At 33.9% G+C, this 72,089-nt stretch overlaps 2 protein-coding genes and 4 long non-coding RNA genes across 9 annotated transcripts; 3 read left to right on the top strand and 3 right to left on the bottom strand.

Moving 5' to 3' along the window:
- Window positions 1-18,493: 18,493 nt before the first annotated feature.
- On the bottom strand, window positions 18,494-27,490 carry LOC141394754 (alpha-methylacyl-CoA racemase-like). 3 transcript variants are annotated; one of them, XM_073969579.1, is made up of 4 exons: window positions 27,296-27,490; window positions 26,245-27,222; window positions 25,202-25,351; window positions 18,494-25,141 (listed from the first exon to the last, which is right to left on the bottom strand). In XM_073969579.1, exons 3-4 carry the CDS (start codon window positions 25,307-25,309, stop codon window positions 24,104-24,106), a joined length of 1,146 nt encoding a protein of 381 aa, XP_073825680.1. In that variant the 5' UTR covers window positions 25,310-25,351; window positions 26,245-27,222; window positions 27,296-27,490; the 3' UTR covers window positions 18,494-24,103. The 3 variants fall into 3 exon arrangements, with proteins under 3 accessions (XP_073825680.1, XP_073825679.1, XP_073825682.1); XM_073969578.1 differs by lacking the exon at window positions 27,296-27,490 and having other exon boundaries at window positions 26,396-26,644; XM_073969581.1 differs by lacking the exon at window positions 27,296-27,490 and having other exon boundaries at window positions 25,202-25,420; window positions 26,245-26,264.
- Window positions 27,491-27,692: 202 nt separating this feature from the next.
- Window positions 27,693-41,553, top strand: LOC141394755 (uncharacterized). Of its 2 annotated transcripts, none has more exons than XR_012410486.1 (7): window positions 27,693-27,986; window positions 28,045-28,403; window positions 28,469-28,734; window positions 28,834-29,004; window positions 29,753-29,967; window positions 38,276-39,340; window positions 41,209-41,553. It is a non-coding gene; the product is annotated as an uncharacterized lncRNA (long non-coding RNA). The 2 variants fall into 2 exon arrangements; XR_012410485.1 differs by having other exon boundaries at window positions 38,276-39,286; window positions 41,209-41,552.
- Window positions 37,779-38,906, bottom strand: LOC141394756 (uncharacterized). The gene is made up of 2 exons (XR_012410487.1): window positions 38,779-38,906; window positions 37,779-38,705 (listed from the first exon to the last, which is right to left on the bottom strand). It is a non-coding gene; the product is annotated as an uncharacterized lncRNA (long non-coding RNA).
- Window positions 41,554-42,027: 474 nt separating the features above from the next.
- Window positions 42,028-45,436, top strand: LOC141394753 (uncharacterized). Its single transcript, XR_012410484.1, has 4 exons — window positions 42,028-42,407; window positions 43,538-44,105; window positions 44,164-44,427; window positions 44,769-45,436. It is a non-coding gene; the product is annotated as an uncharacterized lncRNA (long non-coding RNA).
- Window positions 45,437-46,349: 913 nt separating this feature from the next.
- On the top strand, window positions 46,350-48,693 carry LOC141394752 (uncharacterized). Its single transcript, XR_012410483.1, has 4 exons — window positions 46,350-47,062; window positions 47,115-47,249; window positions 47,322-47,619; window positions 47,802-48,693. It is a non-coding gene; the product is annotated as an uncharacterized lncRNA (long non-coding RNA).
- On the bottom strand, window positions 48,403-55,720 carry Dim1 (thioredoxin-like protein Dim1). The gene is made up of 2 exons (XM_073969577.1): window positions 55,484-55,720; window positions 48,403-55,405 (listed from the first exon to the last, which is right to left on the bottom strand). The coding sequence occupies exons 1-2, from the start codon at window positions 55,559-55,561 to the stop codon at window positions 55,055-55,057; spliced, it is 429 nt and encodes a 142-aa protein (XP_073825678.1). The 5' UTR covers window positions 55,562-55,720; the 3' UTR covers window positions 48,403-55,054.
- Between the last annotated feature and the right edge of the window lie 16,369 nt (window positions 55,721-72,089).

Below are 72,089 nucleotides of genomic sequence, written 5' to 3'. Positions count from 1 at the left end.
ATATTGTTAATGTTGGTATAGTCCTTATGTTACGGTGCCTCCCAATCATAGGTATTTAGAGAATTTTAACCACTTTTTGACCGAACTACCTGTTATTTGACATTTGAGGTTCCCAGTGCTACCAAATCTTCTCTACCAAAAATTTTCGTTATTTTGAGGATTTTAATAATAATTTTTAACCAAACTTGCCATAATTTGCCATTTGAGGTTCCTAGCGTTCAAAACACCTCTCCACTGAAATATGTCAATATAGGTTCATGTTTTGGTATAGCCCAATATAACGGTGCCTCCCGATTTTGGGTATTTGAGAATTTTAACTATTTTTTGACCGATCTAACTCTTATTACACATTTGACGTTCACAGTGGTCACAAAACTTCTCCACCAAGATTGTCAATTGCCCGGAGTTTAGCTACATGTGTCCCCTGTGGTCACAAAACTTCTAAACCACAAAATTGTCAACATAGGTCGACACTTTTATATAGCCCTCATATAAAGGTGGCGCCCGATTGAAAAATGTTTTGATACATTTGGGGGTTTCGGTGGTCACAAAATATCTCCACTTAAAATTGTGGACAGGAAGGAAAACTAACTAATTTCATGGTTGAGGGTATACAAAGTTCGGCACGGCCGAACTTAACACTTTTTTACTTGTCATAAACTACAATGAGATGTTGAAATTTTGAGAAATACCTAGCTTATTTATTTATCTTCTTAAAGAAAAACCAATCTTAACCTCAAATTTTATACATTTACAGATTCTTTGTTATCTTTTTATTTTGTAAATCCCATCCAAGAGTACATTTATACTGGGGCTTATTATTAATAATTACGTTATCTTGATTAGTTAAAGATTGCTGCAAAATCATGATAACAAATGCTAGTATAAATGTGCTCCAAGAAAATGGTACGATTACTTTTACTAAATCCCGTGGATTTTAATTGTCAATTCAATTGGGTATAATAGTACGTTTAGACTTATAAATCCACTCGATTTAAATGCCAATTCCATGGCGTATATAGAGTGGATTTCGTAAATCTAAAACTTGGTTTAGACTATACAGTTATAAGATGATTAAGTGCATTATCTCGATTTATTTGGCATATATATTTTATGAAAATGACAACTTAACTCCACTGTATTTGCTAAATCAAGCATAGTCTTAACGGGGTATAAAGCTACTAAAAGCCAAAACAAAAAATGAACGCAAAAAGTGGAATTAATTTGCACATACGCAATTGAATATACACTCGATTTCGTAAATGTAACCGTACTCTAAATGATTTCTTACTATTACGAAAAGTAAAACAAAAATCAAATCATTGTTGAATTAATAAAATATAAATACAAAAAAAAATAACTACTTACATAAGAAATTGTTTTAATTTTAAGATAAATGCTGAATGAAGATCGTATTAATATAACTATTATTATTAGCTACATAATGAATATATTTAAAATATATAAAAATAAATACAAATGAAATGTTGTAGTCCCAAAACAAACAAAAATACATAAATATTACTAAGAATTGTTCAATGAATTAGAATTTAAACAAAAAAATGTATAACAACTAAATTAACAAGGAAAATGTATAACCGTTAAAAAAGAAACATCAAAATAAAATACTTAAAGTAGTGGAACCAATTGTTTGATAACATCGTAAAATGTAGCATTTAAGTCAACTATAAGTAAATTAACTTCAATCCAAAAAAACACAAAGAATTTATATAGAAAAGAAAAAAGAAGGAAAATAACTTCATTAAATACTGGAGGGTATAAAAATAATGCAAGAATTTTCAACAATAATTGATGATTTTTTAAAAGAAAAAAATTAAAAGAGATCTTCTTGTTTCCCAGTTTAAACGGCGGTTGCATTAGAGGTTTTGCCGGATTAATAGCACGGTTACACTACAGCTTTTTGCCGGGTTAACCCACTTCTTGAGGATTTATTTGCTAAATCTGCTCAAACCGGATTTGCCATACAAAAATTAAATCCTCTCATGGCTGGGTTTATTTTAAATCCGGCACAAATCCACCAAAAATACAGTGTTGTATTCGGTGTTTGTGCAAAAAAATCCAACTCTACTCAAAAAGTACCAAAAGTTGCAACTGTTTTTGCAACAGAGTTTGTCGTGTTTTACACGTTTACGATTGGTCGCATGAGATTTTATTGAGTTAATAAATCTAAAGTTATTTGGAAATCATAAAATTATTTTTTTTCATTAGACACTTTTTTAACGAAAAGTACGATTGATACCATGATACAAAAATGTATCCCTGTGTGTAAAATATACCAATATGAGCAAAGAGGGGACGATATCTCATACAGAAATTGTAAAAGTGTAAAACACGACTTTATTAGTTATTTTGTATTTATACATAAACAAACATCAGCTGACAGTTTATATCCTAAGTGTAACCAGCAAAGATTAACCCACTGGATCTATTAAACCCAGTGGGTTAACCTTCAATAGTGTAACCGGGGTATAACCTGGGTTTATTAAACCAGGTTAAGTGCAAACGGGGTATTATAGTATGTTTATATTTACGAAATCCACTCGATTTCTACTGTCAATTTAATTGCTTAAACGTCAAATGAAAACCAATGGATTTTAGATGAATATCCACAAACAAGAAACAAGGGAACTGATGAGATCCAATGGCGTGGATCGAAACTAGTCTTCCCTGCTTTACCCCTTGGCGAACAATGCCAAACCTTTTCCACTAATAAATTAGTTGTTTTAAAATAATAAAACGACAACAATGGGATTAAGCCAGACTATTTCGAAAAAAAAATTGTATTAGCTATCTCAATAAAAAACGACGCCACCAATGTTCGATTTGAATGAATATTTTCAAAAATCATTTTCAAAAAAGATTTTTAAAGATAAACCCCAAATTTATGGCTTCATTTACACCCCAAATTTAAGTGAATACTTTTTTTGGGGGGTAAATTGGGGCCGAATTGTATTTTCGGTGTTTGGGGTGATATTGCATTTGCCAAATGCACCTCAATTTCAAAAATGCATTTTGCCTCAATGACATTTCGGGGCATAAATGTAATATCTTTTGGGGCAAAATTTCCTAGCTTGGGGCCATTTTTCAAATGGAAAAAAAACACCCCAAAAATTGGGGTCCATTTTCATTTCGATTTCGGTTAATCGATTATTATCCGCAAATTTTATAAAAGTCGTAGTCGACTATTGACTGTGCGAAAACCTGATAATCGATTATTCTTAATCGACTTTCGAAAGACCGAGTCAGCTATTATTCGTTGACCATTAGTTGTAGTATATTATTATTCGCAGTCGACTATTAATCGTAGTATACTATTCGGTGTGCTAAAAACGCTTAATGCTTGGTTTACATTCTTCGTCGTTTCGTGATTTCGCAGGCGTTTCGTGAATTCGCGCGGAACCAAGCAAAATTGATCATGATTTCGCATACAAAAATGAAATCATCTCATTTCGTGATTTCAGCGAAATCAACATCGAAATCACAGTACACATGAAATACAAGCCTGTTTTTACCTAAAAAAGTACCAAAAGTTGCAACACTTTTCACGTATCACAATAAACAAGGTAGATGGTCAATTGCTGCAACAAAAAATTTTAATATCAATATTTGTAAACAATGTGAAAAAATATTAAATTACTTTGTTACAATGCGATTTTTTATTGCGTTCCCGTACTTTTTTAATGGTAATGTTAGAAAAAAGAGCAAATTGTCAAAAATTGCTTCTCAATACAAATTTGTTAAAAAATACGGGAACGGAAAAATTACGGAAATTGCAAAAACTCCAGCATAAATGTCAAAACCAACGTAACAGCTATCATATTAGATGCCAATGAACATGCTTGCTGCGAGTTTCTACTAGGACAAAATTGTATGGCAGAAAACAGGAGAAGAGGGTGTTATTCGGCGCTATTTTTTGTTTAAAGAGAAGTGCAAGTCTTGCTAAATTTCGGAGTACGGGAACGCATTTTTACCACTAAACGGGAAAACTAATGCAAGAACTACTTTTATCTATCAACTTTTATCTATCAAAATTTATTATTGTGGTGTCTCAACGATAAAATCATTTTTTTTTTTTATTTTTCATTTATTAGTACTATACACAATTAATACGATATATAGATAATTTTACGATAATTTTCCAAATAAAGTTGTAAAGTTCTATATTGTCATATATTTTTGATGATTAATTCAATTTACAACAACTTGTTTTGAAAATTCATGTTCGATCAGCTGCGCCTATGCATCTACCTTGATCATTGCGATATGTTTGAAATCAACAAAAAAGAACTATAAACACCGGGGTGTATTTCAGGATTTCGTGAAATCCAGTGGATTTTGGAGCGCTAGTGTAAACTTGGCATAATTGACGGTACTTTTTTATACATATTTACATCACGGACCGCATCAACGAAAATGGTCGATTATATATTCGATTTTAATCGGTTTTCGGCGGTTAAGGAATAATCGAAAGTCGACTTTTAGTACATTCTCAAATAATCGACTGACCGAAAACCGAGTTTCAATTTTTTCACGAAAACCGTATAATCGAAAAACCGATTATTGCATTTCACTGCGTATCCCTATTCCGTCTGGGGCGTTATTTCATGGGGCCTTATTTCTGTACGCCCTTCATAGAAATATAAAGGAGACAAAACTTTTGCCTTTATTTAGCAAAAGGACACAAAAAAAAAAACAATTTAGTTTTCCGAAAAATTTGAACGTGTGACAACGGACATTCTTTTTCCCATCCACAAAACAGAACAGCTGCTTAGTTTCTATTTATTTCACTAGATTTTAGGAAAGGCTTTTTAATCTGATATATGCATGGTATAAGTAAAGAGGTAGATTTAAATGAAAAAAATCTATAGAACCCTTGTTTTTCTTGAATTCCTAAAACTTCAAAATAAAAGCAACAAGTGGGTTTGTTTACAATGCATTTTTTGAGCATTTTATAAAAAACGCGAAAAATGAATGAAGAGTTAAGTTTTCTCCACATAATCGAGTTGTGAATATGATAAACTGATTGTTTCAATGCAAATCTCACCAATTTCTTCCATACAAATGGTCTAAAAACAATTTTAAAATCATTGAATTCGATTGTTTTTAAAATTGTTTGGCATATTATTCAAACACCACACACACATACACAGTTTGTTTATATTGTTTTGAAGTTTTAGGCATACTCGAATGAAAAAATTTAAATTGCCATAAAGCTTTGGCTAACCTTTCTTATTAAACCATGGATATATGCTCTGTTCCAGAACCTGCAAGAAACTACTATTTTTTGCTACGATAACAGTTTTTCCTTTATGTTATCGGAAAAAATAGTAAAAATTAGTAGATTCTTGCAGTTCTGGAACAGACCCAATATCGATTGAAAACCCATCTATCGATATTGAATTTTTAATAAAGAATCGATAATATCGATAGTACCATCGATTTTTTTTCTCAGCTATACTAGGCGCTAAAGCTGGCAAAAAATCGATGGCAATATCGATAATATCGATTATTTTTTAAAAATTCAATATCGATTGATAGTTTTTCCTATCGATATTATCGGAATAAAAACGCCTAACCTGAAATCTATTGAAATAAATAGAAATTTCGCTGCTTTTCGGTTATGTGTGTGTAAGAAAGTAAGTCCGTAGTCACACGTACACATTTTTCGGTAAAATAAAATGTATTTTTTTAAATTTTTTATAAAATGAAAGCAGTTGTTTATTCTCCTTTACATTTCTGTGAACTACTTTTGCATAATTTCAAGAAAATCATTGACATTTCCGCCATTTTCATCTCCAAATTAATGGCGATGACAACATAACGATAATATCGATAGCAATCGATATTTTAAAACATTATATCGAAAATATCTAATGTTGGGAATATCGATGGTTGCCAGCTCTACTAGGCGCCCCAGTAGTGAAGCCGACCCATGTTACCATATGTATTCTGATGTAAAATTTTTCTGGCAACGTCTCAACTGTATAGTGGTTCCATCTGTAATTTGCACCGAATTATTGTACATACACCTAGACAGACGGCAGCGTTAATTTGCATTAACTGTCTTATAGCTCATTTAGACTAGTCATAAAACCTCGACTGAATTTAATAAATCCAGTACAAATCTCACTGCATTTAGATATACATTTTGGAGGATTTAAATGGCAGTCAGCTGATTTTTGTTCATAGCACAATTACCAAGGTAGATGCATCAGCCCATCTGATCAATTTGCAAAAAATTCTTTTGACGTTTCAAATTCGAATTCGTCTCAAAAACATACGTCAAATTACAAATTTATTGTTTAATGCTGAAAATGTTTGCACATTATGCTACTAATGATAACTAATGAGCAAATAAAGAATTATTTTATCGCTGTTTGCCCATCTAAAATAAATAAACGAATTATTTTATCGTTTTGACATCGTAAATATTAGTCTTGGTTTATTAAAATCAACTTTGTACATCAAAACAAATTTAATTTTTCCGCCTTGTTTACAAATTTTTACATTTGAAATTATTTTTAGTGTAGCAATTCACCGATGCATCTACCTTGTTTCTTGTGCCAGCTTGCAACTTTTTGTATTTTCTAGCAACATGTTGCAAAAAACAGAGTTGTATACGAGGATGAAGTCATATCTAAATGGGCTATTAATTCAAATAAATTCGTGCATTATCCATATTCTTAATGCACAAAATCAAACGAAATTTAAAGTGCATTTAGGTATTTCAATATGGCAATACGGTAAAAGAGAACCCATATTCATGTAGGAGAGGGAGCATATTCATATATATTCATGCTCTGAGACACAAGGAAAACAACAAATTGCAGGCAAAAAACAACAAAACAGTTGTTTACCAGCAATCAGCTGTTTCGTAAATGCAGAAGCTGTCGTCTGTCAGGTTGAATTTAAATACAGTTCTTAATGCAAATTAACGCTGCCGTCTGTCTAGGGTATAAGATTCAATTGCATTTAATAGGCAATTTAGATATGTCTTCATTAGCTGGATTTAGCGCATTATCAGGTTTTATTTGCTAAATCGGGCCAAAATCTACCAGATTTCCCATACAAAAATAAATCCTCGTATGAGTGGACTTGTTTTAAATCCGGCATAAATCCTCGTATACAACTCTGTTTTCTGCAACATGTTACTAGAAAATACAAAAAGTTGCAAGCTGGCACAAGAAACAAGGTAGATACATCTGTGAATTGCTACAATAAAAATAATTTAAAATGTCAAAATTTGTAAACAAGGCGGAAAAATTAAATTTGCTTTGATTTACAAGGTTGATTTTAATCAACCAAGACTAATATATACGATGTCTGAACGATAAAATAATTCTTTATTTGCTCATTAGATAGCATAACCCTGTGTTTACACATGACAGGACAGTTGAGTACATGTATTGATTGACAAAAACCCAAAACTTGCCTGTGTGACGTAGGCGTCCAGACAACTGCAAAAACAGTTGTAAAATTATAAATGAAAATCATCGACATATTTTGTTTCAAATTCGATTAGATGGGCTGATGCATCTACCTTGGTAATTGTGCTATGAACAAAAATCAGCTGACTGCCATTTAAATCCTCCAATGGTATAACTAATGATTGGTTTACATTTACGAAATTCACTCGATTTCAACTGTAAATTCCTTTGCGTGTACGTCAAATGAAAACTCATCTGAAATCCATTGGATTTCGTTAGACGTTTAATGAAGGGAATTGACAGTTGAAATCGAGTGGATTTCGTAAATGTAAACTTAAATGCAGTGAGATTTGTACTGGATTTATTAAATCCAGTTGAGGATTTATGTCTAGTCTAAATGAACTATAAGTATTTAAAACGGTCAATTTTATGACAGAGGTTTATACTATGCCTTTCAGTTTTATGAAAATGGTTTATATTACGCCTTTCCATAGATTTTTCAGTGGAAGTTTTATTAGTTAATGCTTTCCACGATAACACTTCCAATTGATTACTACGAACATCCAAAGAATCATCAATTATTGCGATAATTACAAAGGTTCCGAACAAAGATAACGAACGATACATATTACATTATTAAGGAAAATCAGTTAAGCATTTATTATAATTTAATAAAAAAAAGAAATAAAAATTGAAACAACAACAACCTTTTTCGTTATTATATGTATTAAGAAAAAGAAAATGATTTAATATTATATCTATCTTTGAGAAAAAAACTGACTCCAAAATTAAAACACCACATAAAAATATTTAGTTTATAACACATTGTATATGAATTTACTGTTTATCTTAAGTTTTATTTATTTTAATGCAAATGTTTTTCAAATTGATTTCCCCAATAAAAGAACAAATGTTAAAAATGTAATAAAAATAAATAATATGAAATAATTTAATATCTCTAAGTTTAAATATAAATAAAAAGCTGAAAATAAAAACAAAATATATTTCAATTATAATTTGTAATAAAACAAAAGGCAGAAAAATAATACCATTTATTTTGGGGTTTGTTAACAGAAAAGCCCTACATTAAATTAAATTTGTATAAGTTAAGTGATTTAGGGTCAAATTAAGAGTAGTGCGTTGCTGTTGTTTTAATTTGGGTATTGATCAATAATAGCCATGCAATGCACTACTCATTCAATTTCACCGTGCATCCTTAAACACATAAATTACGCATCAAAAAAAAAAGAGTAAAAATATGTATGAGTAAAATTTTAGTTAAATGTTATCAAAACAAAAAAAAAACAAATGTAAAAAACTAAAGATCTTTTGAAACCACACAAAAGATTCAATTAATGTAAATGTTAGCAACAATTTAATAAAGATGAAGAAAAACAACAATCAACATAATATATAAAATGAAAATAATATTTAAAATGGCCTTTATTTTGGTAGTTCTAAGTCCATTAAACGGTACGTCCTAACAATACATATGAAGGCATATTTTGTAGTAAAATGGCAAATACCTACATATCGTCACCATAAATGGCAAAAGTCGTAACTAACAAAATAATAATTTTACAGTTATAAAATGAAAAACTGTTTTATGGAATATTAATCTTATGAAGGCGAGTATATGGGATATTATCAATCATATACGAATGGGAGTAAGTAATGAAACCAAAACCGCAGAAACGCTTGGTTTTGGGATCCGTCATTACAACAAAATCTGCAATGTTATCCCATTTTCTGAAATGTCTTTTCTTGAATAGGATCGCTATTTTTTAACGTAGAAGCTTGAAATTTTGCAGTCAAAAAATTAATTTTGACTTTTTTGGAAATACGACTTCGGGCATTTATGGTGACGATATATTAAATGTGGTGTCTCACAGAGTAGTGTTTTAGGTCCGTTTTATACATTCAAAGAATATACAAACAAAGTATAAATAAATTAGACAATTTTTCTTGCGGCAATTGTCAGTTTGAAGGAGAGAGGCGTGAGGCATATGGTAACCCTTTGCCTCTCAACATCCTCTCTCACCTACAAACTGACAATTGCCGCAAGGAAAATTGCCTAATGTAAATATGGACAAACACTTTTATGAAAATCCAAGTATGTATATTAGGGTTATAACTTGTCTGCATTTTTTGCAAATATCAAAAATACCACCACATAGCCGAATACCACCACTGCCTTATCACATTTCCCATATCGTTCAAAAAGTTTCCACACCGATTGCAGTTTTTTCTTATAGCGCCTGCCTCGCACGAAAAGGTCGTAAGTCCATTTTTAGAAATTTTGCAGGAGGAAGAAAGAACACTCCACCGCTTCCTGTATTAACGATTTTATTATGGTTGTAAAGGCAGTATTCTTTGTTTATTTATTCCACTTCACTGCGTGTACTTTGTTTGATCAAATTCAAATTGGGAGGTCATTGGAAGTATGAACTTACGACCTTTTCTTGTATAGTTTTGTATTTTTGCTGGGACTTACGTACGACCTTTTCCTTAATTTTATGGATTTTTTAAATAAAATATTTTACTTTACTCAACAATGTGGAAATAGGTTTCTTTTGTCCAATATTCATGTAACATCGCGAAATATTCGTCGCAGACCCCCTTGTCAGTTTTCATATCTCGACGAGATAAAGCGACCTGACTATGTCCGTCCATTAAAAATTTTAATAAAAACTCCAGTCCTCAATTATAGACCGATCGTCACGATATTGTGTTGGGAGGCCAAGTTCCGACCAGAAGAGATCCCATTATTTGTTGGTGATGATCGTAAGGGGTGAAATGGACAAAAGACAAAATTTTTATCTTATTTTGCAGCGGCTCTGGAGGTCGCAATTATGGTCTGATCAGCACGACATTTAAAGTAAGGTTTGGGTTTACGACTAAGAAGAAGCTTGCAATTTAACACGATGATCAGATAACAATTAGCGGGTTTAATGGGCAAAACTTTTGGGTGAAAATTGGTAATTTTTTAATATGATGACTATATCTCTATTCCTGAAGACACGTTCCACCCACGTTAGTTACATTTGGAAGATGAATTCTTGGCCTTTTTTGTTTGTAGTGTAACCATAATCTTGCTAGATTACGCATTTATAGTTCAATATCGTCAGCATTTCCCACGAAGGAAGATGCTAATAATTGTGAAAGACGATCGGATAGTACTTGACAGGTGAAAATGATGCATCATTTAATTTTGATGCATAATTTAATTTATGCAGAACATGTTTCGGTAAAGTAGCTTAAAAAATATATGGAAAACAAATGTTGACCTTTCCATTAATGCAAATTAATGTAACCGGTACAAAACTGAATTGTCAAATATATATTTGGGTTAGAACTCCAATGAAAGCTCTGTTCCTTTACGTGCCTGAGGTTACCATTTCTTACCATTTTTAACCTGCAAAGTGTTCCTTTACTTTAAAAAGCATACAATTTATATGAGACCAGTTCACCACTTTTACTATTTTTTGCCACTGTTACCATTTTTAAAAGTAAAGGAACAGACCAGCAGTTATTCCATTATTAATTTTTTTTGAAGTAAACACTTCCACTACACTAACTATCAACATACATAGTTATGATGATACTCTGCATTGTGGAGACACATAACAGTGGGAGTAGTCAAATTGGTTTGCATATGCGGCTACGAGAGTTTTTGAATGTTTCTGTTGAATTCGCATTTAAACGAATTCGACGGTCACATTTGTTCTTGAGATCGAGTCGTCATAAAATTGGGGAAGAGTTCTTTGCTTCAATGCAAAGAACTATGAGAACTAGAGTTGTGTAGTTCCGGAACGAACTAGTTCCAATGAACTATTCCGGTCCAGGAACTATTGGAACTATATCCGGCTCTTGCATTCATATAGTTCCTTTAGTTCATATAATTATACCTTTCATTTGTATAATTTTATTCCACACTTGCTTCGATCTTTCACGTTCGGTTTCTTCACCATTCAGATGCGGTCACATTCTTAAATAAACGTAAATCTTATCCTCGTTATCCTCGTTCCTTTTGGGAAAAGGAACTAGAAAGATCGATCCGCTCCAGGAAGTAGATTGCCCAACTCTAAAGAGAACTGATGAGTCCAAGTGGCGTTGGACGAAACAGGTATTCTCCGCCCTTCCCTAAAGTAAATCAATTTTAACTACATACACTTTAAAAACTTGTTTTTAAAATTTGAAAACAACAATTCTGTGATTTAGCTGGGCTTACTTTAAAAATAAAAAGTAAACACACATCACAACAAAACTGCCAAAGTGAATCTAAAATAGACACACAGCACGGTGGACCATTTGTTTGTTGTAATTTTCGACAAACTATCAACATTCTGCATTGTGGAGACGCATAACAATGGGTGTAGTTAATTTGGTTTGCTCATGCGGCTACGAGATTTTTTTGAATGTTTCTGTTGAATTCGCATTTAAACAAATTCGTCGGTCACATTTATTCTTGAGCTCGAGTCGTCATAAAATTGAGGAAGAGTTCTTTGCTTCAATGCAAAGAACTAAGAGAACCTATGAATCGAAGTGGCGTCGGCTAGTATTCTCTGCCCTTCCCTAAAGTAAATCAATTTTAACTACTCCCACTTTAAAAACTAGAGTAGGACAATCTAGTTCCCGGAGCGGATCGATCTTTCTACTTCCTTTTCCTAGTTCCTTAATATAGTTCCAAATAGTTCCGAGACCGAAATACATAGTTCAACGAATCTTTCTCTTTCCTCGCTGTTTTCGTATCCAAATAGCTCCTAGGCCGAAATGTTTTCATGGTTTGATGGATGAATTGACATAAAAATAAATAAATTGCAGCGAACACAAAGCAACGACGAAAGATCGACGTAGGCGTTAAATTGAAGGAACGAGATGAACTAAAGGAACTATATAAACGCAAGAGCTGGATATAGTTCCAATAGTTCCTTGGAACTAGTTCGTTCCGGAACTACAAAACTCAATTAAAAACTTGTTGTTTTTAAAATTTGAAAACAACAAATCTGTGATTAAGCTGGGCTTAGTTTAAAAATAAAAAGTAAACACACATCACAAAAAAACTGTGAATCTATTTATGTTATATTTAACCCTTTGTGGCCCGATGTTGCCTGTGGGCAATTTTGCATGTTTGTGCATACGTATTTCCGACACCGTTTGAGATATTTATAAAGACAAAGTGAGTGTCGGTAGATTGATTTCAGAAGAATAAAAAATGGAAATTACTTTTAAATAAATAGCTAGATTGGCGAAGGTATGCTTGTTTAAGTATAAGTAGTCGAGTACAAATTTGGACATGAGATATTTTAGGTATTTTATAAAATGCCGTTAAATGACAAACGAATTGAATAATTGCAGCCAAAATTTTTTTGAAAAATTTTACTGAAATGTTGATCTAACAAAATAAAAAAACACATACAATTTACAGTTCCAATTAGTAGTTACAAATTTTTGAAATTTGGAAGTTGCCTGTGGGCAACGTTGGGCCATTGTGGTAACAAATTGGTTGCATTAGTGGAAGTCGAAAATGCTGGTTAGTGGTATTCAATAAAATACAAAGGGTAATTGGGACATTCGGGGTTGTGAAAAATGTTGTATTTATATTGTTATTCGAAGATTGGACTTGAATCAAGATGAGATTGACACAGTTTTTGGTGCATGTACAAATTACATGTTAGGAATTTGTAAGATATCAAGCGAATATTTGTTCAAATATCGATGATGATAATTTTATGTATTGTTTGAAGGTCAATATTATCAGGTTTAGAGTCTGCATACAAAATAGAAAATATTTTTCAAACGCTTCTACTCTGAAAAATCTCAATATGAGCATTTCAGGTTATCACGGTGCGCCTTAACTAATTTTAAATGGAAGGTGCTTACACCTGGGAAGTTTTTGCAGATTCTGAAACTACAATGCTCATATACCCCGTTTATATATAACCGGATTTAACAAACCGACTGGGTTTTAAATGTCAATTCCATTGCTTATATTTCAAACAAACCCTCATAAAGAAGGTTAACCCTGCAAAAAACTCTAATATAAACAGCATATTAGATGAGAAATATCAAGAAACAAAAAAATCGCCGGAGGGATTTTCAAATAAATCGCGATTTAAGTTCACATTTTTAGGGGTTCTTTAGGTTTTCACGATATTGCTTGGAAACCGCGAGACCTATGTAAATGGGCATAAAGAAAATGTTGTAGCTGTAAAAATTTTCCACAAGACTGAACTTTAGGATATTTTCGTAGGTTTTACCGTTTTGACTGTATCGCCTCCTTATAAAACAATGTCATTACTGCAATTTCCCAAATTAAACTTATATATCTTGAAAATGGTACAACCTAGGAAAAAATAAATCATCCAATCTTGTAGAGAATTTTTACAGCTTCAACATTTTCTTTAGTATCATTGTGATATGACTTGCGGTTTCCAAGCGAAATCTTGAAGACTAAAAAATGGTAAAATTTGCGAAAAAACCTAAAGGTCAGTCTTGTAGAGAATTTTCACAGCTACAACATTTTCTTTAGACTCATTTCGATACGACTTGCGGTTTCCAAACAAAATCGTGGTTAAAATCATGGTTTAATAAGAAAGGTTAGCTAAAGCTTTCTGTCAATTTAATTTTTTTCTTTCGACTGTTCCTAAAACTTCAAAACAATATACACAATCTGTGTATGTGTGTGTGCTGTTTGAATAATATGCCAAATAATTTTAAAAACTATCGAATTCAATGATTATTAAATTTGTTTTTAGAACACGTGTAAGGAAGAAATTCGTCAGCTTTGCATTGAAACAAATATTTTATCATATCCACAACTCGATTATGTGGAGAAATCTTGACACTTCATTCATTTTTTGCGTTTTTTTATAAAATGCTCAAAAATGGTATTGTAAACAAACCCACTTGTTGCTTTTGTGTTTACTAATTTTGACGTTTTATGAATTCAGGAAAAACAAGGGTTCTATAGATTGTTTTCATTTAAATCTACCTCTTTACTTATACCATGCCTAAAATTGTTAATTTTGATCGCTATTTATTTATCCGGCGATTTTTTCTGTTTGTTTATTTTTCTTATCTATGAACATTGCTGTTTTAGAATCCGCGAAAACGGTTTTCATCAAAAGTTAGTTAAGGCGCACTGAGCATGATATTGTTTTATAAGGAGGCGATACAGTCAGTGCATTGCCTCAATTTGAACTTCTATATCTCAAAAACGGTAAAACCTACGAAACTATCATAAAAGTCAATCTTGTGAAGAATTTTCACAGCTACAACATTTTCTTTATCCCCATTTACATAGGACTCGCGGTTTCCACGCAAAATCGTGAATGCCTAAAGATCCCCTAAAAATGTGAACTTAAATCGCGATTTATTTGAAAATCCTCCGGCGATTTTTTTTTTGTTTCTTGATATTTCTCATGAGCATTGTAGTTTCAGAATCTGCAAAAACTTCCCAGACACACCGTGTATATTCTTTTGACTATTCTCTACCATCACAATAAAAATTTTATTGAAAATTTGTTCATTTCAATATAATTACAGACATTATAATGTTGACGTCTCTACTATTATTGCTTTTTTGATTGTGGTGAAAACCCCTCACTAACAAAAAGTTAAATTCGGATATAATAAATGGTCTGTTGTGCGATTCTCTAACTCATTTTTTGAATTCCCGACAACAATCGGTAAAATTAAGATGCAAAATTATTTTTTTCGAATTTCGGAAGTTAAATCTTGGCCAATTTCCAGATAATGCCACAACAAAAGATGCAAAATTATGAATGAAAAGTTCAAATAAAAGTTGACATCACTCTAGCTATCGGTAGACCTTTACGACATCTTTTTATTCGTCGCTAGCTTACCGAAAAACATCGTAATTATTATTATTTATTATTTTATTTATTATATTAACTAGTAGTAGATACAAAGTTAATAAGAAAGAAGCATTGGCTACTAAGGCCATAAGCTAACACCGAAATTAAAAGCATTTCAATTTTACTGATATTTGTCGGTAACTCAAAAAATGAGTTAGAGAATCGCACTACTGAGCTCAATGAAATTTTACACAGAGTTAGCTAACAATACTGTTGGTGAATTTTGTAGAAGGCTCTTTTCTGTGTAAATAGAGTCAGGTAGATTTCTTTTTAATGCATGTATTCTAAGAATCTATAGCCCTGTTCCTTTACGTGCAAGAATCTTCAAGTTTTACCACTTTTTACTCGAAAAGCGTTCCTTTACTTCTGACACCACACAATTCATATGAGAGCAGTTCACAACTTTTGCTACTTTTGCCAGTTTTACCATTTTCAAAAGTAAAGGAACAGACCATATGTTTAAAAATAACCAACCGCCTGTCATAAATAATGGAACAAATGTCGTGCCCAAAATAGTAAAGATAAGAAAGGGTCTATAATAAAAGATGTATTTCCCATTATCAACGCAACGTGTGTGTGCATGGATGCATGATGTATTTATAGTATACATCTGCACAGTTACAATCGAACATACCAGTTTGAATGTTTTTTCAGTTTTCAGTAGGTATAGGTGAGTAGAATGTTGTTTAGGTTACAAGTGTGTATTCCCTGTGGGGACGAAAATTCCAATTGTCGCAATTGAAGTAGTCCAGAACTAGTTCTAATCAGTACTAGTACAAATATTGGCCCCTAAGTAATGCGAAGGGAACCAATTGTCACCTTTTTATCCCCAAGTAAACGAGGAGGCGTCAGTTGCGACTTAATTAACTTAACTTAAACGACGTGTTGTATAAATAATTCACATTTACATTTTCTTCATAACTTTAATATAAATGAAGCATCCAATAACAGAAGCTAGTGTTGATGTAATGAATATCTTCGTTCATATTATTCATATTGCTCTGGTATAAAAAAGGAATACGACGGAAATATGCAAATCGCCCTCTTCTTCTCTCTACCCGCTAGCAATTCCAATTGTCGCAATTTAAATAGTCCTATACTAGAGGTAAGTGGTACTAGTTCACAATTGACCCATAAGTAATGCGAAGGGAACCAATTGACACCTATATATCCCCAAGTAAACGACGAAGCGTCAGTTGTGTGACTATTTCCGTCCACTTTTTTTTATAAATAAACTGGTATATGACTGTAAACCTGGAACTAGTACAATACCACCTACAGGTAATGCATAGAGTGCCAATTGGTTACCTCCTATGACATCCCCATGTTAAAGTTTACAGTTGATTGCACTGTGAGGGGTCAGAAGTGGAACTAGTTACTGTAACGCTGAGAATCGACGAGTTTCCGATGCCGAACTAGCCCATCGCCCATGCGGGTTGTTACCTTTTTAAACAAATATGGTGTGAGTGAGTAAAGAGAGAAAGAGAGTAACATATCTGTTTGCCTATAGTTCGCACAAACAGTTATGAGCAGATACCTGTGGTGATACAACAAGTACTTATTGTATGCTATGTATAAGAAAGAGGGTTTGGTATTAAATCTGCTAAGATACATATTTGTTGTTTTTATGTGGAATATGTTAATTTTACTAGTAATAAACGTTTTTTATTATTTTATTTATTAATGGTTTAACAATTCACACAAGTAAATCTAAAAAATAATTCAGTCTTTTGAATATAACATAAAAAGCATTTTAAATACATTTTTGGATGAAACAAATAAACACAATAATTCATATTATAAGTAAAAGTTTGATTTTAAACAATAAACGAAACAATTGTGAATAGTTACAGTTTTTATTATTTATTAATAGTAGTTATAGTGTAATAATGTACATACCTACACAAATCAATTCAGCCTTATATTATAGTATTTTAGATTAACTAAATCCACTCGATTTCAAATGTCAATTCCATAGCATATACGTTAAATTAAATCCAATGGATTTATAACGAGAATTGTTTTGGTCTATACTCTATGGAATTGACATTTGAAATCGAGTGCATTTCGTGAATCTAAACGTACTATTATGAAGTCAAAACATAACAAGCAATTTAAAGTCGATCATTGAATGAAAAAAACACAATAATTCATGTTATTATCATTATTAAATCAAAATTTTGATTTGATGATTTGAGATATCGTTCCACCATTTTAAAATGTCGAAATCATGTTGTAAAGGCACTTTAGTATTTTTATATTTTATTATTTCGGTTTCAATTAAGGATTCACTAAAATGAACTTCCTGTATTGGTTGTACATACTTCTGAAATAATGAATATATTTTTGAAGTATTTGTATTATTTGGTATATTATCAATGTTGCTGTCATTTGAATAGTTAAGTAACAATAATTTGCACTTGTTTATAACTTCAGTTTGCTCATTTAAATTAAACTGAGTAAGCTGGAGGAAATAAAAATATTGCTATCAACTAAGGAAATTAAAGTTTCACATAACTTTGTTTTAAACTCAGTGATAAAATTTGGTTCATCATCAAAGCTGGTGCTTTTAAATTATTAATGTGTGGATGAACTAAATGCAATGTAACATAAGAGCTGCCTTCAAGTTCGTTCGACGCGTCCATAAATGGCTTTAAAATAGATATTAACTGATCTAACTGGTATTCCTTTATAATATTGTATTTTTCTGACAGCTTTTTTCATTGAGGATTCTTTGAATTTCAGAAAAATTTGATTTTATTGATAGAATAGTGGTATAAACAGTATTCCATCTTGTGGGTGTAATGCTTTTCAGTGATGAGTCGAGATCCACATTTAAACCCGATTGTTTAAAGTATTTTACCAGTTTTGATGATGCCTTTACTATTTCTTGAATTTGATGTTGTGCAATAAATGATTTAAATAGTTTATATTTGCATGTTCTGCCAGAGCTGATTTAATGTTGCTTCCTCTGTCCGTAGGATCATTCAAGGAACAGTTAAATTCGCCAAGTAAATTATCCAATTTTTGTTTTATTCTGATGCCTTTTTGATGTCCCCATCATTTTTTGGTTTTTGTAAAATTTGCCGTTATTTGTATTATGGATTATACTTTTGTTGTTTCAAATATTGTTTATTAGTGAGAAGAAATAAAACTGCATACTTGCAATTTCATAAATATCATTATTTATTCTAAAAGCCGAGATTTATGGGCTGTATATAAACTTTTGTCCCTAACTGTACATACGTTCTTTGTTTAGAAAGTGGACATAAAACCAGATCAAAGTGACCCTATTTGGAAGCTTTTTTTATCAATTTTTAAGTTGTTTATGATAATATCCAAAATAAACAGCGGGTTTTAAATATTTTCTTGTAATTGTAGTGAATGGTATGTGAAACGTATTTACAATGTTTAGTATCGCCAAAGAAGTGCGGGTTTTTTTAAAAATTGATTTCCGTACTTGTTAATTTTTTCAAGGTAAATTTTCACAATAAATTAAGAAAAAAGTTGTGACTAAGATGGAGTTGGGCTGTGTATCTTAGTCCCGGTCCATACTAGAGTGATTTCATTGAAAAAATTGCATGAAATTATGAGTCTCTAGATCGACCTCCACAGTAAAGTAAAATCATAAAATTGCTGTAGTGGGGAATTCGATTTAAGAACACCTAATTTCATGAATTTTTTAATGAAATTCACGCTAGTGTGGACCGGGACTTATCATTTCATAAAAAGGGAAGAGTTTTTTACCAATTTCCATCGAAACATCCTGCACATATTTGCACTTTTCGTTTTTAAGTGACATTTTGTCTTGCAGATATGTACAGATTTTCTTTGATCCAAAATGTCAGAATATAGTATAGTGCCACTTTCTGAAGTTTGAGTATAATTTAGAGTTTTGATGTATTCTAGGACCTATAGTAAAATTTTATGGCGAACAAATTTCTAGAATATGTTGATCTGATTCCATCACAAAGGCCTCTTTATGACTCGCACGAGGGTTAATTTTTGTAAGAAAAATATTCCTCACATTCTTGTCAGTGAAGTTGCTAATACATTATACACCTAAAGTGCAAGGATTCCAAGTGATCTCAACTCAAATATTTTCAAAACTGTAGAAATGGTAGAAGTTTGCAACCCCATTTTAGTTTCTTGGTTTTTTGGCTAAATTGATACCGATATTTCCTTGGTATGTAATGCAAATAGAGATTTCATTTCTTTGGTAACTTATAGTGAAACTTAGCGGAGAACATTTTTGTCTTTGACGCCATTCTTCTAAAATGATGCTTTGTATGACAATTTTGCCAAAACTCGCATGAAGTACGCCCTTAACCCTAAAATGTGTTTATAATTTTGCATTTTTCTGGAGTTTAGGTAAGATATAGAGTTTTGGTATATTCTAGGACCAATAGTAAAAATTGATGGCAAACAAATTTGTAGAATATTTTGATCTGATACGATCTCATTTTATAGGAGAAGGGACAAAAAAGTCCCCTTTAATGAGCGCTCTAGGATCTCAAATGTGTTATTGGGATTCATAAAGTACTAGTACTACTGAAAAACTCATAGAAACCTACAAGGACTCGCTTCAACGAGCTATCTGCGAAGTGGGACCTTAAGAACATAAATTCTGAACTCATAAAATCCTACAAACCTAATCTTCAAGGTCAAATTTCCTTTTTAATTTTTTCTCAGTTTTTGCTATGCAGATATCAATCAAACTGATCGAATTTGTAGCAAACTACCAAATACAAAAATGTAAGTCGGATCTCAATAAACAACTTTCTAGAACATACAAAGAAACGGTTCAATGCGATTTTTACAAAATTCAAGAAAACTATTAACTACTATAACGTAAGATCAGTAAATAACTTTGTGAATATACGAACTGTCTATGAAGTTGAAAATAGCAAAAAACTTTAGAATATATTCAATTTTTGTACTTTTTCTCCTATTATGATCCATAGGTTCCAAACCATCCAAATTTAAACATACAGTCAACTGCAAAAACGTACCTTTGATTTCAATAAATAACTTTTGTTCTGTTCCAGTACTGCAAGAATCTACTAATTTTTACTATTTTTTTCGATAACATAAAGGAAAAAATGTTATCGTAGTAAAAAATAGTAGCTTCTTGCAGGTTCTGGAACAAAGCATTTGTTGCACCAAAGAACCTTACAAAAGCTCGAACAGGGTTGGTAAAAAATTTTCACTTACACTGTGCAACATTTTTGAACCAATCGCGTGCAAACAACTTCTGTCCTGAATTTTATGAAAGTAGAGGACCAATAGGCAAAAACCATATTTGGGTTTTGTTTTCTTAGATCGGGTTCGGTTTTCATGGCCTCATATAAACATGGTTAAAGATCGAATTTTTAAAACAAATCGGGGCTGTATCTCTGAAACCAATACGAATCTTGTTTTGACATCTGCAGCAAACTTGTAGATAAGAGCAAGAAGAAAATATTTGGAGGAATAGTGAACTCGAAAAACTGCATTTATTGCCTCAAATTTTATAATATATCTAAAAATTCTATAATTTGTATATATGTCGCAGCGTATCTCCCTGAATGTTATATTGTTCTTAATGTTACTTTTTGGGAAAATATTCTCTGGAATGTAATACACAACTCTTCAGAACATTACATTGTTGTAAAATGCCTCTATCGCCTTGTTTATAGAAATTTTTTCAACAACAATTTGGTAAATATTTCAATTATTCATTGAAATCCCCAAAATGAGAATAAACAACCTGTGTAAACATTGTTTGAAATAAGTTTTGTAAAAGGCATGGTACAATAATACAGGTAGCATTATCATGCCAGCTGATGGTAACATAATGTGTCAATTGCATTCAATTGATGTCAAATTTTGACATCTTATGTTGCCAACAATTGCCGATGCGGCTACCTGTGTATTTGTACCATGGTAAAAGGTATGTTATGAAATACCCCTTGAACAACGTGAAATAACAATTTTAGAGTTTCAGAATGTTCTGAAGAATTGATGGTCACATTATTTGGACAATTTTTAGAATGGTTACTTGTTTCAACTTCCAACAGTTTAGTTGTTACTGACCAGAATTTCAGAAATTATGTAAACTTTTCTATATTTTAACGAGTATGACGCGCTAGATGCAGCTTTTCCTAGTTTGACACATAAGTTCTACTACTTTAAGGCTACAATACTGCTGAAGGCTGCAAAGCAAAATTCTTATTAGTTTCGGAGATAAAGGTCCGATCACTGGAAAAAAGGCTCATTTTAGGTCGGTTTAGATGAGGCCATAAAATCTAAACCCGATCTAAGAACACAAAACCCAATTAAGGTTTTTGTAGTCTCAATATGTACTTTCAGAAAATGCCCATTAGAGGTTGTTTGCATTTCCAGTGTTGCACAGTGTTATCAACACTAATACTTAAGCCACACCTTAGTTTTCAGCTGGTCGAACACACAAGAATTTTATTTATTTCCAGACCCAGAGTAATAGTGAGAGAACCTCCCTATGTCGCTGTTAACAGTTTTCCTCAAAGAAATTCTTTCCCATCCACATATTGATGATTAGACATAGGATTTTTGCATATTTTTGGAATTTTAACCAATTACGTTATTATATGTATAGAATTACTAGCTGGCCCGATTCCGCGTTGCTGACCCGTCGTTTTGAATTTCCGTGTAAGCCTTAGTAATCTATCTACAATTTATTAATCTAATATTAGCAGTGCCTTTTTACGTGATAATTTGTAATAATTATTACGAAATGTTACTAACCCAGCAAAATTTGACGGAAGGGGTTCTTTGCGATGACGTGATTTCATGTCATCTTTTGCATTGGTTCAAAGGAAGTCGTGAAAGATCCGATCTTTTCATTAGGATTTGAACCAATGCAAAGGAAGTCGTGAAAGATCCGATCTTTTCATCAGCATTTGTACCCATTCCATCGATCCAATAGAGATGATGTTTGTTGTTTTATTTACACACCTGTTTATTTTCATTTTGGTATGTTCCAGTACTGCAAAAATCTACTAATTTTTACTATTTTTTCCGATAACATAAAGGAAAAATTGTTATCGTAGTAAAAATAAATTGATTCTTGCAGTTTCTGGAACAGACCAAAGTTGTTAGAATTGTCGTCGTGATGTTGTCTCACATTTCCTGCATATCAAACAACTAAAACTTCTAAACAATTGGTATTATATAAAGTCCCAACCATCGAGCTAAAAATAGAATCGGACTGCACACATTGCTATTTTAAAAGTTCCCTTGTCTGTTCTATATCTGACATAGAATGAAATCAATCAAATCTCGCTTCTTGGAATTTGAAAAAAAGTCCGAAACGAAAAGGAACAAGAATCTGAAAATAAAGAAGAAACTACTTTTGGAAAGAAACAATTAAAAATAAATTAATTAAGCATAAATGGTATTTTCCATAAAAAGTCTCTCCTCCCCGTTCGCTACATTTTGTTCTTAGAGATCCCTAAAGCAAGCCGGGTTGTAGATCCCTACATATTTCCGTCACTAAACAAAAGAGTATAAATTACCAAAATGTTGTTATAAAATAACAAAATTATAAAATAAAAGTAATTTACGAAATAAAAATACTTAAAGGAGTGCATTTGGAGTCCATGTTGAAATCTGAACTGGTGATGGGAAGATAATTGAAAAAACCTTTTGTAAGATGAAAGAATATCATTTGCGGAGAACGGAGGAAGTAATCTTTTGCGTTGCAGCGGTGGTGATTACATTGCAATTTTGGATGTAAACTTTTGAAAAACTAAACTGATAAATTAATTGTAGCTATTTAATGAATTCGTTTGAATTAATAAAGAGTTTTGTTTTTCATGAAACCCATATTTCAATACAGAATTTCCATTTTCCAAACAAGACATGGAAATTTCATGCCAAGGGGTTGGTGAAAATGACATGCCAAAGCATTGGTTAAAATGACATGTCAAAGCATGGGTGAAAATGACGTGTCAAAGCATTGGTGAAAATGACATGTCAACGCATTGGTTAAAATGACATGCTTAGGATCCAGAAAAGAACGTCATCTTTTGGGGTCCACGCTCATATAAAATTCATCGATGAAGATGCTAAAAAGATGACATGCTAGATCACTTGCACCCATGATTGAATGTCATCTTTGGCATCGAACATTTTGCTGGGAAATGCTGTCTTTTTACATAAAAGTTCAGTAAAAGAGAGCGAAGTGAGAGAACAATTTTGACAGTTGTTTGCTGAGAAATTGTTAAAAGTTGCTGAAAGAATTTTTCCCAGCAACATTTAGCAAGTTTGATCAGCTGTTCTTTCAATCGTCTGCTAATGATCAGCTGCTCAATGTTTAACTTATTTTTGTGGAAAAATATGAGATGCTATTTTATTAAAGCGACAATATCAAAGCGACAAATATCAGCATCGCTAGCAATATTTTTGTGAAATTTGTTGCTACATATTGCCGTTGTTCATTGTTGCTAAACATATTTCGGGGAAATTTTAGCAGGCAAAGCTGCAAATATTCGGGGCTTTTGCTAATATGTATGGCGTTAGCATTTTCAACCCTGGTTGTTATAGATTTTTGTCAATATCTAAAATACCGGCAAGCCTTTTGGAGATATTGGATCTTAAACTACCTACAAATAAACTGCATACAAATATTCCACTGTTTGTCCTCTAACTTGATGGGTTTTTAACGAATTTATTAAACATTTTTCAATTATTTAAAGAAGCAAAATACTTAGTTGACTCACTGTATGTAAATACTTATTTTCGTAGAACTGCTGATTACAATTTAGCTTCCGTGGGCAATATTAACACTTTGTTTCTTACTAATTTTTGCATTTCGACTTTGCTTAATTTCAAATCCCGTAACATATCCAAAGCCTCTTCAATGGCTTCTGACGATGTACTGGGACGAGTTGAAAGTTGGCCCGGTGTTCGGCTTAGGAGTGGTGCAGGACAGGGTGCCAAACAACCATCATCAAGCTTTTCAAATGTATGACGAGATTTGAGGTGGTCATGGTCCAAAACTGATTCCCAGTCAATAACAGGATAAACACAAGCATCAATATCTTCAAATATGGCCGACCATTCAGCTTGAGTTTTTTCAAGGAATCGTTTGGTGAGTATATCTTTCGCTGCAAGCTTTTCATCGTCGTTTACAACTTTTTGCGAAAGTTCGGGTAGACCTAGTTTATCTTTAAATGCATCGAAAAATTGAGGTTCGATGGGAGCAACAGACATATATTTTCCATCCTTAGTTTCATAGACGTCATAAAAGTAAGAACCACCATCAAGTGTATTGGTGCCACGTTTACCTTGGAACACCATAGGTATATTACGTGCCATAAATAACCAACTAGATACATATGCAGCACCATCAGTCATGGCAGAATCTATAACCTGTCCATGTCCTGAACGATGACGCTCCAAAAGTGCTAGGCAAATACCCAATGAACACATTAGAGAACCACCTGCAAAGGCCAAGATATTAATGGGAGGTTGGGGTCTCTCGTTTTTACGACCAAGCATGGATAGAACTCCAGAAACAGCAGCATAATTTATATCATGACCAGCACGAGCAGCTAAACGGCCATGTTGTCCAAACCCCGTTAGTCTGGCATAGATGAGTCGGGGATTGTCTGTGCATAAAACTTCGGGTCCCAAATTAAGTTTTTCCATAACTCCAGGGCGGAATGGTTCGATGAGCACATCATGATTTCCGGCTAATTTTCGGACAAGTTGTTGTCCTTCGGGTACTTTTAAATTAATCGCCAATATACGTTTGCCACGATTCATACAGTTCAAAATATTATCGTTCACCTTTAAATATAAAACAAATGGTCAAATATGCGACGAAAAGTTGATACCTTATTTACTCACCCTATCTATCACTGTAACCTTTGCACCAAAGTCAGCTAAAATTTTGCCACAAAATGGTACTGGTGCCAGACCAGCAAATTCCAAAACCTTAATACCTTTAAGAGGCATCTTGCCACAAATTCGTTGCCGTGCTGCCTAATGCGATACGATCTGTTCCCAATGAGTAATATTAATATTAAATTCGGGAATTTGGATATATTTCTTGTGTTTGATAATGTGCTTTCGTATTATAACGGGAAGGATAAAGAGTAAATAGCTAAACACATATTCGTTGTGTTTTTCTCATTAGTTGGAGAGAAATGGGAAGGCAGATAAGGTAGAGAAGGTGTACAATAAAATATCCTGACAGATTGGTTGCTGATGAGACACTGATTTTTATTTCCAATATTTTCACTTAGCAGCTAATCTACAAATTATTTCTTAACCTAGACTATCACTAATTCTTATCCCTAAACTCCTCATTGACCAAACCGAACACAACCGAACAATGAAGAATTTTCCAAGGTCGTGTGTGTCATAAAAAGAGTCATAAAACCTAAATGCGACCGCTTGTAATGCACACACAACAACAGCGCTAGCATGTGGGATCTTAAACGCTATCTTCTATTTGATGTGAAAATATGGTTCTTATTATAAGAACTCGTAAAGGTAACAAATTATTTATTGATTTAGGTTGCTGGAAACTCGAGTGGAAAATTTATTCTTTGTTATCAGAATTTCCCGCGCATCGACACAAAAAGTAAGAAGTATTGTTGCATACCGCCTAATGCGGCGCTATGGTGGGGTTCCAACTGCTCAGTCGGGGCATCATTTCCAGGGGGATTCATAACCCTGCCACCATCAGCCCTAGGGGTCGAACAATAATGAAAGAGGGACTCAACATAAAAACAAACAAAAACAAAACGACACAACACTACATACAAACACGATGAAGGAACTTGGTGTCATAGTTCCCCCACTTTGCCCACCCTGCCTTGACCCTTTCTTCCTGTCATAACAATAAAGCAAAATTTTAAAGGGCCCCAATTTCCACACACTCTTACCTCACATTAGCATCCTCCTATTTCCCTCTCTTACGGAAAAACACTTAGCAATTCATATTGAAAACAATCAAACATAAAAATTATTTATTCTCATAGTTAAGGTTCTTAATTCTAAACAAACAACAATCATGTCAAACACTGAATTCCTAACTGCCTTTCCCTTAGTGAGCCAATCACTCAGGCTACCACCATTTATCAACAGACTATTGCCAAATCTGGCCACTTTAAAACACTCAACCCCTTCCTAAAAGAGCTCTCTTACGGAGGAATAGTGGACGTTACCACATGTCCACACAAGAAAACAAAATAGTCCTATTGTATTTTTGGGGTAACCCTACACCCACGCACTGTTCCTGGCATTAGAAATTCTTACAAATATTTCTTAACTTAACACTTATATTTTACAGAATTACTAGGGACGTTCACACTTAGATTATTTTTTTTAGTTAGATTAGTTATATGGTTTTTATCTATAATTTTTTTTTTCCTTTTTAGTTTTAACTTATGTCATCATTAATTAATAAATTTATTTCTTTTCTCTTTTGCAGTTTTAACACCCCTTCTGGCGCACAGGTTAATGGCAAAACATGAACACACTCGGGATGAACAAAATATCAAAATTTTACCTGGTTGCTGACATTTCACAAAACAAGATAATTTTTTTGGTTTTTTAAACGTTACGGCATCTTACTCCGAGGACCTTCTCACAAACAACAGGGATTTTCTCCACTAAATATCGACCACAGAAATATTAAGCCGTCTCATCAAAAATTCACCAGGCAAAGGCTGCCGTCAACAAAATTATGCGTTTTCTCTTCTCAATTAAGAAATATCGGATTTATATCAACCTCAAGATTTTTGGCCAATTAGAAGTACATCAATAAAAATTCCTCAATAAACGGTGCTGACCTCCTCCAGGCATATACTTGGAGGGGTCAGAGTTCCTTTGTGTTTCTTTGCCGATAGAGTAGGCGAAATCTTTAATAAGACAAAAAAAGGACACATTCAATAATAAGCCATAAAATGGCAAAACATTTTTTTCTTGTCTTACATGTTTTGTTTTCCGCAACACAGCCAAATAAACTGGCATCACCAAAACACAAATAAATTTTGCCACTACTTTGGTATAACAATTAAACTGTTTACACTATTTCTTTATTCTTTTGGGGTCTTTTTTATATTTATTCAGGATGTTTAAAAATGGTTCCTTGCCACAACCAAAAGACAAATAGGAGAAATATTTTCCCCGTTATGCCTTTTATACTGCCAAAACCCATGCTGATTTTCCCATTTTCGCGGATTCTTCGACATTTATCGATTTCATTTTAAACCAACCCACTGTCAATCTACAGACACCTATTTGGCCCCTCAGTGTTGTATTTACCTGCCTCCTGCTTTTAAACTGGCAACACTGTAACTTTATGTATGACTCGGCCACATTCTGTATCCGGTTCTCTCATTTTTTATTCGCCGGCAGCAACGAACCACATCCATGGAAAAATGCTGCCGGTTTTTGTTAACTAATAAAAAGAACATTAATTTTCGTGCCACACGCAACAAAACATCGCCATCTCCAAGTTCATCGATGGAAATGGGGATGTGCGTGTATATTGACGTGATCTTATCAAATTTCGCTGCAGGATGGCTGAAAACCATGGAAAAAATTAGCGTGAACTTCATACCCTTCAAATGACCATGAAGCCATGTGGAAACCATAAGCCATTTTGGATTCTGGAATAAAGGTAAGCATGTGCATTTCTATAGTTTTGTGAGTTTAAACATCATGAATGTTCATTTCAGCAATAATTTTCCCAGCAATAATTTTCTGGTTGAATGAAAATTTTTCTGTATGGCGCTTTGCGTACGTGCAAAAAGTGGCGTGGGTATACCAAAAAAATGGCGGTGTCTCACCATTCACACATTTATGTACATGTGAATGTGTGTGTATGTCCACTCATTGATTACCGTTTTGGAGATTTGCAATGAGTTTGCCTGTGGTATTATGTATGTGTGTGCATACTTTCCCATTCAGTACAAGGCTTAGTCTTTCAAATATGCCTCCACACATTTTGCTTGTGCGCCCCCGCATATGCTACAATTTTAATCATCTTACTCAACAAGTTTAACAAAACGTACGAGGTGACACTCCGATAGAGATGGTGAGTAGAGAATTTCCATTCATTATATCAAATTTTATTCAACAATTATTTCTTTTTCTTTTCAGTTCCTTTTTTCTTAAATGATGATCCCCATCAGCCTTTTAAAGAATTCCGTTTCATCTTGCGACACATTTTATTGACTGCTGATTTGTAATTCGTTTTGGAATTGCTACATTTACTCTGGCCGCTAGAGCCAATGAACATAATAAAATGAATGTAACGCAACCATCTACCTGTTAAACCATACCACAATTAGGATAGCTTGGAAGGCTTAGTGAATTTTAATTTTATCTGTGGATGCTTTCACTAGAGAAGTCGGTGTAGACAACAGGTAGGTTTTTTCATTTGTTTATTTGTCTAGCTGTATAGTATATTGCCTGATTTGTTTTGGTTATTGTCTAATTCTTTCTTGCCTTTCTTTTCCTTTCAGGTCTTCATTGTTTTTGCCCTCGTTTACTTGTTTTCAACTACTAGTGTGGACTCGCTGGAATAAAATTTCGCCCGCATTGTTTACAAAACAGTTTGGGCAGGTATCATTACGTCGTGGATTGTGAGTGGACATCACCAGCTGCCTCGCTGAGTCTTAACCTCAAAGTACCTGGTTAGTATTCATTGGTGTTTTTTATTACCAAAAGTGTGTGCCTTTATTAATGACAACAAACATCAGTGTCGTGTGTAACGAGACAGCAAAACAAAATTAAAAGTGGATGTACGTGTGCGTTCAGATCATCTTCATTGTTAATCATGGCTTCGACAAACATATTAAAAAGTGATCCTAGGATGGTGTTGTGTTCAAAAAAAAACTTTTGTGTACTCAATGGTAATAATCGGCTGCGACGAATATATCAAGAATTGGCCTAATAATAGTATTGTGTGTTCCAACTATCGATAAAAAAAAAACAACAGTATGAACAAGTGTTTCCATAAAGTGGATTATTAATTATTATGGGTTAGAAAGTGCCATCAAAAGAAATAATGATTGGGTTTACTGATCTTTATAAAACAAAAAAAAAACATGATCAAGTGTTTCCACTAAGTGAATTATGAACTGTTATGGGTCAGAAAGTGTCATCAAAAGGAATAATGAATGAGTTTACTGATCTTTATAAAACCAATCTTATGGATTGTGACCATGGCCATCTGAATGAGATAGTGTGTTTTTTTCAGTGGATTTTTGTGTAGCATCGCTCAATAAGATTACCAAAAGTGTTCACCTAACTTTTGTTTACATGCATACAAATAAGATATTATTGAATATTTTTAAGCTTGCCACGCATTTTTTTCTTTTAATATAAAAAAATAATGAAATATTTCAATTTTAGTAACACCTTCTCATTTTCTGTTTCTAGGTAGTTTGTGAAAATTAAATTTATAAGGGAGTGAAGTGAAAAAGTGTACAAGCAAAAAGTATCCGTATTCTACATCACACAAAATCCAAACATACGTTTATTTGGCTGTCATACCAGTTGTTAATATACCTGGCCTGCCGATCATCAAAATTGTGTACGCAGATTATTTGCTCATGGAGTTTTACCTGCCATCATGAAAGGACGTAAATATTGGGGTGAGTTTTCCTTTTTTGTTTTCTTTTTTTTTATTGCGAATTTGGCATGGCAGATACAAACATTGGTGCATTAGTGGATATATTAGACTGTTTTGAAATGTGGAATGTAAACAAAAATAAAGTAACGTAGAAGGAGTGGAATTTTTGTCTATCATTGAAAATAAGTACGTGGCTTGCCAGCGTTACAGACTTTGCTACCATATGTTTTTCTCTTCTGTGCCTCATTCCATTTATATCCCTATTATTTTCAATTACTGGTGACTATTGATTAGCAAAAAAAAACATCGCATATAATAAGTTCGATTTACATGTTTTTTTTTGAAAATTATTCGTGTTTGTCGGGATTCTACGATATATTAAGTGGACCTTTGTGTGATTTTATTACCTGCGATTTTAATTACGTTAAATGCTTTTGAGTATTGAGACAAAAAAGAAATTATACCTGATTGAGTCTATTACGTTAATCTGTGGCTGACGGCTTTTCGCAAAACAAAATGTAATAAAGATTTAAACAAGATTCAGTGGTCATTTATAAGCAGACGTGAGGGTATTTAAAAACATTGCTACTACAGATTCTAGGAAGAATTATCTTGGACTCATTGAATATTCTATATTTTGTCGCATGCTACATGAATTTTGTGACGATGACAGAAGCACTTAATACGGAAAAATTAGCTGCATTTTTTTGTTTTCTAAAAAAAAACTTGGCCATACATATAACGTTCCTTAACTCATATTGATTTATATTTACGTACACCATTAATCATTTTCATCTATATATTACTTCGTACCATTAAAGCAAATATTTCTATCCTCATACTTATTACCCTATATTTAACGAAACATAATAAACCAAACATTTATAATTTAATTTTTTGAAAGATTGTCTTAATTTGGGGTAAGGCATAAACTGGCTGGGAGGTTCGACGGATTCTTTTTTCAGGTATACTGTATATCAAATGGGTTTGTTTTAATTAGTATCCATTATTAAAAACGAATTGGGTATTATGTTCTAATAATACCATTTAAGAACAACATCGGACATAAATAGATACGTTACAATGGTGAATCCTAAGTGTATGGTTTCTGTGTGGGAGATAATTGATTCTTTACATCCCTTTGAGCGATTAGGTGACCTTGTTGGGTGAAGATAGAAGTTTTCCCTTATTGACCTTTTGTGTTTTGACGTAAACATGACCGTCTATACGACGTGAGGTGTGTGATTTTCGTCCCAATGGTTATGGATGTGAAAATGTTAGGTGTATTTACTTCATCTACCTGTATGGATCATCGTTCATGTCAACTACTTTGCACATTCAATGAATGTGTAATTTCATTTATGGTTTTTTTATTCAGGTGTGAGCTAGGATATTAAGAATCTGATTTCTTTACCCCTTGACTGATTTCTATCGTTTTTTTTTTTTGAGGTCGTTTTGTTTTTTTTTTTTTTTGTGTCCCAACGTGGGGAACTCCCACGCCCTGTTTGTCTCAAAAAGCCGGGCAACCTTAGATACTTCTTAGCCTAATGCAATATATGTGTATAATCTAACAATGTCAATAATTCTAATAGTAAAAATAAATGCAAAAGGCAAAAAAAATGGACGTTCACAAACATTCATTTTCTTAACCTATATTGCACCTAAATTACTATATCACAGAATAATTGCACTTTGTTATATTTTAATATCTTTGGCGTGGAAGTTACCTAAAGGTTTACCTTGCAGAGTTTCTAATTCGAACATGTTGTTCCCGATAGGCCTCACAACTCTACATTTCAAAAACTTTTTACAAAATTTGGCGTTTATGTTGTTCTTGAAGTCTGAAAGCATATGATTACGCCTATACACTTCTTGCCCTGGTATTAAACTAACTTTTCGCGCTCTCTGATTATAACGTTTGGCACTTGTTTCATATGCCTTGTGCAGATTGTTTTTGATGTTTTCTCGCATAAGTTCTATTTTGTCATGTCTGTTTAATGGATCTATTTGGTGGTCCGTTAGTGATTGTAGCTTTTTGGCCAACTTATAATCGGTGCCACTTGAAAACATATTAAACCCAAAGAGGGCGAAAAAGGGATTCACGCCGGTGGCTGCATGCACAGACGTGCGAAGGGCTTTCTCGATTTCGGGTAAATATAAATCCCAGTCGCGGTGGTCACTTTCAACATAGCTTCTTATGGCTGCCAACACGGACTGGTTGACACGCTCGGAGGCGTTCGACTGTGGGGAGTAATATGCAGTTGTCATGTGTTTTATTTTATAGTTGTTGACCATTTGTTCGAAGGCTTTCGACACAAACTGTTTCCCGTTATCGCTATGGATAACTTCTGGGACCCCGAAGATGTTGAAAATCTGGCTTTCCATAAACTGTACAACATTTTGTGCAGTTGCTTCCCTCATCGCGTGCAGAAAGGTAAATTTAGTGAAATGATCCACTGCGATGAAAATATATGCGTTTCCTTTCTTTGATCGTGGATATTTCCCGAGGAAGTCCACGTACAGTTTTTGAAATGGCCTTTCAGTGACCACTTCGTTTCCGATTTCTGGGTTCATATTCTGGTTTGAGGGTTTGGTTTCCTTGCAGGTTCTGCAATTTCTCACAAACTGCCTCACTTGGGAAACCATCTTAGGCCAATAATAAAATCTTCTTACCCGATTGAGAGTTTTTGTGATTCCTTCGTGTACGATGTCATTGTAGACATGAGCCTTTTCTATTAGAGCATGTGTGATCTCTTGAGGTATCCACATTTTCCACTCATATTCAAACAAATCTGTGTCGATTTTTTTCATTTTTATAAATATTTTGTCGCCTTCAACTTTTAAGTCGGGAAGTACTTCAGCATTTTCAATTATGGTGTTTAGTAATTCGACATACTCCTCACTTTCAAATGCGGTTGTTTCGAAATCTAGTAGTTCACTCTCATCAGTTACTTCTTCTACGGTGACATTTGAATCGATGGGCATTCTAGAGAGTGTGTCTGCAACCACATTTTCTGATCCTTTTCTGTGTTCAATCGAGAAGTTATATGTTTGAAGTTGGAGTGACCATCGGGCCAGTCTACCGCTGAGGTCTTTTAGTGACATTAGCCACTTAAGACTAGCGTGGTCAGTAATAATTGTAAATTGCATTAATTCCACATAAGGACGAAAACGTTTTACTGCAAGCACGGCTGCTAAACATTCCTTCTCGGTTACTGAGTATTTCTTTTGACACGCATTTAATTTTTGAGAGTAAAACGCGATGGGATTCTCCTCTCCATCGTCGTTTTTTTGAAACAATACTGCACCGACTCCATAGTCCGACGCATCGCATTGAATAAAGAACTCTCGGCGGAAGTCAGGGTGCCGGAGGACAGGTGCAGATGTCAATGCTTGTTTGAGGGTGTTGAATGATTCTAATGCTTCCGGAGTGATGACGAATTTTTGACTCTTTTTCAATGTGTCAGTGAGGGCGGCGGATATCGAGGCAAAATCTTTAATGAATCGCCTGTACCACCCAGCGGTTCCTAGGAAGCTTCGTACTTCTCTGGGAGTTTTCGGTACAGGGATTTTTTGAATCGCACTGACCTTTTCTGGGTCAGTCTTTAAACATCCATCTCCAATGATGAAACCAAGATACCTTAGCTCTCTGAAGCAAAACAATGATTTTTTAAGGCCGATGGTCAAATTCGCTTTCTGCAAGCATTCGGCTACTTCTCCCAGTAATTTAATGTGGTGTTCGAAATCGTCTGCAATAATCAATAGGTCGTCAAGGTAGATAAACACATTGGACTTTAGTCTTCCAGGTATCACCTTGTCCATCAACCTGCAAAGTCTCTGCGCCGCATTGCATAACCCGAACGGCATTACCCTAAATTGGTACAGCGGTCGACCTGGTACCGTGAAGGCTGTGTACGGCTTCGCTTCCTCTTCCAGCTCTACTTGCCAGAAGGCATATTTAAGGTCGACGCTGCTTATAAAGTGGGTTTGGTCTATTCTACTTAAGATGCCGTCGATGTTCTGCAATGGGTAAGCATCTTTCACAGTCAATGCATTTAATTTCCTGGCGTCTAAGCAGAAGCGATTTTTGCCAGGTTTTCGTACCACCGTTGTTCGGTTACTCCATGGGGAGTCACTTTCTTCTATCACTTTTAACGCCAGCATATTGTCAATCTCCTGGTAAACTATATCTTGGACCGCCGGCGACATGGGATAATGCCTATCCTTAACCGGATTAGCACCTTCGACGAGCTTTATCGCATGTTTTTCTAATTTTGTACATCCTAGTCCATGCTCTTCAAAAGTAGGGAATTTTTTTATTACTTCTGCTAGTCTATCCTGTTGTTCCTTCGTCAGGACATGCATTTTCGTTTCTTCATTGGTTGATGACCCATGTATTTTCCGTTGTAAATCCAAATCGACTTCTTCGACAGGAAATATCTCGGGAGCTATTTGGAATAATTTCCAAAAATCTGCACCGAGATATAATTCCTGCTCTAGATCTGGGCATAATATTAAGGTCATTTGAGCCACTTTTCCCTGATATTCAACGTCAACTACAATGGTACCTAAAATTCGATGCAACTGACCTGAGGCAGTGCTGACATTTGATAGATAGGTTTTTATTTCTACTCCTAGTTCTTCTACGACTTCTCTGCAATGTTTCCCTAATAAACTCACAGTAGCACCAGAGTCGAGAAGGCCTTCAATTTCCTTCCCTTCTATCTTCACCGTGGCATATGGTCTTGGATCTTTTCTGCCATGGCATCTTAAAATAGCTTCCGAAACAGATTTCTTTAAAGTTTTGTATTGCTTTTGCTTGTTTCTCATTTTTAGAATACGTTCTTTAGTTTTAATTTGAATGTTAGATATTTCATTTGGGTTTTCTATCTCCTCGTTTTGGAAAATTTTTGCCCTTGTTTTGGCGTAATACTCTTCCCTAACATTTAAGGGCAGATAGTGTCGAAGTTTAGTATAGTGGATATCTTCCTTGGGTTCTTTTAATTGGTTTGGGGGTTCGGAACAGCGGGTTGTTCGGAGGAACGCTGGTTCCCCGCTGCAACCGCGCTCTTCCTCCCGTTTCCCGACCTACAATTTATGCACTTTGGTGCAGTCGTGTTTGGTTTTCCGCATTTAAAGCAAAAATAGCCTCTTTGATTTGAAGTGCAATCCCTAAAGACGTGACCAGGGTTCTGGCAATTCCAACATACAATCTGATTGTTGATTGCTGATATCTCTACTACATCCTCTTCTTCTTCGAACATAGGAAATATATTGGTTTCTCCTTCTTCTTGAATGGCATTTACTCTAATCGGTTTGTTAGCTGGTGGTGGGGGCATTGAAACAGGGTCGCGGCGGAAGAATGTTCTTTCAATTTCCAAACATTCAACTCGCAGTTGTTCCAATGAAGAAACATTCATGGAATAAACAATACTAGAAAGGTTTTTTCTTAAATTCTTTTTGACAAGGGAAATCATTTCGAAATCGGAAACTGGCCTTTCCAATTTCGAACGCATTAAATTGATGTCATGGAAAAATGAATCTATTGATTCCCCGGGTAATTGTTTCCTTTCTAGTAAGTCCCTCATTTCCTCGAAACAAGTGCGCCTAGTTTTAAATCTTTCTAGCAACCCATATTTCAGTGACTCCCAATTCCAAATCGCATTATTTCTTTGTTGCAACCAAAACCATTCGATCGCAGGACCCGATACAAGCATATGGAATTCATTTAATATTCCTTCCCAAGTGAGTCCATAATGAGATTGGAAATATTCGAGGCGATAAATAAAATCCTCCACAGAGAGGGTATTAGGTCGTCCTGAAAAATTTATTCCGAATCTTTCAACTCTAATTCCTTGTGCACTAGGAACATTCATAATATATGACTGTACATTATTCCTGTGGTTTGAATTTTGGTTATTATCCCGTTGTGGGGGTTGTGGTTGAGGTACAGAGTTGTTATCGTTTAACGATTGAGGTTCTATGTTGGGCATCGGACCTGGCTGAGGTAATTGATTTGGATTCGATTGTGACTGAAGTCCATGATTTATATTATTTTGTGCATGAATCCCATTGGATTGTGGTTGAGGATTAGTATTTTGAGAAGTTTGACCATTACTAGTCAATCTAGTTATTGACTCATTTAATTTATTAATGATGCCATACACCTGCTGCATCTCTTTGGTCACACTATCTTTTACTAAATTGTGGATGTCTGTACTGGCGTTTTTTAAACTTTCTTGGACCAAACTTTTCACTAAATTACTAACCTCATACTGATTCATTGACGTATTAGTTGGTAAAGTGGATTGAGTATTCTGGGCTAATCTTGCTTCAGCACTAGTGGAAGCTTCTCTGTTTATTATGGTACCAGATAGATCCCGTATTGATGGGTCTCTATTTGCATTTGCGTCTTGCATTGTTTTCTTTTTTGACTTTTTCTTTGGAGATAGAATAAACCTACTCAAATCAAATGTTGAGGAACGATTTCTTTTACTTCTTCTTTTGGCTGACTTAGGTGTGTTCATTAGAATTTCTAATCCCAGTTCAGGAATGCAATTATTGAAATGAAATTTAGGTCAATGTTAAAAAAAAATAATGGAAAATTTTAAAAACAGGTTAGAGCTACTTATTTCTAGTTGTTAAAATACTTAGTCGTTAGCAGATATATGATAAAAATAATAATAGTTTGTTATAAGTTTAGTTTCTAGTTTACACACTACGACAAAACAAAATTTTTTTCTTTTTTTTTTACGAACACAAAATACACATCTGAGAGGTGATAGGAGGTATTTTCAGCTGCTTGTGAGATCAATTGTGTGGTTTATTTTTTTTTTTTTTTTTTTTATAAATTGAGATTTCTAGAAGTGTCCTAAATCGGTCATCATGTTGTATGGATAACATGGACTTACACAAAAAAATGAACACAGTTAATGCAAAGGGTAACAACAAGGCAGTTTTCTACTTATTTTGTGGAAAAAAGTCCTTGTGTAAAGGGAATTTTCGTACAATACAGTCTGCGACTGACGACGTCACAGCAGTTATTGTACTTTTCCTAATGTTAACCCTCGTCTATTGCCTTTAATATTATTAAATAAACAAAAACACGGAAACATAGAAGACAGGTCATAAACACAATACATTCTTTGTTACAATCGACGAACAAGAGCTATTGTATAGACCCTATAACATGGAACGAGACATCCTAATTTTCTAAAAAACCTAAACTAAATATTGCACTATTATCACAGTTTTGTATAAAAATTGTGGATACAATATCCGTTAGACATTAGATAATGCGATATCACGTTTTGGAATATTTCACCCTATGGTCTATTGGATTGCGCTTAGCTGTTATTGCACATATTCGACATTTAATGTCCTTCGTCTATTTAAAAAAAATATTTTCTTATTTAGGCAGTGCTGATGTTGTATTGCACTTTGATTTTCTTGGACGATAGGACAAACATTTTTGGATTGGGCGCCATATTGTTGCATACCGCCTAATGCGGCGCTATGGTGGGGTTCCAACTGCTCAGTCGGGGCATCATTTCCAGGGGGATTCATAACCCTGCCACCATCAGCCCTAGGGGTCGAACAATAATGAAAGAGGGACTCAACATAAAAACAAACAAAAACAAAACGACACAACACTACATACAAACACGATGAAGGAACTTGGTGTCATAGTTCCCCCACTTTGCCCACCCTGCCTTGACCCTTTCTTCCTGTCATAACAATAAAGCAAAATTTTAAAGGGCCCCAATTTCCACACACTCTTACCTCACATTAGCATCCTCCTATTTCCCTCTCTTACGGAAAAACACTTAGCAATTCATATTGAAAACAATCAAACATAAAAATTATTTATTCTCATAGTTAAGGTTCTTAATTCTAAACAAACAACAATCATGTCAAACACTGAATTCCTAACTGCCTTTCCCTTAGTGAGCCAATCACTCAGGCTACCACCATTTATCAACAGACTATTGCCAAATCTGGCCACTTTAAAACACTCAACCCCTTCCTAAAAGAGCTCTCTTACGGAGGAATAGTGGACGTTACCACATGTCCACACAAGAAAACAAAATAGTCCTATTGTATTTTTGGGGTAACCCTACACCCACGCACTGTTCCTGGCATTAGAAATTCTTACAAATATTTCTTAACTTAACACTTATATTTTACAGAATTACTAGGGACGTTCACACTTAGATTATTTTTTTTAGTTAGATTAGTTATATGGTTTTTATCTATAATTTTTTTTTTCCTTTTTAGTTTTAACTTATGTCATCATTAATTAATAAATTTATTTCTTTTCTCTTTTGCAGTTTTAACACCCCTTCTGGCGCACAGGTTAATGGCAAAACATGAACACACTCGGGATGAACAAAATATCAAAATTTTACCTGGTTGCTGACATTTCACAAAACAAGATAATTTTTTTGGTTTTTTAAACGTTACGGCATCTTACTCCGAGGACCTTCTCACAAACAACAGGGATTTTCTCCACTAAATATCGACCACAGAAATATTAAGCCGTCTCATCAAAAATTCACCAGGCAAAGGCTGCCGTCAACAAAATTATGCGTTTTCTCTTCTCAATTAAGAAATATCGGATTTATATCAACCTCAAGATTTTTGGCCAATTAGAAGTACATCAATAAAAATTCCTCAATAAACGGTGCTGACCTCCTCCAGGCATATACTTGGAGGGGTCAGAGTTCCTTTGTGTTTCTTTGCCGATAGAGTAGGCGAAATCTTTAATAAGACAAAAAAAGGACACATTCAATAATAAGCCATAAAATGGCAAAACATTTTTTTCTTGTCTTACATGTTTTGTTTTCCGCAACACAGCCAAATAAACTGGCATCACCAAAACACAAATAAATTTTGCCACTACTTTGGTATAACAATTAAACTGTTTACACTATTTCTTTATTCTTTTGGGGTCTTTTTTATATTTATTCAGGATGTTTAAAAATGGTTCCTTGCCACAACCAAAAGACAAATAGGAGAAATATTTTCCCCGTTATGCCTTTTATACTGCCAAAACCCATGCTGATTTTCCCATTTTCGCGGATTCTTCGACATTTATCGATTTCATTTTAAACCAACCCACTGTCAATCTACAGACACCTATTTGGCCCCTCAGTGTTGTATTTACCTGCCTCCTGCTTTTAAACTGGCAACACTGTAACTTTATGTATGACTCGGCCACATTCTGTATCCGGTTCTCTCATTTTTTATTCGCCGGCAGCAACGAACCACATCCATGGAAAAATGCTGCCGGTTTTTGTTAACTAATAAAAAGAACATTAATTTTCGTGCCACACGCAACAGTATGTACAAAAGTATTTTTACAGAAGGTGTTTTTTGCTTTTGTATTATAAAGGGTAGGATAAAGAGTAAAATAGCTAAACACATACAGTATGCAAAGTTCATATTCGTACACCCCTAAAAAATGAATAAAATCGTTATTAATTCCATATTTTATGTGCAAATAATGAAATATTTGATAGGAATTGCCATAACGAAGAAAGATTTAAGAATAGCAAAACAAAGTTTTAATTTATTCCGTCATTTAGGTATAGATGGCGCCTGTGTGGGTGGCAAAATTCGTATTCGTACACCTATAAGCACTATATATTTGGAGTTTTTAAGGATTTTCAAAACAAAATACCGCAAATTTTTGTTTTAGTCCTCTTTTTGAATCCCTCTGCTATAGAAATATTCAAAAATATCGGTAATTTTATTAAAAATGTTCATTAATAAAAAGTCGGAGGAATATTTAAAATCCTTAAGAAAATTGTGCTAGATATGATTAGCTATTACAATTTATTCCCGAATTTTTGACGAAAATAGCTAATAGCAGTCCTTCTGCAACAATATTCGAGGTCTAATATGAAAATAAATGTTGTAAGCGTTTGGAAATGCAAAGAAACGTAATGCGGGTTTAGGTAAAGTAAACACATTTTTGGTTTTTACTTGGTATATATCGCAAGTTTCGTTTTATATTTGACATAAAACGTATTGAAGTTTTAGAATACGGTTTCGAAAATCATTTTATGCCGAAAACTGTGAGAAATTATGAAGAAAAATGAAACTGTACAAGTTTTCATACTGTCTGCGTACGACTGAAATTCTACGTTTACAATGAACGAGGGTTATGGCTGCCGAATTGCGTAAATAATGGTTTTTACTTCTTGAGAATTATATTTTTTAACAAAGGATCCATAATGAGTACAAAAATGTCAAAAGAATGAAGTAAATTGTCCAGGAAGGAGCGTGGGGTAACCTTTTGAAGAAATGCATTATTTCTGCGAAAATTTTCTTCCTTAACATTTTTTTTATTCCTCGTAATTTCCGATATTTCTTGACATAAAATGATTTTCGAAACCGTATTCTAAAACTTCAATACATTTTATGTCAAATATAAAACGAAACTTGCGATATATACCAAGTAAAAACCAAAATGTGTTTACTTTACCTAAACCCGCATTACGTTTCTTTGCATTTCCAAACGCTTACAACATTTATTTTCATATTAGACCTCGAATATTGTTACAGAAGGGCCGCTATTAGCTATTTTCGTCAAAAATTCGGGAATAAATTGCAATAGCTAGTCATATCTAGCACAATTTTCTTAAGGATTTTAAATATTCCTCCGACTTTTTATTCATGCAACATTTTTAATAAAATTACCGTTATTTTTAAATATTTCTATAGCAGAGGGATTCAAAAAGAGGACTAAAACAAAAATTTGCGGTATTTTGTTTTGAAAATCCTTAAAAACTCCAAATATATAGTGCTTATAGGTGTACGAATACGAATTTTGCCACCACACAGGCGCCATCTATACCTAAATGACGGAATAAATTAAAAATTTGTTTTGTTATTAGGTCTGTACGATAACCCAAAAGTTTGTGCAAATTTGCACAAACTTTTACAAAATTCTGTTCGATAACAAACTTGCAAAGTAAACGAGAGAGAATTTGGAGACAATTGTGAGAGAATGTTGGAGAGTTTTGGAGACTTTTGTTTACAAGTTTTTGCAAGGAAAATTTTTCTTGTAAGAATTTGCAAGCTTGATCAGCTGATTTAAATTCGAATGTTTTGTGGCGGACTTCTTGGCAAAAACATAAACAAACGTTTGGCTCTTAAAATAAATAGATATAAAAAAGGGAAAAAATTATTAAATAAATTATAAGTAAAATAACTTATTTTGTAGTTTGTGGTGACTATTTTTTTTGTTATTTTACAGGTATCAAATCCCAGCAAAAAGCAGTGCATCAATGGAGTAGGAGAAACACAATGAAGACGGCCAGGTATTCCCAACAAATGATTTCAGCCAGAAAGCCATGATTCTTATGTACCGAGGCCTTAACACGATAGCCGGATGGAACTCAGTTTCGAATCATTGGCGCAAGTCAAGTCAACGGGGTTGCCTGCATAAGTCAATCGACCACTATCAAATAAAAACGTGGAAGGAGAGCCACTATATTTGAAGGCACAAGCTACAGCACCACAAACTTTTGTCATAATCCAATCCGCATTCTCGCACACAGAACAAGATGTAGGAAAGGCCAGAGAAGGAGAGAAGATTATTTTCACATCTGTTGACACAAAATCAAATAATATAGCTTTTAAGTGTGTACAAGATTTTATGGATCAAATTTTAAATGGAAAATAAAAAAAATGGTAGACACCTTCAATTGTTAATTTTAATCTTTTCCGCCAACTTCTTCTTGTTTATCAAATCAGCTGACTTCTTGCAAGTTTTTTGCAAATTGCTGTTCGATAACAATCTGCAAATTTTTTGCTTCGAGAGAGTAAAATTGGTGGAGAGAGGTTACTGAGAACTTGCTGAGTGCTTGCAAGTACTTTTCACTTGCGAAGTTATCGTACACACCTATTCTTAAATCTTTCTTCGTTATTGTAATTCCTATCCATTTTTTCATATTTGCACATAAAATATGGAATTAATAACGGTTTTATAAATTTTTTAGGGGTGTACGAATATGAACTTTGCATACTGTATGTATTCGTTGTGTTTTTCTCATTAGGTGGAGAGAAATGGGAAGGCAGATAAGGTAGATGGTAGAGAAAATATACAAATTAACTTCCAAATCTTTTTTGGACAGTTTTTAGTGGGATGCAGAGACGATTTTTAGGGAGGAGAAAGTAAGAAAGATAATATGTATATAAAATCGATTTCGCGTCCAAAGTAGACAATTGAAGAGATACGGCACACTCTGTTATCGTAATATAATACTGAATGTGTACTAATCATCGTATCATCAATTTGGTTCCAAAATGGTTTAAGGACCATTGAGTTTACATTAAAAAACTGAACGATATATAATTGGATATTCAACATTTTTGGAGGGTAGTCTTTTCCATGTCATGCAACAGTTGGAGACGATTGAGAGTTATCTTACTGGACTGCTCTGGAAATGGCATGTAAGTCCATATTTACATAAGGCAATTTTCCTTGCGGCAATTGTCAGTTTGTAGGAGAGAGAGAGAGGAGAGGCATATGGTAACCCTTTGCTTCTCAACACCCTCTCTCACCGGCAAACTGACAATTGCCGCAAGGAAAATTGCCTAATGTAAATAAAGGGTGTTTTTTAAGTCCGATAGAACTTGAAATTGTAAAAAATAACACAAAAAATTAAATTGTAATCAAAATTTCTTTTTTATTCGAAAGATCAATACGTGACATTAACATTTGAAAATAATTTCGGGAATATGGGCACCGCGGCTGTTCTTGACGAAGCGCATTCTGGAGGTCCAATTTTTGGCCACTTTTTCGAGCACTGCTGGCCGTATGTCACGAATAACACGAACAATGCTGGCCTCCAAGGCATCAATTGTTGCTGGTTTATCAGCATAAACCAGTGACTTCACGTAGCCCCACAGGAAATAATCGAGAGGTGTCAAATCGCACGACCTTGGAGGCCAATTGACAGGTCCACTTCTCGAAATCAACTTATCGCCAAATTTTGATTTCAATAAGTCGATGGTTGCGTTCGCCGTATGGCACGTAGCGCCATCCTGTTGAAACCACATCTCCTCCGGATCAATGTCATCCATATTTTCAAACAAAAAATCATTGATCATGGTGCGGTAACGATCTCCATTGACCGTAACGCGAGCTCCGGCCTCATTTTTGAAGAAATAAGGTCCGATGATGCGTGAAAACCGCCATACGGTGCATTTTTCTGGATGTAATGGAGTCTGTAGGGTCTCTTGTGGATTGGTCTCACTCCATATGCGGCAATTTTGCTTATTAACAAACCCGTTAAGCCACAAATGCGCCTCATCGCTGAACGCCATACAAATGACGAAGTCGTCTATAAGTTGCGCGAATCGACGACTGATTTTCAAAGTAAATTTGGATAATTTCGTAGCGTTGTTCAAGCGTGAGTCTATTCATGATGATTTGTCAGAGTATACTGAAACAAATAAAATAAAAAGTTTCATCAAAATTTAATTTTTTATGTTACTTTTTACAATTTAAAGTTCTATCCAGCTTAAAAAAACACCCTTTACATATGGACTTAGACTTAGTGCAATTGCAATTTTTACAGGAATATGACGTTTTACAAGTTTGAAATAAATGGCATACTTATTCTTTCCTCGACATATGAATTACTTCGCCAGCGGTATTTTTGGCCATAACATGTCGCACATATCATTAAAAGGGTGGGTAGTAACCATGACACAAATACCACGTAGTGGTATCACACCAGCTGATCGAATATGAAACGTCAAAACAAAAAGTTGTGCTACGAATTCGCCGCAAAATTGACAAACTGACATTTTGAAATTTGAATTTCAAAAATAAAAAATATACATACATAAATTTGTTTAAATTTTTTTGTTAAGAAATATTGGGAAAATGAGAGTATGCAGTGTTTGCAATAGAAAAGACGGTGTTGGAAAAGCAACGTTCTTTAGTGTCCCAAAGGACGAAGTTAAAAGATCAGAGTGGAGAGCGATTTGTGGAGTCGAACTCAATTCCAAGTCAAAAATATGTTCGCTTCATTTCAATCCGAAGTACATGACGGCTTTTAGCTCTAAAATTCAGTTATAACCACTCGCGGTGCCCGATCTAAGAACGTTTCAATATGATTTGAATGATCAAAAAATATCTCAGTAAGTAGGATTTATATGTGTATTAATAAAAATGATGCATAATATGAAGTGCACACAGGTCAACTGAATGTGAATTTTCTCCTGATTTTGTCAATTACATTGAAGACGAGATAGACGTACCAGGTGTGACAACTAACCCTAATGAAAATCCTTACTTATTTGAAGACGAGATGGAGGTACAAGTTGTGACCACCAGCCCCAATGAAAATTCCTATTTGTTTGAAGACGAGAATGAGGTACCACTTGTGAGTACCAGCCCCAATGAAAATTCCTATCGAGACCAAATAATCACAGTAGTTATAGATGCCGAAACTCAGACAGAGTAAGAAACATAATGCCTGCATACATATTGATATAATTAGTGTGTTATTACTTTTAAAATAAGTTATTCATTTTACACAACTTTGTTATAGATATCGGTATTTACCGAGTGGACCTATACCGATAGTTCTCTGCAAGATTGTTTTATACCTCCAACGATATATCAACATGTGAATATTCACATCTTGATGTTACTTTACCCATGAATCTAAAATATTTGTAATAATATTTCTAAATGAGTTGTTGGAAAATTACTCCTTTCCCTTTAGTGGGTCTTACAAGGAAAACGACTGCTTTATTGTGATTGATGATTTTTACTTAATTTAATGGTATATTTTGCAGTCCTGTAATATTTGCAACAGAACCCCAAAAATACACTGAATATATAAAAAAAAATTGGAAAAAGAAAACAAGGAATTGAACTGCAGATTATTAGAGACCAATTCACTAGTCGGTTCAGTCAATCAAATTTTCACAGGCGGTCAAATTCGAAAGATGGCTACCAAGACTAGAGTAGAGTGGAAATGGGAAGACATCTCAAATGACATATGCCTTCACGCAGCCGGACCTAGAGCTTATAGGCATTTATATAAAAAAGGGTTTCCTCTTCCCGATGTCTCTACTCTGCAAAGGTGGTGTAGAAAAATAAACCTGGACGAAGGTTTGCTGTCGACATGCATAGAATTTATGCGGCAAATGGATAACGTGTCGATAGAGAAAAAAATATGTATCCTTTGCTTTGATGAAATGAAGGTGACTGAGGTTTTTGAGTACAATATGTATGAAGACATTGCACGGAAACCGGCAAAGGAAGTAAGGTGGTAATGGTCAGGGGTTTAATGAAATCCTGGAAACTGCCGATATTTTACGATTTTGATACGCAGATGACACCGGAAATTTTGATACGAATAATTGAAGCAATAAGCAGTGCAGGTTTCATATGTAGTTGTGGCAGCCGTCTGTGATATGGCATCAACTAATCGGAAATTGTGGACAGATTTGGAAGTTAGACCAGGTAGGTATTATGCAACAGCAGTCAAAACAGACATCCACAACACATAACCCTACTCTGATTTAGTACCTTTTAGCACGAAATCTGCCCCACTTGGCATTAAGCGATCAGTAGATCTTTCAAATTGCATTTCCGATCGCACATGGGAGAGCACGAATGAACTTTGGAAGTTTCGTGCTCTAATCGCATGAAAATTTCCTTTCAACACGAACTCTTTAGAACATGATATTGACCTTTGCAACTTTACACACATATATGCATATATACATAAATACTTTATACACTCCCATCTAGCATTTGGAAGACTGTTTTTCCAAAAATCACATTGAGGAGTCTTTTTAGAGTCCTATTGGTGATCAAAAATTGATTAAGTCGCTTGTATGATCAGAAAGGGACTCGAAAGTGACTCCCTGTAATGATTAAAAAGAGTTTAATTAAAAATACAACAACAAATGTGTAGGAATCACAAATAAATCATTCAGCCCCCCTATTCAGTAACTTTTTAACAATTTTACTCATTGTTTATTTTACAACAATTTCATTTGTTTGTTTTGTAGTTGTTACAAGAACAAAAGAAATTTTAACAACTTTTTAATCGATAAAAGTTACAGAATAGGCCTACAGGTGTTTAAAATATGACCATTTTTTTGTTATTTATTGTCACATTTTGATCATCTGGAAGATTGAAAAATGCTTAATCAAAAAAGGGTCATACAGGTGTTTGAAAAGTGATTATAATTATGTATACTCTGATCATATTTTGAACAGTTAGGTGATTAAAAACTGATTGCTTTGTTTTATTTTTATTTGGTTGTAAATAAAAAAATAAAATTCTCATATACACTTTCTACAAAATTTTGATATAAATGTAACGTATAATATTAAAGGTACAGACAAACACAACACAACAGGTTTTGCCAAGTGAAATGAAGAAGCAGTATACTAACCACCAAGCAACATAAAGGATAATTAAAAGACATAACAAAGCAGAAAAGACTATAAAAGAAAGGAAAGAAACAAAGAAGAATAAAAAGAAAATTTTTTTAATTTATTTCGTCTAACAAAAAGACTCATAAATGACTCCCTAAAGACTCATAAATGATTATAAACATGACTCTAAAAATACTCGAAAAAGGGTCCGAAATTAATCAACAAAACACCAATAAATGATTGAAATACGACTCGAAAAAGACTCATTTGTGATTTGTTTAGAAGAGTCGCCTGAGGTTATGTTTTCCTACCGACAAAGGAGTCATTTATGATCAGAAAATGAGCTCATATTCTAGCTTTTTAATCGTGCAGTCGGATCAAAAAAGACTCGAATTTGATTAAAATTTTCAAAAAATGCTGACTGGGCTATTTTTATAGATACTCATTTAGTGCATTTATTCAGAAAAACCGTGGCTTTTTCATCCAGTGAATTCAGAAGAAAAGGTATTTGCTTTTCACGATGTACCTCACCTTTTGAAATTAATAAGAAACCATTTCCTGGATACCGGATTGTTAATAAATGGCCAATTATTAACATCGGCCACAATAAGCAATGTATTGAAACATACGAATAAGACTGATGTATCCATTACGTATAAAGTGGCCGAAGAACATCTGTCGGTAAATGGTTCAGGTATGTTTATTTTATTTGCAATCTGTGCACCATTCCAAACGTTTTTTTGTAGCAAGGCAAAAGGTGAAACTAGCCGTTCAGCTTTTCTCAAACACTACTGCAAAGGCTATTATGTGGTGCCATTCTATGGGTATCGATATATATAAAGCTGTTGAAACAGCGGAGTTTTTTTGGACTTCATGGAAAGGTAACTAACATTTCAGCACCAAAAATATATGTAGGTACATATCACTCAATTTGTATTTTGATCTTACATTAGGAGCCATACGGTATTCAATTGGATAAACAAAAAGAAGTCCTAAATAGGATGAATGCCATTATGTCTTAGCCCAATAAAAGAATTCTTGAGTATTTTCAAAATGGTATAATACAATCAAACAATGCACTAATAATGCTGTACTAATACCTACAAAGATATAAATTTCAATATATATTAACCCAAAGATTGAATCAAGATGTGCTCGAGCACTTTTTTGGGGCTATGAGAAGTCAGGGTGGTCTTAATGACCACCCTTCTCCACAGGATTTCAAATATAGAATTCGAAAATATATATTGGGTTCGTAACCAAAGACATTTGGTCTGTTCCAGTACTGCAATAATCTACTAATTTTTACTATTTTTTCCGATAACATAAAGGAAAAAATGTTATCGTAGTAAAAAATAGTAGCTTCTTGCAGGTTCTGGAACAAAGCATTTATTTTAATCTACATTACTTATTTTTTTTTTTTTTAAATTTAGCAAGAAACACAGAAATTCTTTCGGGAGAAGGAAATGTAGAACATGATCCGACGGAATGGCTGAACTCCACCAATTCCCCACCGGACACTTTTAAACATACCCTTAAACCAACTGGAGAAGCATTTCGAAATGAAGGGCTGGAATGCTTTATGCCGCCGGATCCTACTACACAAACCACTGAATTTAGTGACTTAGATGAGTCCAATTTTATTGACATTGGTGTTTTTCATGAGAACGCCCTAGAGAACATATCGGGGTACATTATTAAAAAGCTGCACCTTGGAGAATACCAATGCCAATCAAAATCATACACTTATGTCGATCATATTTCGCAAGGGTCTCTCAAAAAACCGTCTGAGGAATTCGTTTCTGATATAATGCAGTTGGAAGTGTTATTTAATAACACTAATGGAATGAAAATATCCCAAGTCCCAAAACTTCGTCAGCAATTAATAAATAGTAGCAAGAATATCAACTTACCACACAAAGTAAAAGAATTGTTCTTCAAATGCCGGATTTTTTTAGAAGAAGGTATTTAAATAAACGCCTTAAGGTACAAAAAGCAAAGAAAAGGCTAATGAGGAATAAAAGATGCTCAAGATTATGTTATAGTTGATGTTTAATAGTATGTTCTATAATTCCTTTTTTGAATATTTAACATTATTTCCCTTTTCAGATCACGCTGTACGTACATATTTAATCATTTTTATTGCATGTTTTTATTTCTAATTAATGGTTTACTTAATATTTTAACTTGTACATTTAATTAATATTAGTTTATATTATTACTATATAATATGAATTGGATAATAACGATTACAATACAAAAACTATATGTTAATGGTTAGATGAATTAATTTTAGAAGTTAAATAAAAATAAATCGGAACAAAATGAAATGCACAAACTGTATTCGTTTTACAAAAAGGTAGAGATATATTTTAGTCTTTCATTTTCTTGGCTAAAAAGACTTTAAATTTTACTGAAGCATCTAAACCGAAATTTAAACTTTGATCGTATCTATGTATAACAGCCTGCTTCTGTATGTCGAAAAGAAAACGCGTGCGAATGAATCACGTCCAAATCAGCCATAGAGAGACATGCTGCGAGAACATTTTCGTTCTGCAATAAAAACGGTCTGGGTGCCTCAGTCGTGTAATGTTCAGCATAGATATCAAAATAGGTATCAAAGTGTCCATAATCCTAAATTTTTTTAACTTTGGGGAAGGTACCGAAGCAAGAGGATGAATATAGACCGTCTTCGAATTTGATGAAAGATTGGAAAAACAATTACGATGTGCAAAGATTGCGTTACATTTAAGAGCCATTTTAGTTGGTGGCCGAATGTTTTTACAGCTTTCGGGTAATCGACCCAGCAAAGTGTTCGATGCCAAAGATGCCATTCAATCATGGGTGCAAGTGATCCGGCATGTCATCTTTTTTGCATCTTCATCGATGAATTTTATATGAGCGTGGACCCCAAAAGATGCTATTCATTTTTGGACCCAAAGCGTGTCATTTACACCAATGCTTTGACATGTCATTTTCATCAATGCTTTGGCATGTCATTTCCACCAATGCTTTGGCATGTCATTTTCACCAACCCTTTGCAATGACATTACCCAGCAAAATGTTCGATGCCAAAGATGACATTCAATCATGGGTGCAAGTGATCTAGCATGTCATCTTTTTAGCATCTTCATCGATGAATTTTATATGAGCGTGAACCCCAAAAGATGACGTTCTTTTCTGGATCCTAAGCATGTCATTTTAACCAATGCGTTGACATGTCATTTCCACCAATGCTTTGGCATGTCATTTCCACCAATGACTTGACATGTCATTTTCACCAATGCTTTGACACGTCATTTTCACCCATGCTTTGACATGTCATTTTAACCAATGCTTTGGCATGTCATTTTCACAAACCCCTTGGCATGAGATTTTCATGTCTTGTTTGGAAAATGGAAATGCTGTATTGAAATATGGTTTTCATGAAAAACAAAACTCTTTATTAATTCAAACGAATTCATGAAATAGCTACAATTAATTTATCAGTTTAGTTTTTCAAAAGTTTACATCCAAAATTGCAATGTAATCACCACCGCTGCAACGCAAAAGATTACTTCCTCCGTTCTCCGCAACTGATATTCTTTCATCTTACAAAAGGTTTTTTCAATTATCTTCCCATCACCAGTTCAGATTTCAACATGGACTCCAAAAGCACTCCTTTATGTATTTTTATTTTGTAAACTACTTTTATTTTATAATTTTGTTATTTTATAACAACATTTTGGTAATTTATACTCTTTTGTTTAGTGACGGAAATATGTAGGGATCTACAACCCGGCTTGCTTTAGGGATCTCTAAGAACAAAATGTAACGAACGGGGAGGAGAGACTTTTTATGGAAAATACCATTTATGCTTAATTAATTTATTTTTAATTGTTTCTTTCCAAAAGTAGTTTCTTCTTTATTTTCAGATTCTTGTTCCTTTTCGTTTCGGACTTTTTTTCAAATTCCAAGAAGCGAGATTTGATTGATTTTATTCTATGTCAGATTTAGAAAAGACAAGGGAACTTTTAAAATAGCAATGTGTGCAGTCCGATTCTATTTTTAGCTCGATGATTGGGACTTCATATAATACCAATTGTTTAGAAATTTTAGTTGTTTGATATGCAGGAAATGTAAGACAACATCACGACGACAGTTCTAACAACTTTGGTCTGTTCCAGAAACTGCAAGAATCTACTTATTTTTACTACGATAACAATTTTTCCTTTATGTTATCGGAAAAAATAGTAAAAATTAGTAGATTTTTGCAGTACTGGAACATACCAAAATGAAAATAAACAGGTGTGTAAATATAAACACAAACATCATCTCTATTGGATCGATGGAATGGGTACAAATGCTGATGAAAAGATCGGATCTTTCACGACTTCCTTGGCATTGGTTCAAATCCTAATGAAAAGATCGGATCTTTCACGACTTCCTTTGAACCAATGCAAAAGATGACATGAAATCACGTCATCGCAAAGAACCCCTTCCGTCAAATTTTGCTGGGTTATCATTACGACAAGAGTTTTAACAAAGTTGTTTGTGATTTCGAGTCTCCGACAACATCAAACCTATTGTAAATAATTAATCTTATATATTTAGAAAAATGAGTATAAATAAAAACACAAAATTCGTCTCTATTAGATCGATGGAATCGGTTCAAATGCTGAGAAAAAGATGCATAGGTTCAAATGCTGATGAAAAGATCGGATCTTTCACGACTTCCTATGCATTGGTTCAAAGGCTAATGAAAAAATCAGATTTTGTGTGGAGGTACCCGAATTAGTGGAGCGAATCATCTATTTGCGAACTTTACCCGACCGGGGTCTCCGTTCAAGAGTTGTCTTGACCTCCAGTCAGCCAGAGAGATAGACGGACATATCTAAATAGAATCCAAATTGTCTGAAAGGGATTTCTTCAAAATATATTTGAGGTTCCAAACCATTATTTCGATTACTCTCGTTAACTTAAAACTGAGGGTATACAAATAATTTAAATCTTTGTTATTCACTCTAAGCATCAAATCATATTCTATATGAGGTAATGATAGTTCTGCTGGACTTGCACTGCGGCCAATCTATTCAAAAATGGTGGTATGCACTTGGCCTGAAATATAATCGTAAACTTCACTAAGACGTTGCTTCCAGAAATATATCCAATGCACATTTTAGTTTGTTGAAGAAAGCAGCTCATCACAAACTCCATAATTTGCCCGGACTTAAGAGGATAGTTTTGCTTGCGGTCTTAGATACATTTTCCGATTTATGTTATGATACAAAATAATCGAACAAAAAACACAAAAAACAAACACAAAAAAAGTTGCTTTGTTGTAGCAATTCGCCGATGCATCTACCTTTGTAATTGTACCATGCCACTACCTGTATAATTGTACCATGCCACTACCTGTATAATTGTGCCATGGTTTATATATAAATAGATTGCAAATAAAGAATATATGTATATATAAAAAAATGTTCATGGGGTGTTTGCTGTCCCACTTACTAAATTTGTAAATTTAATCAGTAAAAATAACGTTTTCAAAAATTTGGACGCAATCACGGCATACTGCTTCTAAAACACCCATTAATGGCATAGGCCACAATTGCTATTGCATTGAATACTAATACGTCTAATAATCTCTGAGATTTCGCCGTTTGTTAAAACCCGTTGTAGGAGAACCTACCCACAAAATTTCATCAAATTCGGTCCAGTCGATTCGGAAGTTTAATTTAGTACATCATGTCAGTCTTAAAGAACTTTATATACATTTAGATCAACGTCGCCCAAGAAAATTCCATCAAACTAAAGCTAATGTTCATGTATAGACGAAAAAACAACAACCAATTGTTGTTTATCCTTCATTTTTGCTCACGTACTCTGCGAATGACAGAGAAAAGCAAATATAGAACAACTCCGTGGGCGTCCGCAGTATACAGATGGACGACCCTGATTTAAATATATTATAGATACACCGCATTGTTGGACCGTCGTTTTAGTGACCAATGCACATTTTTTAGAAGTTCTAGTTACTTAACCAACTTTCAAATTTGGTATTGTCTGATTTCTCAATCGATTTTGTGGAATTCCGGTCGAGCGACATTTAACGTTATCGGGGTTGTATGCATTCCAAAATAAGGGGTGGATCGCGCTCCCACTTAAAGCGTTTTTTAGTCACGCTTTCTAAAATTAAGGATATTATCTAAAATTAAACATTATTGAAAAATTGGTCTGACCGCGATATTCCACTTCCGAGATGACCATTCAGGATCAAGATAGTTAGTACCATAGCATTGCAAACAATTTTTAAACAATACGTTCAAAAGTATCTTTGATTTCACGTGTTGTGGGGGAGGTCCCAGTTCACTTCACTGACCAGTATAAAAAATAGCTAAAAACCTTTTCTCACACCTAAAAACTGCACATACAAAATTTCATCGAATTCGGTCCAGCCGTTTCGGAGGAGTTTAATTTCGAACATCATGGCAGTCTCGAAGAATTTTATATGTACATACATATCGTCACCATAAATTCCCAAAAGACATAACCGACATGAAAATCGAAATTCGTTTTTTGACGTAATCTGATACATAAAGCTAAAACACACGCTCTGGCAAAATTTCAAGCTTCTACGTTGAAAAACAACAATGCTATTCAAGAAATGGCATTTCGGAAAATGGGATAATATTGCAGATTTTGCTGTAATGGAGGATCTTAAAACTAAGCACTTCAGCGGTTTTGGTTTCACTACTAATTCCCCTTCGTATATGATAGATAATATCCCATATACTCGCCTTCATAAGAGTAATATTCCATAAAACAGTTTTTAATTTTATACCGTTTTTTGCTTCTCCTGTAAAGTTTTGGTTTTGTGGGTTACGTCTTCGGGCATTTATGGTGACGATATATAAATATACATATGTACATAGATATCATTCCAATGATAGAAATTCGATGTCATATTGAAAATAGTCAATTATACGTATAAAGCTCCAGCTTCTATTTTTTAATAAATGAATTGTTTGCATTATAATTTTCAAATATGTGCAAAAATCCGATGTCTATTGATGATCCTACTTTTCAGCATCTCCTCGATACTTTCCTATACAATAGATAAAATTCTTGTGTAGCTGAGAGCGTTAAGGATTGATTCAAGCTTTACATTTTGGAAAGTTTGAATCATCTCCTCGATACATTTCTATACAATAGAGGAAATTCTTGTGTAGCTGAGAGCATTAAGGATTGATTCAAGCTTTACATTTTGGAAAGTTTGAAGCTTTACATTTTGGAAAGTTTGAATTTTCCATATTTTTCTCAACATGCCCAACCATGTACAGCGGTTTCTACTGATTTGACCTAGCATCGCAAAAAAAATAAATTCTTGGAAAATTCCTAGTTTGACTATAATCGTCCGATCGATTTGAAATGTTCACTATAAAATTTTGCCGACGGTCATAACCGGTTATCCGATTATTTGAACCGAAATTACGAGTAAAAAACCGGGTATTCTGGGCCGATATGGGTATCAAAAGAAAGCTTATGAAAACACCTATCCAGAAATATAATATTTCCAGCTGTATATAAACCAGCTACAATTCTAGAGCTAATTTTGGGTACGCGGGCAAAAGTTTCTTTAAAATTGCAAGTTTTCTTAAGTAGCACTCCTTCGGCCGGGGATTGAAGACTTTCTCCTATGGACGGGTTCAAATTTATGCTACGCAGACAAAAGTTTCTTTAAAGTTTCAAGTTTTCTTATGTAGCACGCCTTCGGCCGGGGATTGAAGACTTTCTCCTATAGACGGGTTCAAATTTAAGCTACGCGGACAACAGTTTCTTTAAAATTGTAAGTTTTCTTCCTTAAAATTTTAATAATTACCAGAATTTTTAAGCAAAAAAAGTAAAAATAAACTCCCAAACCAGGTTAGCATCTTAACAGAAAATTATTAAATAAAAAGATGTTATTTTAAGCTTTCATTTGATACCGATATCGGTTCAGAAAATCCAGTTATATATCCGGTTTTTTACCCGCACTTTCGGTTCAAATAATCGGATAGCCGGTTATGACCGCCGGTAAAATTTTATATTTTCGTAATTAGGGCATCGAGATCTATGTATGGTAAAAATTTCAGATTTATCCGACAGTTATAGCTAAACTAGGAATAAGCCAAATTCTTTTAAATTCTAAGTTTATTTTTAAAGCCGGGATTTTGGACATGTCCAAATTTCGGACAACGGGAATAAAATTTTCTTTTATTTCGTAAGTTTTCTCTAAATAGTGGTTGGGTCCTTGTGGTACTTTCGAGACGTGTACATATCATGGACGTGAATCAAAATATATTTAGTTTCGTTCAAATCAGTTTGGCGTATCTATCCATTACTGGTTACCCTTCAGTTTAAGACTCATTTCGAATTGGTTGTAAATGTGGACCCGATAACAAATACACACTTTTTTCTTGAGTGCAGAATTTCCAAAAAAAAAAACTCTAAAGGGCTAAACTAAACCGCATAATTCATGTTCCATTTGCTTTATTCCAGTTGTTTTTGTAGGTTTGAACCCTTTCTTCCAGTTGTAAACGCTGCTGTGCGTGTCCTCATTACACATTTCTTATTTTCGTTCTAAATCTACTTTATTTCAAAATTTACCTACACAAAATAAATTAGTCTTAATGAAATAGTTTTGTCTCTTCTACTCTTCCGTTTAGTATCGATATTTGGTGGAGTAATCTTTGGGTGATACAACGAGACCACGACCTTTTCTCGCTCCACGATAGACTGTCTCCACAATATCAATCATTTCTTGTTTATCTTCCAATGGCCAATTGATTTTATTGTTGTTACCAGTACCCAAATCAATCATAATGTGTTTGTTGCGGAAAAAGAACATCACCGTGCAGGGGTCATACAATTCGTACATTTTATTGAAGTCAGGAACCTCTGTAATGTCCACCAAATAAATTACTGCGAAATTTTTCACCTTCTCAGCAATGCTGTAGAGGACTTCATCCATTTTCATGCAAGCAGGGTCCCAATCATGACCAAAACGAATTACCTAGAGTACCGTGGCGCGGCAAAGAAAGATCGAGATAAATCTAGTTTGTCAAGAGTAAACACACAACAAAAGACTTACCACAACTCTGTCTTCCTCGGATAAAATGGCCTGGTCCACTTGCCAGCCATTGTGTAAATGTGGTAACATATACGACATGTTGCAGGTTTTTGTATTTTACAAACTTTTTGAAAAAAATATCAAAAATACTTGGGAATATTTATCTGCGAGTCAACACGTTACTAATAGCCCCAATGATTTTTTTACAATATAACGATTTAAAAAACGTTCCAAGCTTGTTTACGAATACTTCGGTGAAAAGAAATATGAACGGAGGAACATTTTGTTGTTGTTTTCTCGTTTGTTCTTTTTTCATCTTTCTACTATATTTCTATCTACGCATCCCTCTGGCACCGAACCATCAGTGCTGCCAAGTTTTTAAAAACGACTCATATGTCGTTGCAAGGAAACATTTCTAGATGGCGCTGATAAATAAAGTGACAACTCTTCCCACTTGGGCGGACAAACCAACTTGAAACCCGTTTACATTTTGTAAAGGAAAAGTGCTAAAAATCATGGCAGACAAGGCACATTTATATAAGGTAGAAGTGACAATCACCTGTATATTTTTCTTTTTTTTAAATTTGGTTTTCAAAATGTAATAGGGTCTACTCATGAAATTTCGAACTTCGAAAATTGCTACCATGAAATACTTCTTTTCATTCTAAACGTGTAATAAAAATGACATACGGCCGTTCTGAATGCTTTATATTTACATTTTGATTCAAATTTGTTATATTTTAGAGGATTTTCAAAATGTATAATGTTTTTCCTGAGAAAATTTTAAGAAAAACCCTATTGTTCAATGTTATGTGTGTTCGTTTACTCAAAATTTGTTCAAATTGTTACTGGATGTTGTTCGTTTACTCTACAGTACAATGCAAACAATTAAGCAAAGGTTATAGTCGGACGGGGCCGACCGTGTGATACCCTACACCACTACCCCTGGAAATTAGCTTTCAGCAAATAAAAATTCCTTCAAGGAACAAATAAACTTATTGTAAGATATAAATTTGTGAATTCTGCCATCTTATCACATCAAGCTTAAATAATAATATAATCATTTTGATTTTTCAAAATAGCCTGACTTAATCCGGTGGAGAAGGTTTGGCATTGTTCGCCAAGGGATTAAGCCAGACTATTTTGAAAAATCAAAATTGTAACAGCTAGACTTTTCTCATATCTCATATCATATTTCCTCAAAGAGTGGCATAACTACGACTTCTACTTCATCTTGTATCAAATTTTCACGAGTTTCAACGAGTTACAGCTGATTTACTACAAGTTTGGCATAAGTCAACAAAACAGTTTTTTGAGTTTATGAAGCACTAAAACACTTTAAATTATGCTTGATCTTGCACAGAAATTTAGCACTGATATCTGGCTAGATGTTTGCAAAATATGGTGGAAGTAGTTATTTTATTTTTTGTGTTATAATCTTTATAAGTTTGGAATTCAAATTTCAATTGCTAACTTAAAACGCGTTTTTCTCTAAACTTGATTTCTGGAGATGTGTCACTCTTTGAGTAAATTAGCAATATGGGGACCTACAGTTTATCGCCAAGTCCGAACGGCTTCACATTCAACACAATGAATATTTAAAAAAAACCTTTACCGTAGCGTCACCAAGTACACTTTGAAAAAATGTGGCGATGAAGACATGAAAAGTAATGACAGACTTTTACAGTGGGTAGTGTAACTAATTTTCTTAATAAAAAGTTCAAATTTTTAGTAATAAACAGTTAAAATTTTTGTTGAACAGGTGCGATATGTATAAAAAATCCAGTTGGACAATTAATACGCTTTATATTTATATTTTTCATACAAAAGTAATGGTCCATTTCACCCGCTAAATAACATCAGATCATCATCCAAAATTGTAGGCATCTTCATCGACCTAAAGTCTTACCTCGTCCAAAATTTCGTGACTATTGAGCTATAATTTCCAACTCTAGCGTGTTTAACAAATAACTGGGTATATTAGGCTGTCACTCTATTATCTTATCATGTACACCAACACAATTGAAATCAATAGAAAGGTCAAGCGTTCCTCTTCCAAGTATAGCTTACTTTCCCGAATATCTCTTCCAGGAAAAAAATATAACCAGTATATTAAACATTTTCACAATTTTCACACAAAAGTTGTGGTCCATTTAACACTCTAAATATTATCTGATCGAAAACCTCAAATTGCAAGCTTCCACTTTGTCATATACTCTTACCTTATTTAAAATTTCGAGGCGATCGGACTATTATTGCGACCTACAGAGCAGCTACAAAATCGGATAAAAATTATATTTTTGGTCCATTTCACCCGCTAAATATTTCACGATTATCACCAATTAAAATAGCGATCTATTCTGATGTGAAACCAACCTCCATACCAAATTTCGTGACGATCGGTCCATAACTGCGGCCTGGAGTTTGATTACAATTTCTAATGGACAGACGGACGGACACACATCTCAAAATCGCTTTATCTCACCGAGATATGAAGATTGGTATACCACATTGGGGGTCTCCGACTAATATTTCGCGGTGTTACCTGAATTTTTACCTACATAGTGGTGTAGGGCAGGTATCGGCACCAATACAAACGCATTGTTTGTGGCCTCACGCATACGACTCTCTCCACAAACAGCGTGTGCGTTAATGCATTGAAAAAAGCGACTACACAACCTTCTTCATTGACTTCTGAACGAAGATGAGTGGTGGTTGTTCTGTTGTTATTCTCATCAAGGGCACGTGTGCCCCTTTTTGCCGGATGCTGGTGTAGGGTACAAAGACCTTAGTCGATTACAAGAAGTTACTGGACATGTACAAATTTTTGACATTAAATTGTCAATAACAACAATATTAGGTCTGTACGATAACTTCGCAAGTAAAAAGTATTTGCAAGTACTCAGCAAGTTCTCAGTAGCTTCTCTCCACTAATTTTACTCTCTCCAAGCTAAAAATTTGCAGAATGTTATCGAACAACAATTTGCAAAAACTTGCAAGAAGTCAGCTGATTTGACAAACAAGAAGTTTGGAGGATAAGATTTAATTTAACAATCGAAGCTTGTTTACGAAAATTATTTGATTATCCATTGCTACAAAAATAATTCTTTTTCCATATCATAAATTAAAGGATGGCCGTCCACATAGTGTTCCTCCTACTCTATGGATGCGCCGCTTTTTGCTGGGATTTGATACCTTATAGTACTTTTACATTTACGAAATCGAGTGGATTTCAACTGTCAATTCCTTTGCTTAAACTTCAAATGAAACCCATTGGATTTTGTAAATGTAAACCTAGCATTAGAAATAAAACAATCATCACAAACTACAAAAGAAGTTATTTTACAAAATAAGTCGTTTTCCATAATTTATTTACAGCCTGTTCATGTACATATGTCGCACGAAAACCCGTACGAAAGGAAAGCAGTCACTCACTTCCGTCTAAAAAGGCGTTCATGTAATTCGCAAACTATCGTGCGACTGCCGTTACGTATCATATGCGAAATACTACTAATTTGAATGTACATTTGTACAACCATTGTTTAGCAAAGGCACATTACTCTCCCATTAATTTTCTCTCATTTATTTTGGACGCCGATGCAAATGAGAAATAAAAACAAAATCCACATATACATACCAACATTGGAATATGTTGGTATTTTGAATTAGTCTTATCCCAGCTAACAATTTTTTCCGAGGGCTCTGATTTCCGATTTTTTTCCGAAATTTTCTGACTATTTTTTAGATATTTGTCGATTTCTCTAATATTTTTCTAGATATTGTACCGATTTTCTAAAACTTTTTTTTAAGAATCTCTGCACATTTTCTGAAGAACCTTAAGAATCTCGCACCGAATTCGTTCCGATTTCTAATCGATTTTCTAAGGAATCTTTTTGTTCGATTGTTGTCGAAAAACAAAGTGATTTTTTATAAAATTCGCATATACAGTTTTTGAATTTTTTTAATATAAATGCAACCTATAATAATTCAAGCTAGTGTTGATAGCTTTAACATACTCGTGCACATTCTTCTACTATTAATCACAAAATGATCACAACAGGGAAAATCATTAGGACGTTTGAAATTAGAATCATCCATAAATAGCGCATTAAAAGAGAATTGTTTCTGAGTTGGGGATTTGTTCTGTGTTGTGTGTCAATATCAAAGGCGTCAGCGGCCAAGAATTCCATCAGATTTTTTCCAGAAAATCTAATCTTTTCTTCGAATTTTTCCAGAATTTCTTTCCGAATTCGGGCCGATTTTCTTCAAAAAATCTAAATTTTCCACCGAATTTTCCAGAATTTTTTTCCGAATTCGGACCGAATTCGTTGCGAAACTCTAATATTTTGCTAGAATTTTCTTAGAAAATTCTTTCCGATTTCGGTGGACACGTCCATACAACTTTTGTATCGAATTCGGAAAGAATTCGGCATCAGAATCGGCAACTTGTGCAGAGATTCTGACCGAATTCGCAAAGAATTCGGAAAAAAATGTTAGCTGGGATGCCAGACTATGAACATTTTCATGTACGTGAAAATGAGTTTATAGGCAAGAGGTGTGAAGGGGGTGAAACTCTGTACACAAGGTTCTGTAATCTGAAATTATTCTTTGTGTTTAAATTCGTAACTCTCAAACCAATGCAAAGCAATGAAAATATCAAAATTTTCATATATGTATGTATGTGTGTAGACGTCAATTAAAATTTGGAAGAAAATGGCAAAACGTTTTCAATGAAAATTTTCATAGTCTGGCATAAGACTTACATTATTAAATTGATTTCTTCAAAATAATAAATGAAACCGCCTTTAAAACGTGTCTACAAAATTTTTATTTTGTTTCAAGATTGTGTTGCATACATTTGTTTTAACAGTTTCGGTGTTATTCGCTAGTTTACGTTCTACTCGACAGCTACAAAGCAAGTGAGTGATTTTGACATTCTCTTTCTATAAAAGACAGTCCTTTCGAAATACATAAACCCAAATTTACATGGAAAAGTGTACGTTAACGCGTTATTTCGTATGGCTTGTCGGTCGCATAGATTTTCGTTTCGAAGGTGTTTACATGAACAGAAAATGATTTTTTCCACTTCGGAAGCGCAAGAAACCTTTCGGTCGACATTATCCTTCTCTTTTTTATTTATTTGCTTTGCTCCAGAATCTGCAAGAAGCTACTAGTTTTTACTACGATAACATTTTTTCCTTTATGTTATCGGAAAAAATAGTAAAAATTAGTAGATTCTTGCAGTTCTGAAACGTACCAATTATTTTTCCAGAACTAAAAAGTCTTTACAATCTTTACCACTTTTACACATTTTACCCGAAAAAGCGTTACCGTTCACAAAAAAGTTGTAAAATGTTTAGTTCTCATTAAACAAAAATGGCGCTGAATGACGCTCTCTTTAAAACAGAGCTGAGCAAAATCGAGAGAGAGGCAAATTTAAGGGAGAATTAATATTTAATTTTTCTTGATGTTTCATTACTTATTTCAACATTTTTTAAACATTAATGTTGTCTAAAATCTAAAATCTAAAAAAAATGCAAATTATTAAAAAATATAAATAAAAAATTGCATAAACTTTTAATTGTTTATGGTTCACAAAAAATTAAGAGTACGTTTTTAAAACCTTTGTACTCTACAAATTTGGGCGAGTAAAAAAATAATAACATGGTTGACGGCGTCTGATTGGCTGATACGCCGACTTTGACATTTGTTCCAGTTTTTTTACGTATTTTCCATTTTTTCCGTTCCTGAACTATTTCAAAAAACTTGTGTGTGAGAACAAATTTTTTGCAGTTCTCTCTTTTACGAGCTTAACTATTAAAAAGTACGGGAACGAAGCTTATGTGTTTGTCAAGAATTGCAAAGTCCGCCACAAAACATTCGAATTTAAATCAGCTGATCAATCTTGCAGATTCTTACAAGGAACATTTTCCTTGCAAAAACTTGTAAGTTCTCAGTAACAAAAGTCTCCGAAATTCTCTCACAATTCTCTCCGAATTCGCTCTCTTTTACTTTGCATTTTGTAAAAGTTAGTACAAATTTGCACAAACTTTTGGGTTTTCTGGACATACATACATATCATGGTAGAACAAACCAGGTACAGTAAGTACTACAAGAAATACAACTCAACAACAACCACATAGGAATTTGTTTTTGTTTGTAACGTTAGTGTCAAAAATAAATGTAAACAAAATAAGGAAATTTCTATAAATTATTGGAATTTAAAAAACTAAAATTTTTTTACATTTGACTGAATATTTTGGAAAACATGAATGAAAACTCGTTAGATTTTCAATTTGAATGTTTGCATATCATTCCACTAAATGCAGAATTTCTCCCAGAACGTAGAATTCTTGCAAAAATGTTTGGGGTCGTTGGTAATTCATCGAAAAAAGAGAATCTGCTTCAAACTTTAGTTTGTGAAATCAAAATAGCACACGTTTATTAGGGCTTTACTCTTTTCAAGTTTAACAAAATATCACGCATATTAACAAATATTGTACCGCCTCTATAAGCGGTGTTTTAGTTAGTTTTAGTTTAGTCGTTCGGACTTCTAGGAGGTTACATGTCAATGATATGAAGAAGTCTTTATGGGAAATAGTTTTTTTTTCGGAATGATATATTTTATAAAAAAGAAAAAAAAAAGAAAACAACAAATAAATGTAAACATTTTTAAAAATTTGTTTAAGTTTTTGCTAATATAATAATGTAAAAATTCTTGTCATTGTTTCTTTTTTAAGTCAACTCCCTGATGATGATCATAGGATATGATCGAAATATCGGAACAATAAAAATCAAATAAAAAACAATTCTTTGTTTTTATTTTCATCTGACCTCGAGCCAAACAATTCTTATGAAATTAAAAAATATATGTATATCCCTATTATACATCGAAAATAGAAATAAAAATATAAAATGTCGTATGGAATTTGACACTAACATTACAGCCCAGTACAATCAGCTGGGTATTTCTGTTACCTTTTCTTGTTCTACCTTGCAAACATACAGTATGCAAAACTCATATTCGAACACCCTTCAAAAATGAGTAAAATCGTTATTTATGGCAGATATGGTAGAAACAAGTGCTTTAATTTATTGGACAGAGAATATTTGAGAATAATTAACCTGAAACAAAGATATGGTTTAATTAGTTCCATCATTTTCGGTAGATGGCGTTCAGCGTCAAGGCAAAATTCGTATTCGAACACCTTAAGGCACTACATTTTTGCTATTTCTGAAGTATTTTTCTGGGTAAAGTTCGACTTTTTTGTACTTGAATATCCTTGTAGAGGCCTCTGATATACAGAAACATACAATTTAGTAAAGTTAACGTTCGACATTTTTTTTAAAAAAATTAAATTGTTTACATATATATTAACTTTTCTACAAAACTAAGCAATATTGTTCAAGAAATGAATATTAATGGCAAATTTTGGATGGATATTGCTTAAAATAGCTAATCTTAGTCGTTCTATGACAAAATACGTTGTCCTTATCTATATATATAAATGAGCTTGGTGATAAGTGATTGACTGACTGACTGACTCATCATCAACGCCCAGCCAAAACGGCTAAAGCTAGGAGCTTGAAATTTTACCAGTGGGTCACTGTTGATGCAAATGTGCGAGATAAGGCCGGGTTTTAGAAAATTCGTCCTGGAACCACAGAAAATAACAACAACAAAAATCCTTATTTTTCATTATTATTACGTACTTATTCACTTAGTTGGCCCTCTGCAAGACATGTGTCAAATTAACAATGCTATAACTTCTTGATACCGTAAGAAATCACACATAATTTCAAATTTTGTAGTTCACTTCTAGGCGCACTTATTTTATCGTAAACCACTAAATGATAGAAATACAAGACATTTGTTATCTTCCATTGCAACAGATGTCGCAGTTGGTGATAGTGGTATAAACATCAATTAAAAGATTTTCATTCGTTAAAATCCAGTTAGATAAAAAAATGATTACAAACGATAAATTCAGAAATCGGCCAGAAATAAGACAAATATTGGTTCTGTAATTGAAAACGATTTTGGAGTATGTGTGTTACGTGAAAAAGGCAGAAAAGTATTACATAACAAGTATTCATCACGAAGGGTTAGGAAAAAGTTCTCTCCCCGCAAAATGTAAAGGAACGAATCAGATTTTCTACTAAGAAGATTTCAAGCCCGTTAAAGTACTTTGATGACGTTATATTTTCTGATGAGATGAAGATTATGTAGCACTATTACGACGGAACCCAAAACATATGGCGCAACCCTCTCACAGCCCTGGAAAATGAAAATGCAATACATACTGTAAAGTTCGGAGAACTGTAAGTTATGGTAAGGGCATAGACAAATGAAGTGTATAGACAAAGACTTACTCATGTTGAGTGCTGTCAACAGACTCAAACCAAAATACTCAACATTTTTCGAAGTCGATTTTTGAGAAAAATTGCAAGATTTTCTTTTACATCTGAGTATGTAGATTTCGTCAAAAACTAACCCCATACAGTTTTTGTTAGAACAAAATGTTTTTAAAATTGTGTTTTTAATTGAGTTGTTCTGAAAACGAAATCGATGTTAACAAATGAATTGTACAGACAAAGGATTACTCATTCGATTTGTTCCTAGGTTTTACCATTTTTGAGATATAGAAGTTCAGGTCACAGTTTTAGGTTTTATGTTAGGTTTTCGCGAGTTTGCTTGAAAACGGCAAGTATTGTCAAAATGGGACTAAAAAATTTGAAAAGCTGTGAAAATTTCGTAATTTTTTCCTGGGTTGTACCATTTTTGCGATATATAAGTAAAAGTAGAGAAATTGCCGTCATGACATTGTTTCATATGGAGACGATGCAGTCAGTGAATTTTCCTAATCTGAACATCTATATCTCAAAAATGGTAAAACCTACGATAATATCATAAATTACAATTTTGTAGATATTTTTCACTGCTACAACATTTTATTCCATTTTGATAGGGCGCGAAAACCTAAAAGAACCCAAAAAATGTGAACTTCGACCGTGATTTATTTAAAAAGCGCTCAGGCGATTTTTTTATTCCCAGGGGTAAGCTTCTTTCATTTAATGTTGGTTCAAGAGCACCGTATCATGTTATATGCTGTTAACCGATCCAAACCAAAATACTCAACGTTTCTCGAAGGCGAATTTAAAAAAAAAAAAAAAATGCGATATATAAGTTAAAGTAGGGAAATTGCAGTCCTGACATTGTTTCATATGGAGACGATACAGTCAGTGAATTGTCCTAATCTGAACATCTATATCTTAAAAATGGTAAAACCTACAAAAATATCATAAAGGACAATTTTGCAGAGAATTTTCGATGCTACAACATTTTCTTTATTCCATTTTGATAGGGTGTGAAAACCTAAAAACCCCCAAAAAATGTGAACTTTGACCGTGATTTATTTAAAAAGCGCTCAGCGAATTTTTTATTCCCAGGTGTGAGCTCCTTTCATTTAATGTTGGTTCAAGAGCACCGCATCATGTTATATGCTGTTAACCGACCCAAACAAAAATACTGAACGTTTTTCGAAAGCGATTTAAAAAAATTCAATATTTTCATTTATACATTTATCTGAGGATGTAGATTTCTTGAGGAGCTTGAAATTTTACCAGTGGGTCACTCTTGATGCAAATGTGCGAGATAAGGCCGGGTTTTAGAAAATTCGTCCTGGAACCACAAAAAATAACAACAACAAAAATCCTTATTTTTCATTATTATTACGTACTTATTCACTTAGTTGGCCCTCTGCAAGACATGTGTCAAATTAACAATGCTATAACTTCTTGACATAATTTCAAATTTTGTAGTTTACTTCTATGCGCACTTATTTTATCGTAAACCACTAAATAATAGAAAGACAAAGACAAACCGATCCTGATTTTGTTTTCACATAACAGGTGTCGCACAACAGATTTTCATTCGTTAAAGTCCAGTTAGAAAAAATGATTACAAACGATGCATTTGTAAAAATTTTGATTTTCAATTTAAAATTAAAACAAAAATTCTTTCAATAAATAATGTTGGTAGGAAAAAGTTCTCTCCCCGCAAAATATAAAGGAACGAATCAGATTTGCTACTAAGAAGATTTCAAGCCCGTTAAAGTACTTTGATGACGTTATATTTTCTGATGAGATGAAAATTATGTTGCACTATTACGACGGAACCCAAAAAATATGGCGGAACCCTCTCACAGCCCTGGAAAATAAAAATGCAATACATACTGTAAAGTTCGGAGAACTGTAAGTTATGGTAAGGGCATAGACAAATGAAGTGTATAGACAAAGGATTACTCATGTTGAGTGCTGTCAACAGACTCAAACCAAAATACTCAACATTTTTCGAAGTCGATTTTTGAGAAAAATTGCAAGATTTTCTTTTACATCTGATATGTAGATTTCGTCAAAAACTAACCCCATACAGTTTTTGTTAGAACAAAATGTTTTTAAAATTGTGTTTTTAATTGAGTTGTTCTGTTTGCAATTAAGAATTATTATCGCGTTCTTGGTATATAGAAATGTAGAGTCTATAACTTTTCGTCACTAAATAATTTAGGAAATCAATAATAGACCACAAACCAGAATCAAATTTTGGTCTTGTAATTGAAAACGATTTTGGAATATGTGCGTTACGTGAAAATGTCAGAAAAGCATTATCAGGAAGGGATAGGAAAAACCACTGCTCTCCCCGTAAAATATAGGGAAACGAATTTTCTACAGAGAAGATTTCAAGCCCTTTAAAGTACTTTTATGACGTTATATTTTCTAATGAGACGAACATTATGTTGTATTATTACGAGGGGACCCAAAAAGTATGGCGCGAACTTCTCAATAACGAACTGCCCAATAACGAATTTTTCTCTATAACGAAGAAATATTGAAAACACAGTTTTTTCAGTCCATGCTCACCTATTTTAACCTCTATATAACGAACTTCCCTATAACGAATACTTCTCTATAAAGAAGTTTTTTTAAGCACAAGTTATATTTCCCACACAAAATAACCTCCCTATAAAGAATTAAAAAACAATATCTTTCAACAGCGCTCTTATTGAAGTCCACTTTATTTTTACATTGCGCACACAATGTGTCAAAACAAAACAGTGGTTTATGAGGAAAAATATCAGTTAAAATATTTTTTGTGGTGATCGAACGCAAACTACGATAAAATTGTAGAGATCTGCAAGTTTATCATTTGGTTTTGTTTAGATTCGAAGACTGATGAATCGTGCAATATGTTTTGAATTGCCTTTTCTTTCCCAGTTTAAGAAATAGTTGCGAAACAAAGTTCCCGATCATATTTGTTTTCCCACTGCTCATTGGGATGACTTTTTTGATGAAGCAAAGTAGCTTAAGGGGTATTATCAATTTGTGCATTTGTATGTAACGTGCAAAAGGAAACGAAATAGGTCAATGGTTCCTTTCGATGATCTACATAGCATCACATTCTGAGTCCATTTATTATCCTATCCGGGTTAAAATTTATGATGGTCGCAATTTTGACCAAAGGACTATAGCCATTGCTTTTGACGAGAATAGGTTGAGATTTGGATATAGCTCCCATATATTCTCCCGATTCCGTATATTCTATCCACCAAACAACTATTTTAAAACAAATGTGTAATGAAATCTGTTCAGTAGAGCGATTCACAAACTAATTTTGTGAGTTACCGACAAGTGTCGGTAAAATTAAATGCTTATAATTTCAGTAGTTACCGAAAGAATATGTGGTAATACCTTAAACTGTCGTTCTTTACTGGTTAAAGAATTTGTAAATAGGAACGGGTGAAACTATACTCTGCATTTTAATTTATTTATTTATTATCCTCCTTTATATTCGTGTGAATTCTCCGCTAACGAAGTAGCGGGCACTTGCTAGTTAAACATAAATGGTGCTAGCTCCTTAGAATTTAAGCCTGTCTAGGCTTATGGCAGGACATTTCTTATTTATACGTGTGAAAATGAACACGTATCCTTCACTAAGTGGCCTAAATAGGTTTTGAATATTTGAGAAAGACTCCGAAATTCACGTCACTGCAATAATTATAGAAAATCACTAGGTGAATCCTAGATTTAAATGTCGAAATGCGATCTAAACAAAACTTATTCACTCTGCATGTGATACACGATATTTTTTTCGCCATTTTTTTAATGCATATTAAACATTCATGTTTATTTTTTTACTTTTCTATAACCAATGAGCTATCCTTCAGATAAATCAATCATTTTTGTGGTGTTTTTGGAAAAGATGACTCCATTTCATTACTAGACAGCGGAATTTTATGCAACCACTATTTTTGGTCCGATTCATGTCAATTTTTTAGAGATGGACAGTGGGTAAATACACGGTAAATTGGGTAAATACCCATTTGTGGGTATTTATTTGGGCATTTACGATAACGAATCGACAATACAACATCTTACACCCAATTTTTGGGTTCAGGTTGTGAAATCGTTTCAAAATGGATAGTTTTACAATACTTTAAACAAGTGGGTAAATACTTGGGTAAACACCCGAGTATTTACCCAAATGTTGGGTAAAAACTCTTTAACTGCCGCACCACTTGACGTAGCCTGACGAAATTTGTCTCAAATCTTACTTATATCAAGAGAACATTTTGTGTTGAAAATGGGTCCGTGTTTTGATATAGCCCCCATATAACCGTACCTCCCGATTTAAGGTATTATTCTCCTATTAGACACATTTTACAACCAAATTGGCTGTAATTTGGCACAGGGAGTCCTCAATGAGTATAAAATATCGTTACAAAATTTTGTTAACGTAGGTCCACGTTTTCTTATAGCCCCCATATAAGGGTACCCCGATTTCGAGTATTTACCCAAATATTGGCTAAAAACTCTTTATCTGCCGAATCACTTGACGTAGGCTGACAAAGTTTGGCTCAAATCTTTCTGGATCCATGTTTTGTTATAGCACCCATGTAGCCGTACCTCCCGATTTAAGGTATTTTTCACCTATTAGACACATTTTACAACCAAATTGGCTGAAATTTGGCACAGTGAGTTCTCAATATGTAGAAAATATCCTTGCAAAAATTTGTCAACATAGGTTCACGTTGTCTAATAGGAGTTTTTACCCACTTTTGTGTAAATACTCGCAATCGGGGTACTCTTATATGGGGGCTATAAGAAAGCGTGGGCCTACGTTGACAAATTTGTGCAAGGATGTATTATACTCCTTGAGGACTCACTGTGCCAAATGACAGCCAATTTGGTTGTAAAATGGGGCTAATAGATGAAAAATACCTTAAATCGGGAAGTACGGCTATAAAGGGGCTATACCAAAACATGGACACAGGGACTCCATTTTCAATACCTTTAATACTATTGATATAAGAAAGTTTTGAGCCAAATTTTGTCAGCCTACGTCAAGTGGTTCGGCAAATAAAGACTTTTTACCCAATATTTGGGTAAATACTCGAAATCGGGGTACCCTTATATGGGGGATATAAAAAAACGTGGACCTACGTTGACAAATGTTTGCAAGGATATTTTATGTTCATTGAGGACTCACTGTGCCAAATTACAGCCAATTTGGTTGTAAAATGTGGCTAATAGGTGAAAAATAGCTTAAATCGGGAGGTACGGCTATATGGGGGCTATGCATATGCAAAATTTATGCATTTTACATATTTTCTTATGCAACAAATATTTCAATAATAGGTACAAAAATGTTTGTGAGTACAATTTTTTTGTTTAAAATTCACTTCAGACATGTCAATAAAATAGAGAAATGTATAACCACAGCCACAACCTTCAAAATACCAGAAATCGGGAGGTATCGTTCTATGGGGGCTATATGAAGGCCAGAACCTAAACCGACAAATTTTAGGTGGAAAGTTGTTTACCCCCAAGGAATACTTGATACCAAATTTCAGCCATTTCGGAGGTATATTGAGGGCACAACCTTCAAAATACCAGAAATCCGGAGGTACCGTTTTATGGGGGATAAATGAATACGTGGACCTATACCGACAAATTTCAGGTGGAAAGTTTTACACTCACAACGAAGACAAAATGCCAAGTTTCAGTCATTTCAGTGGGTTATTGAGGCCACAACCTTCAAAATACCGAAAATCGGGAGGTACCGTTCTATGGGGGCTGTATGAAGACGGGGACCTATACCGATTAATTTCTGGTGGAAAATGTCATACTCCCAACGAAGACTTAATACCAAATTTCAGCCATTTCGGAGGGATATTGAGGGCACAACCTTCAAAATACCAGAAATCCGGAGGTACCGTTCTATGGGGGCTATATGAAGACGTGGAAAGTTTAATACCCACAACGAGGACAAAATGCCAAATTACAGTCATTTCGGTGGGATATTGAGGCCACAACCTTCAACATACCGAAAATCGGGAGGTACCGTTCTATGGGGGCTGTATGAAGACGGGGACCTATACCGATTAATTTCTGGTGGAAAATGTCATTCTCCCAACGAAGACTTAATACCAAATTTCAGCCATTTCGGAGGGATATTGAGGGCACAACCTTCAAAATACCAAAAATCCGGAGGTACCGTTCTATGGGGGCTATATGAAGACGTGGAAAGTTTAATACCCACAACGAGGACAAAATGCCAAATTACAGTCATTTCGGTGGAATATTGAGGCCACAACCTTCACCATACCGAAAATCGGGAGGTACCGTTCTATGGGGGCTATATGAAGACGTGGACCTATACCGACAAATTTCAGGTGGAAAGTTTAATACCCACAACGAAGACAAAATGCCAAATTACAGTCATTTCGGTGGGATATTGAGGTCACAACCTTCAACACACCGAAAATCGGGAGGTATCGCTCTATGGGGGCTATATGAAGACGTGAATCTATGCCGACAAATTTCAGGTGGAATGTTTTATACCCCCAACGAAGACTACATAACAATTTTCAGTCATTTCGGTGGGATGTTGAGGCTACAACTTTCAAAATACCGAATATCGGTAGGAATCCGTTCTATGGGGGCTATATGAAGACGTGGACTTATGCGGACAGATTTCAGTTGCAAATTTGCATACCCCTAACGAAGACTTAATACCAAATTTCAGTCATTTCGGTGGGATATTTAGACCACAAATCCTTGAATATATTTTTGCATATGCTCATTTTATGCAGATATGTCAAAATATGCAAAATATGCAAAAATTTCTGGGCCTAATACGTTTTATTTTGTAAAAAACTAGCTTCTGTCTAATCAGATTTTTTCTACGACCATCCTAACAATATATGCATTTGCATAGGATTCCGCTGTCTATTCATTACCTACCTAAAAATTAAGTTCTAGTCTGCCGACATTACGACTTTAAAAAACAATTTTTTCGTTGCAATTATCCATAATTATTGTAGTAGAATGAATTTTTGAATTGTACACTTATATTATAATAAATTTTAAATATCCTTAGTGAAGGATACCTGTTCATTTTCACACGTATAAATGAGTAAAGTCCTGCCATAAGCTTAGACAGGCTTAAATTCTAAGGAGCTAGCACCATTTATTTTTAATAAGGACCACGTATTTTGTCATAGAGCAGCTTAGATAAGCTATTTTTAACAATATCCATCCAAAATTCACCATTAATATTCATTTCTTGAACAATATTGCTTAGTTTTGTAGAAAATTTAATATATTTGTAAACAATTTAATTTTTTTTTTTTTTAAATATCGAACGTTAACTTTACTAAATTTTATGTTTCTGTACTTCAGAGGCCTCTACAAGGATATTCAAGTACAAAAAAGTCGAACTTTACCCAGAAAAATACTTCAAAGATAGCAAAAATGTAGTGCCTTAATTAAAATAAGTCTTTGTTTCAGGTAAATTATTCTTAAATATTCTCTATCCAATTAATTAAAGCATTTATTTCTATTATATCTGCCATAAATACCGATTTTACGCATTTTTGAAGGGTGTTCGAATATGAGTTTTGCATACTGTATGTAGATTGCTCTGTTCCAGAACCTGCAAGAATCTACGAATTTGTACTACGACAACCCATTTTCCCTTATCCCAACTAGCATTTGGAAGATTGTGTTTTTTTTTTTAAATCACGGAGCGGAGACCTTTTGGTGATCAAAAACTGATTAAGTCGCTTGTATGATCAGAAAGGAACTCAAAAGAAAGAGCTCAATTTAAAATACAACAACAAGTGTGTAGCAATCACAAATAAATCATTGAGGCGTTTAAAATGTGACTATTTTTTTCGTTATTTATTGTCACATTTTGATCATCTGAAGATTTAAAAATGCTTAATCAAAAAAGGGTCATGCAGGTGTTTGAAAAGTGATTAGAATTATGTATCTTCTGATCATATTTTGAACAGCTAGGTGATTATACACTAATAGTTTTATTTTTTCCAAACATAACGGTTTCTTTGTATATTTCTCATATACACTTTCTACAAAACTTTGATATAAATATCACGTATAATATTATGAATATTGACAAAGACAACACATGTCCAGGTTTTGCCAAGTGAAATGAAGAAAGTGAGTGAAGAAACAGTATACTAATTTTTAAAACTAATTTGAAGATTAGTAATGATCTGGATATTGAGCATGTCAAGAAACTACAACAAAAAGACGACAAGATGAC

This window comes from Musca autumnalis, unplaced genomic scaffold, assembly GCF_047663935.1.
Source record: "Musca autumnalis isolate F117 unplaced genomic scaffold, ASM4766393v1 scaffold_2, whole genome shotgun sequence".
In the NCBI taxonomy this organism is placed as follows: Eukaryota; Metazoa; Arthropoda; class Insecta; order Diptera; family Muscidae; genus Musca; species Musca autumnalis.
Note: the sequence above shows the minus strand (reverse complement) of the source record. Positions and strands in the feature narration are given on the sequence as shown.

Excerpts from the sequence above, each read along its gene's own strand:
- LOC141394754 (XM_073969579.1), bottom strand. The coding sequence starts at position 25,309 with ATGCCTCTTAAAGGTATTAAGGTTTTGGAATTTGCTGGTCTGGCACCA. Across the intron at positions 25,142-25,201 it reads AGGTTACAGTGATAGATAGG|GTGAACGATAATATTTTGAA; the intron begins GTGAGTAAATAA and ends TTATATTTAAAG.
- Dim1 (XM_073969577.1), bottom strand. The coding sequence starts at position 55,561 with ATGTCGTATATGTTACCACATTTACACAATGGCTGGCAAGTGGACCAG. Across the intron at positions 55,406-55,483 it reads CCGAGGAAGACAGAGTTGTG|GTAATTCGTTTTGGTCATGA; the intron begins GTAAGTCTTTTG and ends ACGGTACTCTAG.